This window comes from Cannabis sativa, chromosome 5 (assembly GCF_029168945.1).
Source record: "Cannabis sativa cultivar Pink pepper isolate KNU-18-1 chromosome 5, ASM2916894v1, whole genome shotgun sequence".
NCBI classification, from domain to species: domain Eukaryota; kingdom Viridiplantae; phylum Streptophyta; class Magnoliopsida; order Rosales; family Cannabaceae; genus Cannabis; species Cannabis sativa.
In genome coordinates this window covers 35,664,152-35,736,014 of record NC_083605.1, presented here as the reverse complement: position 1 = coordinate 35,736,014, position 71,863 = coordinate 35,664,152, and the positions used below count along the sequence as shown (strand labels likewise).

General features: G+C 33.8%; 7 protein-coding genes across 10 annotated transcripts in view; 4 read left to right on the top strand and 3 right to left on the bottom strand.

Moving 5' to 3' along the window:
- The window catches only part of LOC115716402 (nudix hydrolase 14, chloroplastic), a 2,569-nt gene extending 1,614 nt beyond the window's left edge, over nt 1-955 (top strand). The window contains exons 5-7 of the mRNA XM_030645187.2: nt 114-206; nt 283-381; nt 624-955. Of these exons, the coding sequence (XP_030501047.2) occupies nt 114-206; nt 283-381; nt 624-857 (426 nt within the window). The 3' untranslated portion in view covers nt 858-955. The remainder of the gene's footprint in view (nt 1-113; nt 207-282; nt 382-623) is intronic.
- Nucleotides 901-3,538, bottom strand: LOC115716401 (copper chaperone for superoxide dismutase, chloroplastic/cytosolic). Its single transcript, XM_030645186.2, has 6 exons — nt 3,205-3,538; nt 3,073-3,099; nt 2,710-2,782; nt 2,488-2,622; nt 1,628-1,851; nt 901-1,434 (listed from the first exon to the last, which is right to left on the bottom strand). Exons 1-6 carry the CDS (start codon nt 3,445-3,447, stop codon nt 1,171-1,173), a joined length of 966 nt encoding a protein of 321 aa, XP_030501046.2. The 5' UTR covers nt 3,448-3,538; the 3' UTR covers nt 901-1,170.
- Nucleotides 3,539-27,183: 23,645 nt separating this feature from the next.
- On the top strand, nt 27,184-30,487 carry LOC115715977 (subtilisin-like protease). Its single transcript, XM_030644655.2, has 2 exons — nt 27,184-29,247; nt 29,597-30,487. Exons 1-2 carry the CDS (start codon nt 27,367-27,369, stop codon nt 30,116-30,118), a joined length of 2,403 nt encoding a protein of 800 aa, XP_030500515.2. The 5' UTR covers nt 27,184-27,366; the 3' UTR covers nt 30,119-30,487.
- A 1,931-nt stretch (nt 30,488-32,418) lies between these two features.
- Nucleotides 32,419-35,153, top strand: LOC115717950 (subtilisin-like protease 3). Its single transcript, XM_030646918.2, has 2 exons — nt 32,419-34,273; nt 34,487-35,153. The coding sequence occupies exons 1-2, from the start codon at nt 32,492-32,494 to the stop codon at nt 34,994-34,996; spliced, it is 2,292 nt and encodes a 763-aa protein (XP_030502778.2). The 5' UTR covers nt 32,419-32,491; the 3' UTR covers nt 34,997-35,153.
- Nucleotides 35,154-36,070: 917 nt separating this feature from the next.
- On the top strand, nt 36,071-39,765 carry LOC115717951 (subtilisin-like protease 4). Its single transcript, XM_030646919.2, has one exon. It carries the CDS (start codon nt 36,461-36,463, stop codon nt 38,708-38,710), a length of 2,250 nt encoding a protein of 749 aa, XP_030502779.2. The 5' UTR covers nt 36,071-36,460; the 3' UTR covers nt 38,711-39,765.
- On the bottom strand, nt 38,859-40,582 carry LOC115717144 (uncharacterized). Its single transcript, XM_030646094.2, has 3 exons — nt 40,276-40,582; nt 40,013-40,128; nt 38,859-39,838 (listed from the first exon to the last, which is right to left on the bottom strand). The coding sequence occupies exons 1-3, from the start codon at nt 40,390-40,392 to the stop codon at nt 39,352-39,354; spliced, it is 720 nt and encodes a 239-aa protein (XP_030501954.2). The 5' UTR covers nt 40,393-40,582; the 3' UTR covers nt 38,859-39,351.
- Nucleotides 40,583-46,561: 5,979 nt separating this feature from the next.
- LOC115716721 (zinc finger CCCH domain-containing protein 45) lies at nt 46,562-53,430 on the bottom strand. Of its 4 annotated transcripts, none has more exons than XM_061115637.1 (9): nt 53,140-53,430; nt 52,441-52,556; nt 48,913-49,142; nt 48,519-48,770; nt 48,346-48,422; nt 47,878-48,250; nt 47,438-47,482; nt 47,051-47,115; nt 46,562-46,962 (listed from the first exon to the last, which is right to left on the bottom strand). In XM_061115637.1, the coding sequence occupies exons 2-9, from the start codon at nt 52,520-52,522 to the stop codon at nt 46,908-46,910; spliced, it is 1,179 nt and encodes a 392-aa protein (XP_060971620.1). In that variant the 5' UTR covers nt 52,523-52,556; nt 53,140-53,430; the 3' UTR covers nt 46,562-46,907. The 4 variants fall into 4 exon arrangements, with proteins under 4 accessions (XP_060971620.1, XP_030501459.1, XP_030501458.1 ...); XM_030645599.2 differs by having other exon boundaries at nt 52,457-52,556; nt 53,140-53,418; XM_030645598.2 differs by having other exon boundaries at nt 47,426-47,482; nt 53,140-53,412.
- Between the last annotated feature and the right edge of the window lie 18,433 nt (nt 53,431-71,863).

Below are 71,863 nucleotides of genomic sequence, written 5' to 3'. Positions count from 1 at the left end.
ATGACTTATGCTGTTCTCTCTCAGCTAAAGAGAGTGAAATTAAAGGAAAGCATGACTTATAAACTTTTGCCATTGCTAAAATATTGTTGCGAATTCTGGTATGTTTTCTCAAGGTGAGGGTCCCTGTTGGTAGGCTCATTTTGGAATTGCCTGCTGGAATGTTGGATGATGACAAGGGAGATTTTGCCGGGACTGCAGTTCGCGAGGTCTTTTGTCTATTTGATTAGTGGTATTTGTTAGTGTCATTTTTTAAACGTATTTTTATAGTCTTGACTGTGGCAGGTTGAAGAAGAAACTGGTATAAAATTAAATGTAGAAGACATGATAGACCTCACAGCCTTCCTTGATCCATCTACTGGGTGCAGTGTTATTCCTTCTCCGGTAAGTTGGCATTTGCATTTTTTTTTCTTTCATGAGGATAGGATGTGAGCACAGCTGCACAAATGCCTGTTAGGCTATTAAGATTGCTTATATCCCTTGGCTATGAAAGAAAATGAATTCGAAAAGAAAGTTACAAAAATATAAATTTCTTAAGAATGACCAAGAATGTCAATGCAACTTATAATCAGTTGACATGGTTTGTGAATAAACTCTCTTTCTTATTAAGCTTTTCCCATGATCAGGGAGGGTGCGATGAAGAATTAAGCATGTTTCTATACAGAGGGAAAGTTGATAAAGGAGTTATTGCACAGCTGGAAGGTAAAGAAACAGGTCTTCGTGATCACGGGGAGCTGATCAAGGTTCGTGTTGTTCCTTATGCTAAACTATGGCGCATAACAGCTGATGCAAAGGTTTTAACAGCCATTGCTCTGTATGAAATGGCAAAACGAGAAGGTCTCTTGTCTCCTCCAAAGTAGAACTTGTCTTTCCCTTCCAGTGAAATTTATAAAGAATAATCTGTTTTTCTGTCTGAAAACTGATATGATTTAAGCAGAACTTTAGATACTTTTGGTCTTAATTATTGTTGGCGCATAACATATGCTGTGATTCAAATCTTACAAAGCAGGAGCTCTCGGCTCATCTATTAGCACCTCAAATATAGTATAGTATAGAAAATACATTGCTATTTTTCAATGAATAAAACTCGATGACTACAGGCTACATGAACTATTTTTCCACTGCTGGGTATCAAAATTCAACTCGTGCATTAGAACTGTTTCACTTAAATCTTTAGACCTTGCTGGTGACAAAGTCGCTGTTGGTGGCTTCCCATATGGTGGTGCCATCACAGGTGCAAAGCTTTTTGTAGTTTTCACCAACACCAGCACTTCTGGCAATTACTGCAGCTGCGATGCCAGAATCTGATCTGTTTTCTGTTTTGTAGATTGCTATTGACCGTCCAATCAGTTCTGCAACTCTCAAATTTGGTTTGACACCTGAGAAAAAGGCCTCACCTTTCTCATCAGCATCTAATGTTCTCAGGTCACCCACTGGCTGAAAATTACCGAGCAAACCCAAGTTGGAATAAGGACATTATTAAATTTTCATACAAGTTACATAAGTGTGAGTGTTAATATGTTGATCACTTTGTAATCAATTGCAGGCAATTACTGTGCTATTCAAAGAGCTTAAACAGTATATAAATCATAATTGAATAATCAAAGAACTATAAAGGCCAGAAACCAACCTCGTCGGTAGGTCCTTCTCTTGGTGTGTTGAACACTTTTCCAGTGCTTGCAGCACCGTTTGTCAAATCACCAAATTCATTGATAGACCAGCCATGTTTACCAGGTGACAAGCCACTAAAATTGGCTTCAATCCTAGCCAACTCCATATTCACTTGAGCCAAGCGAACCACGCCAAATATTTCTGGGCCTTTGAATTCGGCCACAGCAGCAGAAATCAAGAAATCTGCCAAGCAAAGGAGGTTGTTAAGTACTTGAGATATTGTACTTGCTTCTATTATCGAACTATCAAAATATATCAAAATAAAGCCTTTTCTCATCTAGTGACCAATTCATGAAGAGAAGAAACACTGCAAGCTGTCTATAAATTCAACATGGTATAGTTCACTTTTTAGAACTGATTGTATGCTAGTGCCCTATTCAAGGGGCGTGTGTGTACATATTATAATAATTTAGCCAACTCTTATCATTTTGTAGAAGCTCCAAACAGGTAAATGTAAGCTCATTCACTTTAGGATATTCATTCCAAAAAGCTAATGATGCAGTAGTTCTTAATGCTTAGATCCCAAAATACCATTAGTGGTTTCAGTGAATTTAGCCTCTATCAAATTACAATCTTGATTTTGTAGTATGCTTAATGTATGACTACCTCACAACTAGAACTGAGTGTGATAAACTACAAGCCCTGATAACTCAAGTATTAATATGTGAAAATATGTGAACACTGAATTTTGATTGAAGCCAAGAAGTTATTGAAATAACTCTTATTTGAATTTTTATTGAAATCAAGAAGTTTGTGAAAAAACTCAATAAGTTGCTTAAGAATCACAAAACAGAAAATAGAGAAGTTTGAACAACCAACCTTCAGGGACACCCTGCCCAATCAGTCTGGCTTTTCGACCGGTTTGCTCTAAAGCTTCTGTCATGGTTTTCACAGGTGTTGAACCAAGAATTCTTACTACCTGATTACTCAGGTCCACTTCAACACTTTTAACCCCTGAAATACAAACAAATTTGAACTTTACAGTCTACAACAAGAAAGGGCAAAAAAAATTGGTTAACAAAGCCACTACTATAAACCTACCATTGACAGTCTGTAACTTATTCTTGACAGCATTAACACAACCCTCACACTTCATATCCACCATGTACTCTGTCTGTCTCCATATCAAACTAACAATTGTAAGTTTTCATCAAACTAAAGCACAACCCCTTAAATGAATTTTCAAATCACCACTAAAGTTGTTGATATATATTAGCTTTAATACAATCCCACAAAAATTTCCTCTTTACACAAACAGAACTAGTTCAGTTAAACAAATACCTTAATTTTTAGATACCACAAAGGATAAAAATGAAACAGCGTCAAAGAAATAGATTAATCACAATTTTGGGGATAACCCAACAAACAAAACAAGATAAAAAGTGGCGTGAAACTCAAACTCACTAATAACTCCGGCAAGACAGCATCACTCTGCGTTTTAAAATTAAGAAATATCAACAATCAGATTCCAATCCATCAAAGAAAGAAGAAAAATTAACAGAAAACAAAAATTGGGTTCCGTGAATTTGAGCGAACCTGAGTAGAGGATTCGGAGGCGGGACCAGCCATTTGGAGAGCTGCGGAAGGCGGAGCGGAGCTTCTAGCGAGGCACAATTGATTTGGGAAGAAGGGTAAGGTGGAAGAGAGAAAAGGAAGGTTTTGGGGTCTGGAAAATGGAATAAATCGAGAGGAAGAAGAAGATGAAGAAGAAAGAGAATAAGCAAGAGGTATGGTTGCAGCAATGGCAGTTGTGGTAGCTAGAGACCTCAGAAATGCCATTCTGTTATTCTCAAAGCTTCTCCTTTTAAGAGCTTTGTGGTGTGGACTATTTTTGTAACTTGGTACTTGGTCAACTTTTATTCTAGTACCTTCCTTGCGAGAGAATTACACTTCCATTTTTGTTTTTTATTGTTTGATTTTTATTTTTAAAATATTAAAATATTAAGGTTTCTTTTAGTAATACTTTATTTTTTTTATTTTTTAATCATAAAACAAAAGTGAAAAATAAAAATTTTGTTTTGAAAAATAAAATTACATTGTATAACTATTTTCGTTTCTCAATTTTAAAAATAGAAAATTCTATTATGTAAAGTTTATTTTTAATTTTTTTATTTTACTTAAGTCGGGTCTAGGTTAGGGAGTCAGATTTGGATTCGGGTGAGAGGTCAGGTTCAACGCCAAGGTCGTGGGGAATTTAGGTCTGGATCTGGTCGGAGTCCAAAATATTGATTAAAAAAAACGGTTTAAAAAAATATTGAAAATGACCTCTTTTTATTTTCAAAATTTTGATTCTCAATTAAAAATTAAAAAAGTGAAAACAGTTTTACAGAATATATTTTTAAAAAATATTTTTATTCTTTTAATTTTTTAAATAAAAAATTAATTAAAAAAATATTACTAAATGCGACCTAATTTTTTAAATAATTTAATAAAATTTTTCTCTTTAAACTAAGTAATTATTATCCCCCCCTCCCAACTCTAAAAATAAATACCTATAATTCAAAGTATGTGTCACAGATTAAATTGCCAAAATAACATAAAACCTATGAAATATTTTATGTCATAACTAAATTTCATGATCTAATTAGACATGAAGTCAGAATTTTCTTTTCTATTTATTAACTTTTTAAAGGGAGAAGAATGCAAGAGGAAAAAAAAAATATGTATATATATAATATTGGCTTTCTAAAATTCAATAAAATTAACATTACTTTTTACTGCAAACAAAGATATAAAGTATATTTGATCCTTTTTAATACAGTATTTAGATCCTTATTTTACTATTACTATGAATAATACTAAAAGGTATTATAAAGTGTTATATACTAAAAAATTTAAAGATGATAAATTGTTATTGTTGTATTTCAGTATTAGGTTTTGTTTATCGAGATTTTCGGAAACTAATAAATCAGAGCATAAGAAATAAATAAAATAGCAAATAATAGGCAAACAATTTTTATGTAGTTCAGACGTTAATAATTCGTAGTCCACGAGTGAGTTGTATTAGCCCTTTGGGCAAGTATTTGAATAATACAAGTGTTTATAGTATAAATCCTAGCTCTCCACTCCTTTTGTTTCTCTTGATGAAGAAGAAAGCTTGTAAGAATTTTCGCAAAGGTTCGGCTAATATAAAATTGTTCATCCTTTGTACATAAAAAATAAGAGTATTTATAGGCTTAATGTAAGCAAGGGCTGGCACTACAACATGACTGTAACGCCCTAAATAATTAGGCACGCTGCCCAAGTTATTTACGAAATCCTAATCCTCCAAACGGGATTACTAATCAAAATAGCGCATAAATTAAACTTTTGCAATAAACAGAATGAAAATAAAACTTGTAATAATTTAAACTTTTAAACAGTTGGGATCCCAAAAATATTTAGAACTTTATTACAAGTCTTTTTCTTTCAGCCGGCCTAAGCGGTAAAATGGAATTTCAAAAGTTCATCACTAGTAAACCCTTAACCCGCTTGGTCTGATATGGCTCGGACATGTACATTCTTCGCCCAGCTCCTGAACTCATAGCTGATCAGCTAATGCCTTTCCCTTTCCTGCATCCTGCACAGTAGAGCATGTTGAAAATTATTTTACCAGGATCTTAGATCTACTCACAAGTATGTTAATTAACACCCTAAATATGAACTTCTAAAACGATTATGAAATAAACACATATAAAGTATTAAAAACCTTACATTGGGTGCAACAGAATTAAATGTCTCCTTCCGTTCAGATCTCTAACCCTTGTATCCTTTCTGTCGCAGAGTACTATCAAGATCTGAACCTTGATCTCTTTCTCTCCTTCTTTAGTGCTGAAACTCCTTCTTGTTGAATGTCTTTCTTCACGATCTTCCTCACTGTGATTGAGGTATCACTTGTTATGTGTGGGCACTACTCTAATCACTAAGTGGTTCGAAATTTCAAGGAAGAAGAAAGAGAAGAAGTGGCGGCTAGGGTTTAGAAAGAGAAGGCTCAAGTTTTTCTCTGAAGGAAAAAGTAGATTGTTAAGTGTAAATTTCTTGAAGCCTTCACTATCTATATATAGCATTCCACTAGGGTTAGGTTTGAATTATTTGGCATTAAAATAATAAAAATATCAGATGAAAAAACCTATAAAAGTGGCCGGCCTAGGCAATATGGATTTGGGCCTCACTTTTTGCAATTTTGCAGTTTTATCATTTCTGCATCTCATTTTCTCAAAAACGCCAATTTTCTAATTCAACCATTTAAATGCCAATTCTAACTATTTAATAGCTATAAATAATTATTAAATAATATTGTCATTTATCATATTTATTTATTGAACCATACAAAGTATCATAATTAACAAATATGCCCCTAAAACTCTTTCTTTACAATTTCGCCCTTACTTAGTGAAAATATTCACAAATAGACATAGTCTAATTTGAGAATTATAATTGATTAATCAAAATTAATTATATGAGTCTTACAAACAATATTATCTCAACTAGTGGGGGGACCATGGGTCTATATAACCGAGCTTCCAATAAGTAGATCAAGAATTTAGCACTAAAATTCACTAACTTATTAATTCTTCGTTGAATCCACGCATAGAACTTAGAATTGCACTCTCAGTATATAGAATGCTCTATATGTTCCACCATATAGACGCATCATTAGTTATCCATTGTTATAATCCTAATTTGATCACTGATCCTCTATATGAATGATCTACACTGTAAAGGGATTAAATTACCGTTACACCCTACAATGTATTTTATCCTTAAAACACTTAACCCCGTATAAATGATATTTCAGCTCATGTGAAATGAGTACTCCACCATTTATTTTCGTTTGGTCAAGCTCGAAGGAGATCATCCTTTACTTATTATTCGCCAGATAGAAGCTATAGATTCCATGTTTATGTTAGCGCTCCCACTCAATTGCACTACCGTGTTCCCAAAATGTACGTATCACCCTGACCCAAAAGTAGGCTTAACTAACAAATCAAAGAACACGAATAACCTCTTGAGATTGAGCCTAATCATAACAGGATTAAGATCATTTGATCTAGGATCAACTAGGCGATATTGACTTGAATAGATATTACGGTAAGTTTAATAAATCTAAGTCAAAGTTCAATATCGGTCCTTTCCGATGCATACTCCATGCATCCAACCTGAGCTTTACTTTAACCAATGCTCTGGAAAGAACATAGCATTTCTCCAAATGCAAGTAAACTCTGTTGTAGATTATCATATCAGTAAAACCCTCTGTCTGATAAATCTAGGAAACTTTATTCACATAGTCATGTTTACTTTCCAATATGTTGACAACACAATAAACAGGATCAAGTATGTGAAAAGGGTTTCACATGAATTTATAAATCAAATAGACAAGCAATTGATAAGGTGAACCAAAACATACACAAATGAATGAAAAATACTTCTGTTTCCTTATTGATGTTAAATAAAAAGGATTACATTGAAATAGAGTTTTATTTAGGGCATAAAACCCAACAGAGCACCCGTGAGCAAAGCCCAGCAAGACAGTATAAAACATTACAATAATAATATGCCCATCATACTATTTAAGTAAATATGCCATTCACATATGTCTGTATGATACAGACCTGCATATCGCACTGACATGCCCATTTATGTCTACGTGGTGTAGACCTATGTGTTGTGTTCACATATCTAATTAAATCTACGTGGCGTAGACCCACGTGTTGCTCTCACACGTCTATATACATTAAGGCCTTAGAATTAGTTCATCTCGGTTATGGTTACCGAGTCCAACCTGATTATGCTTTAAGCGCATAACTCTTGAATCTCATCACATATAATATGACATGGCATTTTCATACACATATCACTAGGGTAATAACCCTAGGCAATCAACTGCTCATATTAGGGTAATAACCCTAATTCCGGTTACTAAATAATCATACATATCATTCTCAATATAAGTGCCACTGCGCATACTCTACGTGCTAATCACTGCCTTACCTGTTGTCCCGCTATTGATTGAGATTCCCAAATCTTCGGGTGCTCCTGATCAGGTACCGGTAATCCTAGTCACACAAATCTGGGATTTTTCACACTTAGGGTTAACCCCCTGATTCCATACTCTTAAAATTAAATCATTGCATTTAAAATTCAAATAATCACACAGAGCTCGGAACGAGCTTTCCAACGATATAAAGAACTCCCAAATCGGAGTTAGGAATCAAAAGTTATGAATTTTCGAAATTCAACTCAAAACTGCCCAAAAACACCAGGGTGGGCCGCGACATGCCCAAGCCATGCCGCGGCACCTGGGACGAAACCTAGGTTCCACCAGCAAGGGGCGGGCTGGGGCATGCTCATAGCATGCCGCGGCATCTGGGTTGCAAACCCAGAAACCAGCAGCCTGAAACACGAAAATCCAGCAACAACTCCAATCTTTTCATCCCAAATCACAAGCAAACACTCAAACATGTTCACAACTTATCAAGCTCAAATCTAGGGTTTTAAAACACACGATTCAAGCATCAATATCCAACAATAATCTCATAATTTCAGATTGCATAAACACACAAAAATTCATGCATCTATTCAACAAAGTTCAAGTTCAAGCACATGAACTTCATGTTGGAAATTTATTTTACCAGGATCTTAGATCTACTCACAAGTATGTTTATTAACACCCTAAATATGAACTTTCTAAAACGATGAAATAAACACATATAAAGTTTAGGAAACCTTACATTGGGTGCAGCGGAAAATAATGACTCCTTCCGTTCAGATATCTAGCCCTTGATTCCTTTCTGTAGCAGAGCATTATCAATATCTGAACCTGGATCTCTTTCTCTGAATCTTTGATGCTGAAACTCCTTCTTGCTGAAAGTCTTTCTTCACGATCTTCCTCACTATGATTGAGGTATCACTTGCTGTGTGTGGGCACTACTCATACACTAAGGTAATTTCGAAATTTAAGGAAGAAGAAAGAGAGAGTGGGTTCGGCCAAAGATAGGGAGAGAGAAGGCTCAGTTTTTTCTGAATCAGAAGTGTCAGAAGAAAAGTGTAATTTTCCTGAAGCATTCACTATCTATTTATAGCATTCCACTAGGGTTAGGTTTGAATTATTTGGCATTAAAATAATGAAAATATCAGAGGGAAAAACCCTACAAAAGTGGTCGGCCCTACATAGTGGATTTGGGCCTCACTTTTTGCAATTTTGCAGTTTTATCTTTTCTGCATCTGATTTTCTCAAAAATGCCAATTTTCTAATTCAACCATTTAAATGCCAATTCTAACTATTTAATAACTATAAATAATAATTAAATAATATTGTCATTTATCATATTTATTAATTGAACCATACAAAGTATCATAATTAACAAATATGCCCCTATAACTCTTTCCTTACAATTTCGCCCTTACTTAGTGAAAAATTCACAAATAGACATAGTCTAATTTGAGAATTATAATTGATTAATCAAAACCAATTACATGAGTCTTACAAGCAATATTATCTCAACTAGTGCGGGGACCATGGGTCTATATAACCGAGCTTCCAATAAGTAGATCAAGAATTTAGCACTAAAATTCACTAACTTATTAATTCTTCGTTGAATCCACGCATAGAACTTAGAATTGCACTCTCAGTATATAGAATGCTCTATATGTTCCACCATATAGACGCATCATTAGTTATCCATTGTTATAATCCTAATTTGATCACTGATCCTCTATATGAATGATCTACACTGTTAAGGGATTAAATTACCGTTACACCCTACAATGTATTTATTCCTTAAAACACTTGACCCCGTATAAATGATATTTCAGCTTATGTGAAATGAGTACTCCACCATTTATGTTCGTTTGGTCAAGCTCGAAGGAGATCATCCTTTGCTTACTATTCGCCAGATAGAAGCTAAAGATTCCATGTTTATGATAGCGCTCCCACTCAATTGCACTACCGTGTTCCCAAAATGTACATATCACCCTGACCTAAAAGTAGGCTTAACTAACAAATCAAAGAACACGAATAGCCTTTCAAGATTGAGCCTAATCATAACAGGATTAAGATCATTTGATCTAGGATCAACTAGGCGATATTGACTTGAATAGATATTACGGTAAGTTTAATAAATCTAAGTCAAAGTTCAATATCGGTCCCTTCCGATGCATACTCCATGCATCCAACCTGAGCTTTACTTTAACCAATGCTCTGGAAAGAACATAACACTTCTCCAAATGCAAGTAAACTCTGTTGTAGATTATCATATCAGTAAAACCCTATGTCTGATAAATCTAGGAAACTTTATTCACATAGTCATGTTTACTTTCCAATGTGTTGACGGCACAATAAACAGGATCTAGTATGTTAAAAGGATTTCAGATGAATTCATACATTATGTACATATAATCATGAAATAAATCATGTGAACCATGCAACATTAAATGTTATTTCTGATCTATATTAATACGTAAATCTGATTATATTGAAATGAGTTTTAGTTAGGGCATAAAACCCAACACTTCAACCTAAACATACCCAAACTTCTACCCGCAAACACTCCAATTAAAATATATTTTCCACTAGAAAAAAATACCTTATACTCTTACTCCAAGATCAACAACACAAATTCCCATCAAATCATGCAATTCCGTAAGCAATTCACCAAAACTAAAACCCGACACCAAGAACATGCAACTCCACAAACTCAACAAATCAAAACATGCTTTTCAACAAATAAAATCAGCAAGAATTTCAACAATAAATTCCAAATAAGCTCAGCTAGAAACTATCTCAATCCAAGCTTAAAATCCTTCCAATTTCAAGCTCCAAAATCAAGCAATTCACACCAATTTAGCTTTGAAAATTTTGAGAGGGTTAGGGAGAGAAAGAGGGTTCGAGTGAGAGGGAGAAGCAACCAGAAAAATCATCTATTTCCCTCAAAAATCAATTTTTTATTAAGTGTAAATCATTATGGTCAAAAGATCATTTTGCCCCTAGGGCTTAAATACACAGATACACCCTCACAAGGGTAATTTTGTCATTCCAAACATATATAAATCCCAATTAAATTTCAGATTTCATATTATCAAATAAAAATACCAAATAATTCACTTCATATCGCATTTCGGGCCCGAACCCCGTTCGTCCTGAAATACCCAGTTGTGACTATACCGCGCCAATCTGTCAGAACACACCTGTAAAGACAACACATGCATACTATATAATAATATAGTTCCATTAAGCACGTAATTAAATTAATTTCATCATTTTACCCTTCTTGGATCATAATTACTAAAATGCCCCTCGCTCACCAACGGGGTCTTAACATGATAAAATTCATATTAATTCATATATACTGAACTATACAATAATATAGTTCCTCAATTAATTCATAATTATCTAATTAGGGTTTTGCTAATCTATTTCTTAATTCCAGGGTATTACAATGACGACCTGACCATTAGTAGGTAGGAAACTTCCCCATCGTGTGGTGTACGACTGCAGTGAAGGATTCATGTGAACAAGGACACATGCCACTCAAAGGTTTTACCTTAAAAAGTTACTACCTAGACAAGCTGTTGGACAAAAAAGAGGACTTTAGAGGCACGTACGCACTACTATGGTCTGATGCAGGGAACAAGATCTGATTCGGTGTCAGAGGATGGGTAACTGTCACTTCGGATTCTGGATAGGGTACTGTTGAATAAGCTCCAGTGTAAAAAATCCAAAGCCTTCTCGGATCACACTGACCTACTAACTTTCTGGAATACTTGAAGCTTTGAGTAACTTTGATTCTCCCTAATTGCGGATGGATAGTAAGAGTCCTATCTGTACTCGCTAACATTGAGGACCTTTGATTGGCTTCCATAATATAATAGTCTCCTTAGTGTCATTAAGTGGAAAGCATATACTGATCATGGATGGTCTAGAGTGGCACCCTTCTGTGATGGCCACATATCAGGCATTTGGGAATACGAATAATATTTACCCCAAGTTCCCGGACTCCTTAGTGGTGAGAGCTTGCAGCTTCTTTCCAGATGCTTGATTTATTATTATAATACGCCAAAAATATCTTGAAATGTGGAAGCGATCTTTTGTGTAACTTTGGACAGCGAAAGAGTTGATATACCCCTTGTTGTGATAAAATTGTCATTTTGTTGAAACGTGGTGTCCATTTTGTGAAGCCGTAAGGCTTACGCGCCAGGCCTAGGCGTGTTTCTTCTGGACAACGAGTAGCGGCAGGACATGAAAAGACGATTGGTTCGTGTTGCATTCGTCTTGCTACCATGAAATGATAAGTAATGAATGCCCCATTCTCTCTCCCAAGGTGCATTAAATGTAAATTCTTCGAGTCCTCAGCCTTTTGATGGAGCAACTCTTGATAGGTACGATCTGGACCGCCCATTTCAAAACATACCAATCTGTTGCCAACCATATAAATGAAAAACTTGGCGAAGAAGTTCATTTTCCCCTTTCTTACTTTAATCTGCAAGTTTTAACCCACAACATTTTCACAGAAGTACACTCGCTCTTAAACACTTCTCTGAACCAGAAACCTCATCTCCTTTCCCAACCTTGTTTCCAGATTTCAGCAATGATCAAAGCTCATACAGGCGACGAGTTCTTTGTTATGGTGAGTCACAACCAGACCCTCAAGTGGCTCATAGGACTTTGGACAACCACACGCCACTAGTGATTCTTCCTCAACCCTTCTACAAGTAAGTATTTCCTCCTTTTGGACCGTTATTTCCTACTTTGATTCTAAAATGTGGTCTCGAGTTTGTAGAAATACACTATTTGCATGCGTAGGGTTTATGTCTGAATATTATGGTTACTGTGTGTAAAATGGGTGCGCACAAATCTTGGAATAATACCTTTGGAACTAGGGTTCTACCGTGGTTTTTTCCTATTGATTAGGTCGATGCGAGCGTCTATGTGAATAAAGTTTTCTAGTTCTGACGTTTAGGTTAAGCTTTTCTTGGTTTAGGTTAGTTTCCAGGACAATCCTCTTTCCTCTCTTTGTTTTTGAAAGAAAAACCTAAACTTTTTATATTTGTTGTATTCTTAGATTCCTGATTCGTCACCATAACAGATTGCTCTACGAGGGTGGCCTTTCATGTGACGAGTCTGGCGGGGACCTCTCCAAGCAGTTTGGGGAGGCCTTCCTCAATGCTTTATTTTTCATTTGGATATGGGGTATTAACTACTTGGGTTTTCTTTTTCTTCCCATTTTTCAGTGTCTAGTAAAAATGATGACTTTCATTTGGAAATCATGAGCCTTGAAGAGGTCCCTAGAGTGTCTTCAGCGAATGCACCCCTGCGTGTTTGGGTCCTGAAGACCCAGCTCTAGGAAAGGGGCCTTCTGAAGACATCTAGGAAAAAAGTAAAGAAAAGGACAAGGGCAAAGTTAAATCCAAAGCTACCTCTCTGTCTCCTTTGGCACTTAACACCTCTATTTGGGAGATGGATCAATGACCCAATCAGCTGAGGAATTACGGCTTACTGAAGGCATATTCCAATGATGGTAGCATCCAAAACATTCTCGAACTACGTGGCATAGGATGTCTGTCATCGGGGACTCTCCATCCCAGAGTGTGGAAGGTTTTGGGGCATGGAGTTGGTCGCATATTTCATGCGGAGCCCACCTTCCACTTAGAACATTTTTTGCTCAATTTTGCATTAAGGAAGGAACTACGCCTTCCAACTTCTTTTTGTTTCATATAAGCTGCTCTTCGGATGGTATTCTGCAAATCCCAAGGCCAGGCTGCCCCAACCCCGAAAGAGATACTGTATTTTTATGAGCTGAAATTGCTCCCCATGCGGGTGCACCCTACAAAGGTTGGGTTTTATCGCCTCTTGAAGTACAAGCGCACTCATTATCCAACAAGCACCTCCTCACACTGCCTAGATCTACGTGAGTACTGGTTCTTCACGACATGTTTCCCTTTGAAACGAGTCCGATGTCTTTCACTGGACTTCAAAATTCCAGGTACGAGACTCATCTTTTTGTAACTTTTTTCTAAAAGTTAAAAATGCAGTCACATCTCTATACATGACTTTGATTTGTTTCTTATAGAATTCGTCCCCATGTCTACGCTAACAGGCGATTGAAACAACAAATAACCTTCTATGAGGCTTTTTTAGAGGAGGAACTGAAAGTGGAGGATTTGGTGACCATTGGGCTATTGCGCCAACATGGATTGATTGCAAATTTCCAAAGCATCCATGGCGTTAGCAGTAGGGGTCAACTTTAGATCCTCAACGATCATTACAAAAAACTGCTACTTTTGGTGACAATTTTTTAGTCACAACATAATTTTTTTATGACTAAATGTGACTTATAGTCATAATAAAATTTTACTTGTGACTAAAACATAGTATTTAGATACAAATTGTCACTAATTTAGTTTTAGTCACAACAAGTATTGTCACTAATTTAGTTTTAGTCACAACAAGTATTGTCACTAAAACTACATTTAGTCACAACAAATTGTAATTTTTGTGACTAATACTTTTAGCCACGGACCTTTTAGTCACAACATAGAAATGATGATTTATAATTAGTCACAACTTTTCACTTTTAGTCACAAGTTTTGTTGTGACAAAAAGTAAGACTTTTTATAGTGGATTTTAAAGAACAAATTACTTTGGACATGTCTATTTTGATTAATAAGGCAGCAAAAGATAAGAAACTTTTCGTGACTGCGTGGGCAAGTCATCATCTAGACCCTTACTAAGGAGGAAGAGGTACAAGCAAGGTTTTTGCTAGCATAGCTGGACAAAAATGCTTTCGGAGCATGTACTTCTAAAAGAGGTGAAATGCCCTTCCGCGTAATTCACACCCTCAGCCTGTCTCGAATGTCACTGAGAGACCAAGGGGATTCGACAATTATTTCCTAAACTTGGATCTGCGTAGGTATCCAATGAAGGATTATCTTGATAGGGTAGACAAAATAGTTAGGAACCCAGATAACCTTGAGTCTTTCTCAAATATCATTATAGTAGATACCTTTCTAACCATGCTCTTCCTGAGCTTCAGGGAACACAATAGCTTCATTAGTCGGGAAGAAGTAACTTTATTTATGAGAGGAGGACCATATAGTTACTTGTTTCACGGTTGCATCCACATTGCATCTCTGTTGTTTTAGTTTGTGTTACTTATTGTTTGCTTATGTTATTATTTTCTATTTTTCGATTGATTTGATTATTGTTGTACTTTGATCACTCAGATACACTTGAGTCCAAGATGTTGAGCAACTTGATGAGTGCTATCGAAAAGGTCAATGACATGGATGATGGTAAAGGGAGGCAGAAGAAATCTAGGGCCAAGAAGGCCAAAGCCTTTGGCTCCTCCAAAACCTCTGACGCTCAAGGAATTAGCCACACGCTTGACCCTTCAGCCGTTCAACCCAAAGTTAGGAACAATCCAAAGATCAGACTGGCCACTAGAGGTGGAAGCAACATGATAATTAAATTTCTCGTTACGATAGATATTGTGAACTAGGAGATGGAACCCATGATTCTTTCAAACGATGAGGGTTCTAGGGAAGGCTTGGTATTTCCAAAGGCAGTAGCATCGTTAAAACTCTCCAGCACCGACCCACATCTTGGAAGGAAAGACAAAAGGGATAGACACTTATCTCCCGGAGGCATCAGAGACCTTCGGGCATCTGTGTCTGTTAGGGTAGAAAGCCTTCCAGCTCGAAACCAACAGTCGCAGTCTTCCAATTGCTCTTCCATGACTTAAGTCATCAATACAATTCACAACCCACAGGATAAAAATGCTACCGAAAAGCATACCATTCTCGCATCCACCAATCCTTTAACACAAATCCAACCAAGAAAGCACCTTACCCAAAAAAAAACCCACCAAAACAATTCTCGAGTAATCAGTCAATTCTAGCTTCATCTTCTTCGACCAACACTCTAAGGAAAAATAAACCCAAGAGCTCTAAACTTGGTTGCCCAAGATTCCATCATTTCCATTTAAGTTTCCCTTGAAACTTACCAATATAAGGGCTAATGTCTTAGAATAAGTACGCAAAGCTGACAGTTATTTGAAACGTCAACTTGCTGAGGAGCATAACATCGTCCAATCTAGGACTCACCGGTTGTCCGTAGTTAAGAGGGCCAAAATAATTGAAGGAATTTGTAACCCAGGGCACAATGCACCCATCATGGATCTTCGTATCCTTATCCAACAACTTATGCCGTGCCTAGGCAAGGAATTGGCACCATTTAGTGCTAACCTGCTGGAGGACATAGCAGTCAGTATGATTGAATTAACCACTAAAACGTGAGCAATAGGCAGCAACACTGATCCCATATTATTAGCTAACTCCGCGAGGCAACAAACAGCTAGGGTATTTTGATCTCTCACTTAACTTCTCTTTGTCACTTGCCATAAGTTATCACTCCTTTTCTGACTCTTCTCTTCTTATTTCAGATGACGGTTCTTGCAGAGCGTACATGTAAAGAAGTGAGCTATATGACAGTTCAGCTTGATCTTTCCTTGGCCTTTCAATGGGCACTGGAGGCCCGAATCGAGTATATCAAGAAGGAGGCCATGGAAAAGATTGACAAGAACATCCAAGAGGTTAAACAGTATTGCACTGATGTGGATGCCAAGGCCGACAAGAAGTATTTGCAAAATTTTAATGATTACAAGGACGATTTCGAGAACCAAATAGAGGATAAATTTAAGGGCCAACATGCTAAGTTAGAATCTGCCAACTCTACTATGGCCCAAGAGCTCAAAGAGGGCAAAGGAGCCAAGGAGACCCTTGAGAACTAGATGTTTGTCAAACTTCAAGAACTTTAGGACAAAAATAATATCATAAAGGGTCTGTAGGCTAAAGTTGACTCAGCTAAGGCACTTTTTTGGCTTGTTAAGGACCAGGTTACCGCCTTGACTGCAGGCATCAGGGAGAAGGACATGCTCATTGAGACAAGGACCAAGACCATATAGGATTTGCAAGACATAAAGTCTCAATTTCAACAAGGCTAGGTCCAGGCGTTGAAGGAAATTGTCGCCTTGTGCAAGGAACTCATGGACGAGAAGGAGGAGCGCAAGAAAGATCAAGAGTCTCATCATCGAGCCTTAGTCCCCTTGGTAGACCTAGCCCATGTCCTCGTGTTGACGTGCTTATCGGAGAGTGTTCCCAACATCTTCAGCTACCTTGGTGAAGATGTAGAGGAATTTTCTAATATGGTCTCGATATACAAGATAGACATCAACAAGTACCTCAATACTTATGACGGGGCCAAGGATGAGGCTTCAGAAGATGGTGAGGCTAAAAATGAAACTAAGGATGTCGAGGACGATAAAGCTGGAGGGGATCAATCTGCAGAGGTCATGGAAGTTTCCTCCAAGGAAGGTGACCATTTGCAGAAAGACAACCCTGAAGGGAAAATCCAAAATTAAAACCTTATGTCCAATGTCCCTCCCCAGCAGTGATCAGGCCTTACTCTTATTCCTTTATTTTTAACTTACTATCCTTTGCAAGACATAATTTTTAATATTTGCAAAAGTATTTTTTCCATGCTTGGTCTGAATGGCTATTTGTAATATTGTAGAAGACTATCTTTCCTGGTTTTAAGGCACGGGCCTTTATCTTTCGTGGAGACATTTTATTATGCATGGTATGCGGGGCGTTATAATAGATATAGGATTTTTAGTTTTATTTGTTTCCCTCTAAGCTTTTATTCTCTTTCATTTGCATGCTAGACCATTTTAAGGGCTATTATCTTAGGTTCTTTAGAGATTTTTGGTTCCAATGGCCAAAACTTCAAACCTTAGACCTTTCTTAACTTTTAATCCCTCTGCTGATTTAGGAAGTATTTGGGGGCCAAACACTTGTTTCCTATTTTCAGGTTGCATTATTCTTGCTATGTCCCTTTAGGCGGTTGCAATTTTAAGTTAGCTAAACACCCTGATAGTGCAAATAAGCTATTAACTCACTCCCAGACCGTTGAGTGGTCGCAGAGCTTAGCGTCTTTTAAGTGACTTGAGTATTTAATTGCTTAAATAGAATGTTGCACGAAGGATGTTGGTCAGGGATGGTTTTCTTGTGGAAGGGCAAGTTTCCGCATTCCAAGCGATTCCTAACTATTGCTCTTTGTAAAGTTGGGCTTTAGGAGAGGTGGTTGAGAAAGTTATAGATTTCAGGCATTGCCCCTTGTTTAAGGACTAGGCTAAAGTCATGGTAACACTCAGGGGAATTTTCCTAGCCTAGACTTTGTCAAAGAGAGGCATTTGCCACTATGGCCATGCATAAACTAGGGGGCAGGCTACACACACTATGGAATTTAGGCACTATCCTTTGACCAAGATAGGCCTAAAAACGCATAGGAGTTCAGGCGAGGCTTCTCCGTCCACTCTTTGCAAAAAATCCAACAAATTAAAATTTAGGCAACACACTAAAATTTTTGAGATGGAATTCGGGCGAGTTTTTCCTCTTGGGATATTTGGCTGAAAACACATCTCATTTCAGGACTTACACTAATTGTAATCTTAAGAAGGAATACAGGTGAGTCTTTCCCTTAGGAAATTTGGCTGAAAACACATCTCCTTTTTGGGTTAAATGCAAGTTACACTAAAAAATTTGACATGTATAAATAAAGTAAATAAATATAGTACACTGTACATTTTTTGGGGGCATACACAGCTAGGCATAGTACCCCCAATTGAGCTGGGAAGTTTGGACGTCTCCAACTTCTTGGTCACTTATTTAAAACATAGCTTGTGATCTAAAAACAAAAAGCATAAATTTTAAGTGTAAACTTCTTCTATTTTCATTTCATTGTACCCGTAGCTTTACATAAAGAAGAGAATTGTTCAAAAATTTACACAAAATTTAATAGATACATCAAGGCTTGGTCACCTAAGCCTACTAGTAGTTACAATGCAAGTGGTCTGCATTCCAGTCATGAGGGACCCTCGATCCATCCATCCTCTTAAGTTGAAAAGTTCCTTGACCCACTTTCTGAAGTATCTCATATGGGCCTTCCCAGTTTGGAGTGAGTATTCCCACTCCCAGTTCTTACGAAGTTAGGAATACTCTTTTCAAGACGAGGTCTCCAACATCAAATGTAAGATTCTTGACTTTGGAGTTAAAATGTCGGGCGATCTTGCATTTGTACATTTTGAGTTGAACTTGTGACTGTTCCTGGAGTTCCTCGATTAGGTCCAACGATTCCTAGTGCAAGGAGTGGTTCTAGGAAGGGTCATAGATATTTCGTCGATGAGAGGGGATCGTGGCCTCTACTGGGATTACTGCTTCACACCCGTAAGCCATCACATATGGTGTGTGTCCCATTGAAGTTCTCTTTATAGTCCTATAGGCCTAAAGAACTCGCAGAAGCTCTTCTGGCCAATGAGCTTTTGCAATCATGGAGTTTCTTTTTCAATGTTGTTTTCACAATTTTGTTTACGGTTTCCACTTGTCCATTGGCATGCAGCCGTGCTACAGCTGAGAAACTTTTCACTATTCCATGCTAGGCACAGAAGTCGGTGAAGTGTTCATTGTCAAACTATTTTTTCGTTATCAGAGACAATCTTGTATAGAAGTACGTAACAACACACGATGTTCTTGTATTTATGCACCCATACACCTATCCAGAAGACTTAACAGATGATTAAAAATGTTCTTAACTAAGGCACGACCTCTGTACCACATGCACTACGTACAACTACTGTACTAGTATTGGTAGGATTTGAATCGTACCCCAAGTACCACTAAATGTTGTACCACATGAACTACATATTTAACCGTATTAGTGTTGGTAATACCGAATTGTACTCCTAAACATCATGTACTGTAGTACATGCACTCAGTATCGTTACCGTACTAGTGTTTGTAGCTTTAGAGTTAGATTTTTAAAACTTTATTTTATCTAATGAAACTTAAGTGTCTTTTCTAATTTCACCACTTATCTCATCTAATAATTTAAATAACAATTTTATTTTAATAATTATATATAATTATCAAATAAATTACAATTTAAATATATTTATTAATTAGACTCACAAAGGGGACTAATTAATAAATATACTACTATACCTCTTTTCGTCTCAAAATTGCCCAAACTTGGTGAAAATTCTCAAATAAGACATAGTCTATTTTTAAATTCTAATTGACTTATTAAATCAACTAATTGAGTCTACAACATGATATTATCTCAAACAATGTGGGGACTACGAGCCTATGTAACCAAGCTCCTAATAAACAGAACTTTAAATTTACCGAGTAAATTTTTTAACTTATTAATTCATCCCAACTCCACTATAAATTTATAATTGTACTCCTAATTACATAGAACACTCTGTACACCAAGTATAGATACGCTATAATGTATCTATTGTTTCAATCACGATAATTATTGATCCTCAATAGATGGTCTACATTGAGTAGGGATAAAATTACTGTTTTACCCTTCAATTTATTTTATCCTTGAAACACTTAGCTACTTGTAAATGATATTTTGAGAAACTAATATAATTACCAAAATAAATGTTCAATCATTTAAAGCCTTTGGCAAAGCTCATAGGAAACCATCGTTTCACTTCTAAGAGACATGGAAGCTATAGATGTCCATATATATGATTAACACTCCCACTCAATTGCACTACTGAGTTCCCAATATGTAAGTATGAGCTAGTCCTACGGGTAAGCTGGTAACGAACAAGTCAAAGAACCCGCGAAATACAATTAAGCTAGAGCTCAATTATCTCAGGATTGAAATTAAATGATCTATGATCAACTAAGTGATATTGACTTAGAAAAAATATAATAGTAAGTTATAATGTCTTTTCCACTGTTAATATCGGTCTAGTCCTACGGGTAAGCTGGAAACGAACAAGTCAAAGAATCTGTGCAATACAATTAAGCTAGAGCTCAATTATCTCAGGATTGAGATCAAATGATCTATGATCAACTAAGTGATATTGACTAAGAAAAGATATAACAGTAAGTTATAATATCTTTTCCACTGTCAATATTGGTCTAGTCCGATGCATAGCCAATACATCCGATCTTGGTTTACTTTACTAAAATCCTGAAAAGATATTCCACTTATCCAAGTATAAGTAAACCTCATTTATGATTATCATGTCAGTGTAAATCTAGTGTACTGACAAACCATGGGACTAAATAAATTTGAAGAATGTAATCATAATTACTTTTTATAGTGACGATATCACTGTAATTGTGAATAACTATATGTTCAGGATTTAATAGAACCTATATATTAAAATTATAAGCACATAATAAACATGTGAACCAAGCATATGACAAGGTCAATATATCATTTATGATATTTAATGAAAGTAAATAAGATTACAATAAAATCGAGCTTTATTTAGGGTATAAAATCCTAATAAAATGCAACTTACACTAATATAAAACTAAAAGTTCATTTCAACTTAACCTCATATACTTGATGTCTTGATCAAATGTAGTATTGAGCATTATAAGTTGTATTCAGTATCAACCTTCTCCACCATTACATTCCTTCTTTTTTATCACGAAGAAAATACTATAATAATTAATAAAGCAATTACACCCTTAGGCCTCACCTATACAAAACCCACAAACAAGAAACAAGGAAAACAATTAATTACATTGTAATCTATTCAGGTGATTCCTCTCTTGTCTAGTAATTTTCCTGTTATTTACAAAGTCTAATTTGTATAAAACTACACTCTTCAATTCAGCAAAAATTGAGCTAACTGTTTTGGAGCAACCTTCAAAAACACACCTGTTTCTATTCAGCCAAATACAATAGCAAATGGCAGCAAGAATGACAATATTTATTCTTTTTATCATACTTGAAATCTTCATAGACAACCACTTTTTCCAGCCCTCAAAAGTTACCAGCCAAGTACTGTATCCCAACCAATTAAAGATTTGATCTAACACTCTTTGAGAAAAACTACAACTAAAAAAGAGGTAAGCATGGTTTTCCAACTAATCTTCACAAACCGAGCAGCACCTAGTAACAAGCTCAACATGGAGTTTGTCGAGATTATCACGAGTAAGCAGATGAGAATTCACAATTTTCCACAACACAAATTGGTGTTTGGGCAAATTCATATAGCTCCAGGTAGCTTTGTAAAAGCTATCACAGTTCTGCTTCAGGGTAGTCATGAATTTACCTGTTTTACATGCCTTTTTTATGTCTTCACCATTACATTCTTCTTAGTCATAAAATCCATGATTTTGTTTAATTTCTTATTTATATGTTTTACTCTTCTTAGGGTTTAGGATTCTTTATTGTTTTGTAATTTCATCTATGTTATCATGTAGTAATACTAGCAATTATTCTATGTTTGGAAATAATGCCAAAAGTCTATATCGAACTTTCCTGAGTCTGAATATTTCTTGAATTGCCTTTAGAGAAATCTTATTATTTATCCTTACTGTAGAGCTATTGATTTCAAATTGTTTTTTACAATTCTCCCAAATTAACTACTCCACTCGCAGAGTAATCACCATCTCCGATGTATAGACTTTTTAGTATTAACATAAGTCGAGAAATCCGATTTGGTGTATCTTAACGGTTTTAATACATACCCTTTATAAACTAACATATAGGTCCTCTTCTTGTATTTCAGGATATGTTTGATTATCTTCTAATGTTCTTTTCCTTGATTGAATTAATGCTTACTCAAAACTCCCACTCAACAATAGATATATGGTCTAGTACATACATGAGCATACATAAGGTAAAAGGTAGTTTAGAAACCCTGAAACGAGACACAATATTTCATTAACCTTTTGCAAACTCAAGTATGTGTTGGAAAAAGTCTTTCCCCCCAAACCCAATTTCCACGTGGGATATTTCCCACCTAATTTTTAGCCTTTTTTTCGGTACAAAGGTGTATTAGTAAAATGTCCACTTCTCTGCTAAACATTTTCCACACACGAGAATTCACCTGTCATTTTTTTCAAACCTTTTGATGGTGCAAATGTGCACCGACAAAAGTAATGAACCCCTGAAATATGTTCACGCGAAAAGGCTGTTCCACCCATGACTTTTGTTGGTGAAATTCGTGAATTGCGCCGGTAAAGGGTAGTTGTGCCGACAACACTTTAACTTTAGGGTCTTTGTTGCCCCTACTTTTTCCAAAGCATTTGGCCAAATGTGCAGGCAAAAGTTACAATTCCTGTAGTGACCATGAAGAATAGTGAAGATGGTCAACTTCTGGGGAACAATCCTGTTCGTGGTGGAGAAAGATGTGGAGCCTTAAACCACCGTCAAAACTTAAGATCTTTTTTTGTCGTGTAGCTCATTATATCCTTCTTGTCAGCTCTATTATTCATAAAAGAGGTATCTCGGTTCTGAATAGTTTTTTTAATTATGGTAAGCAATCTGAGACTATCTTCCATGCACTTTTTTTATTGTCCTTAATATATATTTTTTTGGAGGGGAGACTACTTCTTGGTGTGGTAAACTTAAAGGTTGGTGTAAGGGGTGCATGTATGATGTGCTAGATTATTTATTCTCATCGGTCCTTATTCAAGAGTTAGAGGCTATTGTAATAGTGTTATGGCTTGTTTGGTTTGAACATAATAAGGTATGACATGGTGAGGAGTGTTGGAGGCCCAACCACGTGAGTGTGGCAGCTGGTTTGCTACTTTATGAATTTTAAGAATCTAGCAAATGCTAATCTAAAAATTGACAACTTCATGGGAACGATTATCACCTTGGCGGCTTTCATTTCTACAACCTTAGACTAATGATGAACAATCTATTTGTACCTCTCTTTAGTCTGATTTGAATGTGTGGCGCCCCTCCATGTCTGGTCTCTAGAAGATGAACATCGATGCGGCTATCTGTTCCAGTCGTGGCTTCCTGGGATTCAATGAAATAATTCAAAATGAGAAAGGAGGTTTAGTTCTATTCTACATAGCAAGAATTCAAGCTTATCATTCACCCTTTACAACTGAACTCTTGGCAAATTTAGAAGCTCTCAAATGGTGTTACAAGGAACATATTAATATAGACTTTTAAAAGTGATTGTCTTAATGTCATTGTTGCAATTCGAGGTCATTTTGATAGTAATGAAAGAAGTTTAGACGATATTATTGTTGGGAATATCTAACTTTTTATGCGACTTTATCATGTTGGTTCATGTTATGTTGTTCCCCATAAAAAGAATAAGATAACTCATTACTTGGCAAAACTTTGTCTATAGGAAGATTATTCCAAGTTATCTTTTCAACTATTGAAAGGTGTATTGCCCACTTTTTTTTTATAGAGTTGTATGATCATTTTTCTATCAATGAAGTTACTCTTTTTACTTTTTTTTTTTAAAAAAAAATACCTTATTTATTATATAATATTAAAAATTATTTAAGACATTAATAAGGAACACTTTTTTATATATGATAATGCTATTTTGTGAAAATTGTATGTTATTACCGTTAAAAGTAGATTTAAGTATTAATGTGTGCATATGTAAAAGTATTATTGTAAGTTTTAAAATATATTATCTCAAACAAAATATATTATAAATTAATAAATAATACATATGTTTTTAAAAAATTAAGTTACCTAATATTTTGGCTAAGTAACGTGACACGTAATTAAAGAGAAGACATATTATCATGAAGAAGGACTGTGAGGTACACCCCACAAGAAAATGAGAAATAAAGTACGACATGCCCTAGGTATACACTTGGGCAACATACAGGTGCCTCCCAAGTGGTCTTTGGGGTGCAATTTGTCAATTCCAAGTCGCCTTCACAGAAAGTGATATGATACGCTCTACAGGTAGAAAAAGTGAAGCCCGGTGTGCCCAGATATATTGCTCTATAACCTGGGCTACATGACTTTGTTCCTGGTAGATTTTGGGGTGTATAATTTTGATATCAAGTTATCTTGTACCCTCCACAGTTTGGGACCTTCTAAAATTAAATCAAGCATGACAATTAAACTAAGTGTATCAACAACTTAAAGATTATTTCCCTATGTATACACTTGTGAAGCGTACAATTAGGGTACGAAGGAAGAATTATCTCAACTATGTTTGTTACCCCGCAATACAATCCTTGCACATAGGGTTTACTTAAGAGATAAGACATGATTCGCAAGAAGGAAATAAGACAACACAATACCGTTCTAGGAGCACATGTGTAACTTAGGCAACATACACATGTGCTCTCTTCGGGTGGTTCCGGGAGCACAACTATACCCTAGGTGGCATACACCTGTGCTCCCCCTAGGTTGTTCCGGGAGCACATATATGCCCTGTGCGACATACACTTGTGCTCCCCCCTTCCCTCGCTCCGGGTGGCTTTTGGAGCATAGGTATACCCTGGGTGACATACACCTAAGCTCCCCCAGCGGGATGTGAAGACCAAGCCAAGATCTTCATTTAATGATGAAGATCGTTGAAGAATCAAGATCAATCAAATCCCACCGATCGGGGAAGCTGATTGGGGTGTGAATGTGGGCAATTTATGCAAATTGATTCCTTTTTTAGTATAAATATGAGCCTTCCATCTCTTTGGAAGAGGTTAACAATTTCATTTGTAAGTAGAAACTCTACAAAAATATTTGTAAATCTCTTTGCTCTCAAAAATTTCACCTGAGCTTTTTTTGGGATCTTAAGCGTAAAACTAAAGATAATACAACTAAAAGAGAGTAAATTATTACTGTAGAAATTGGGACTGAACCTCTATAAAAATTTGGTGTCATCATTGTTATTGTAGTCTTTGTTGTTATTTATTTATCGTATAATTATTTTTGTGACTTCGTGTTAGTTGACCATTTTTCAGGTCAACATAATACTTTTTATATTTTGTTATTTAAATACAAAATTAATAAAATTAAATATACATCATTCAAATACTAATCCATGATAATAGCATTACTCTAAATATAAATATTTCACCTTAAAAGTTAAAAATGTTAAGGAGCGCCTTAAAGAGCTAATCACCATAAAAAATGATATACTATATTGGTGCAATTCAATATCAGATCGAACCCATTTAATTTAATAAATAATATAGAAAACCGCTAACAAATACAATATTTTTAACACATTGGTATGATGTTGAGCACCTTAAAGTACCCAATAACAATACTCTAAATAAATTCACGTAAAACACAATATTTTTATTGTATTTTTTAAATATAAAATACAACATGTAAAATAAATAAATAATGAATTAATTCTTGATATGTGTTATATAGAAACCGGTAAAATAAAAGCTTATATATTGCAGGTCCCTAAACTATATAAGTTTTGGTAAGTTGGTCCCCAAACTTTATTTTTTTAGCGAATTGGTCCCCAAACTATATAAGTTTTGGCAAGTTGGTCTCCAAACTTTAATTTTTGGTAAATTGGTTCTCAAACTTTTATTTCTTTAGCAACATTAAGTTCCCACTATTAAATATTGATATTTTTATTGATTTTTATTTATTTTAAATACTTTAATTTATTTTTTTGTATTAAATTCAAATAATTTAATTTTGTTTTAATTTTAATACTTTAATAAAAATAATTATATTAATATTTTTATTTTTTAAATACTCACATAATATATACTATATAATTATAATATTTAAATTTTTTGTAAAAATATTTAAAATTTACTTTATCTATATATATTATTAATAAGGAAAAATATATAAATACTAGCGGACTCATATAATGGCTAGAGAGAATTTTAGCTCTCTCACATTTTATATTCTAACATCTATAGTATATTTTATTGTTCATTTTTGAATATGTAGTACTATAATTTGAATAATTTTTTAATTGTATATACATATTAATTATTTATATTTTGCATCAACAATAGTAAAATTTCATGGGTTCGTTGCGGAAAATAAATTAAAAATAAATTTTAAAATATAATTTACTTCGGTAATTTATAAAAGAAATAATAATATTACTATTTAAGCTTTTTGAATTGTTCTTTTCTTCTTCTTATTTGACATATTTAAGAAAATACATATAAATAAAAATATATATATTTATTTAATTTAATAATATATTAATATAAAACTATTTAAAACTAATACAAAAATAAATAAATAAAATACTATAGAGTGAAAATTATATTTCCAAAAAAATAAAATTTAAGAATTAATTTGCCAAAAAAAAAATTAAAGTTTAAAGACTAATATTGTTTAAGAAACTATTGTAATAGCCTAAAATAAATAAATAAAAAGTAGAAACACCACTTTAGGCTTCGCCGAAGGAAAAGGCCAGAGGAAGAGCATATAATCTTATTTTAGGACAAAATGTAGTCAAGGGTAACAGGATCTTGCTTTGCTATTATTGCTGATCAATTACATCAAAAAAAAAAAAAAACTATTGATAATTTCTCCATTCCATTCCAACGGTGCACGTACATAAAAAAGTTTTCACCTTTTGAAAATGTCAAAACCAAAAATATGAACGACACTATTAGTCCACCACCTATCCCTTATTCATAGTTTCTAAATTTATCTCCCAATTTTCTAAATAAAGCACAACCTTAATTTGTTGCTTAATTAGCATATATATCAGATGCAGTTGGCCACAAATAATAAAACAATATTAAACAGACAAAAAAAAAAACATGTTGAACGCAATGGTTTGTGTGTTCTAGTAATTAATGTTGCTCTAACAAATATTATAATTATAGATATAATAAACTCCATTTTTTTTAATTAGCTAGGTTTCTAATAAGATCTTTCTATTTATCTTTATTTGTAAGAAGCTGATTTTGATGGAGATTACTAAACGACAATGGAGAATGGTAGAATTTTTCTACCCAATTTTGCTATCATCAGTTTTGATTTTGAATTATGGTACTATTATGGCTACAGCAGCAGGTGAAGGAAAAACAAGTGGTGGTGGTGGCGGGAAAAAGACTTACATTGTGTATGTGAAAAGACCAGATAATATGCAACCTCTTTCATCAGGACGCAACCCTTTAGATCCATATTATCAAACATTTTTACCTTCTACTATTTCTACAATGAGCACAGACGGCGGCGAAAGTAGTGGTGGCGCCGTTTTCCATGGCTTTGGCAGCGGTGGTGGAGTGGGGTCCGGGGGCACGGACCAGCGCATGGTTCACACGTACCACACTGTGGCCACCGGCTTCGCAGCCACTTTGACGGAGGAGGAAGCTAAGCAAGTGGCTTCTAAAGACGGTGTCATCTCAGCCGCACCGGAAAAAGTCTACTCTTTGCACACCACTAGGAGTCCTGACTTTTTGGGATTGCGCCAAGGGCTGGGATTGTGGGACACGGCTAAGTTGGGAGCGGGTATCACGATCGGTGTTCTTGACACCGGAATAAAGCCGGACCATCCTTCTTTCGGTGACGAAGGGATGCTTCCTCCGCCGCTAAAATGGAAAGGCAGGTGCCATTTTCCCGGTCGTCACGTCTGCAACAAGAAGTTGATCGGAGCTATGAATTTGGTGAGCGATGACTCAACAGGAAAGCGTTTAGCAGTGGCTCCTTCAGACGATGAAGGACACGGCACGCACACGGCGAGTACGGCTGCCGGAAACTTTGTTAAGGGAGCAAACGTGTTTGGAAACGCTAACGGAACGGCGGCAGGAATGGCTCCGCGTGCGCACGTGGCGGCTTATAAAGTGTGCGGAGTGGAGGGTTGTAAAGAGAGTGACATTTTGGCCGGGATAGAAGCCGCCATAAACGACGGCGTTGATGTTCTCTCAATGTCAATCGGTGGAGGAGATGTTGAACCTTTCCACGCTAACGCCGTAGCCATCGGTTCTTTCTCAGCTATCCGAAAGGGTGTTTTCGTCAGTGTCTCTGCTGGTAATTCCGGCCCCGATCATTACACATTGTCAAACGAAGCTCCTTGGCTTCTCACTGTCGGAGCCTCAACAATCGACCGGAAATTCAAAGCCTCGGTTAAAATCGGTAACGGAGAGTCGTTAGAAGGACAGTCATTAAATCAACCGAAGTCATTAAACTCGGCAGCTATGGTACCGTTAGTTTACGGGGGATCAAGTAAAGTTAACGGATCAAATTTCTGCGACAACAATACGCTAACGAGCGACGTCGTTTCAGGAAAAATCGTGGCTTGTGACAGAGGTGGGATCCTGGGGAGAGTAATGAAAGGAGTGGAAGTAAAAAGAGCAGGAGGTGTAGGAATGATTTTAATGAATAGAAAACAGGATGGGGCAGTTACTTCAGCTGATGCTCACGTGCTACCAGCAACTCACGTGAGTTATGCTGAAGGTCAAAAACTGATGGCTTATATAAAGTCAACAACTTCACCAACAGCTTCCATTTTGTTTGAGGGAACAGTGATTGGAGATAAAAATGCACCAGCCGTTGCTGCTTTCTCATCGAGAGGTCCCAGCAAAACTAGTGCTGGTATTCTGAAACCGGATATAATAGGCCCTGGTGTTGATATTTTGGCTGCTTGGCCAACCTCTATTGACAATTCAAGTGCAGTTGTTACGTTTAACACTGCTTCTGGTACTTCTATGTCTTGCCCTCATCTTAGTGGAGTTGCTGCTTTGCTTAAAAGTGCTCACCCCGAGTGGTCTCCGGCCGCCGTTAAGTCCGCCATGATGACAACTGCATACGGCATCAACACTGGGGGAAAACCCATCCCTGACTCAACCGTAAGTACTACAAAAAAACAAAAATATATACTACAAGTTTCTTTTACATATTACATCTCCTATAATATATAGGAATAATGCACAACACACAAACTACTAGTAAAAATAGATTTGTTTCTTTTTAATCTATAATATTTTTCACACAAATATATATATTTTTCTAAGGTGTTTGGCAAAAGTTATATATTTTGAAAAATAAATCTCTATCTAGCTAGACACATTTACTCTTACGTCATTTTACAAAAATTACATTATTGGAAAGCAAGTCTTAACATTGAACATATATAAAGTGCTTAATTTTTATTTTGTAATATCTCATTTAACAATGTTTGTCTTTTTATATATTTAGAATGCTCCGGCCGACGTGTTTGCGACGGGATCAGGCCACATAAATCCGGCATTAGCACAAAATCCAGGTCTAATTTACGACCTGACACCAGAAGATTACATACCATATCTTTGTGGACTAAACTACTCAGATGTACAAGTCTCAATCATTACTGACGAATTCGTTAAGTGCAAACAAATCAAACCCATTTTAGAAGCAGAACTCAATTACCCTTCTTTTGCTCTAACTATCGACCCTAAATCGTCTGCTCCTCAGACCTACACAAGAACAGTCACCAATGTTGGTGAGGCTAACTCTGTCTACACCTCCGTCGTTTTCGACCCAGAAGGAACTAAAATAACTGTCACCCCTAATAAGCTTACATTCACACAATTGAATCAGAAGCTTAAGTATACAATCACGGTTACTGCAACTGCTAATGCTGCTACTTCTAACAAGGATTTCTCTCAGGGATATTTGAGATGGGTTTCTGATCATAAACACGTTGTTAGAAGCCCAATTTCTGTTACTTTTTCGTCGTGAAATATTTGGAGATCAAGGGAAGGAGAAAAAAAATTCTCAAGATGATAAGTATTGATATATAATAATAATAATAATTGCAAAAATATATAGATTCTCCCATTTAAAGTTATTAATAAATTATTTGACGAGGTAGTTATATTCTAGAGAGGATACTTGTATTGGGTCGATGAAGAAATTTGCACCCAACTTATGTTTTTGAAAATCTTTCAATAATCTTTATATTGATATTTACATTTTATTATTATTATTATTATTTTATTAGCTTGTTAACACATCATCCATTCCTCTGGTAGAATGTGATGTAATAAGTAACTATGGTTTTATTTGTCATTTTTGATGAAATAAAGATTGCAAATTTGGTTGAGATTTCAATATTAAGTGTTTGTCCGTGTATTTGTATATGGATGGATTTTAATGGCCTGATAAACAATAAACTGGCATTACACATATCTTTTAAGTATTTTTTATAAATTACAATTACAATTTAAATTCATTATTATTACACAGATTCAAAAAAAAAATATTTTTTTTATTATCATTTATTTTACTCAATTCACATATTTGGAAAAAAAAATTATTTTTTTAAATAATAAAATAGAAATTATGTTTATGTTTCTTAAAAATTACTATTGTGATGCTATTATTTATTGTAGTTACTAAAAAAAACATATTTTTATTATTATTTTTGTAAAAAAAAAGTATAAGATATTTTTAAAAAAATTGAAAATTATTATAAAATTAAAAGTATTAGGATTAAATTAAAATTATGATTAAAAACCATTATAAATAATATTATATATTTTTTTTAATAAATAGTATTTAAATTAAATATTTTTAAATAAAACTATAAAAGATGATATTGTTGATTAAATAACATTAGAAAAAAAATTATATAACTAAAAATATACATAACCACTTTAAATTTACTAATTAAAATTGAGTTTGGTGATCATGGTTAAGTAAAAATATACATAACCACATTAAATATACATAACTAAAAATATAATGGCCTGACAAACAATAAACTCGCATTACACATATCCTTTAAGTATTTTTTTATAAATTACAATTTAAACTCATTACATATATTTAAAAAATATATTTTTTATTGTCGTTTATTTTACTCAATTTACATATCTTAAAAAAAATCTTTTTTTTCTAAATAATAAAATAGATATAATATTTATGTTTCTTAAAAATAACTATTGCGATGCTATTATTTATTGTAATTACTAACAAATATATTTTTATTATTATTTTTGTCAAAAAAAAAGTGTAAATATTTTTTAAAAAAATTAAAAATTATTATAAAATTAAAATTATATTACAATTAAATTATAATTATAATTAAAAACCAATCATAAATAATATTATGTTTTTTTATAAATAGTACTTAAATTAAATTAAATATTTTTTAATAAAAGATGATATTGTTCATTAAATAATATTAGAAAAAAATTAATTATATAACTAAAAATATACAATCAAAATAAAAATAAAAATTATAATTAAATATATGTGTATTACATATAATATTAACAGATGAATAAATATTTATGCAGATATAATATGCAGCATATTATATGCTGTAGATGTGATGTGATAAAATTCAAAACTCAAGGAACTTGATGTGGTGACTTATTGACCATCCAGTTAAAGTTAAGATTATTTGTATTAAATTTTTAATAAAATTAAAGTTGAGTTACGTTTTATAGGGAGAGATGATAGATATGTGTTGATCAAGAGAAAACTAAATAGAGAGATATAGAAAAGACAAAGAGCTAAGGAACCTACACGGTATATTTCTATTATTCACACTTATATAATTATTGTGGATATATGATATGTGAGGGAAAAGAATCAATAATATATCAACTATGTTTTCATAATGAAATAGTTCATGATTCCCTTCTTGGTGTCTCTGTCTTATATGGTTGTGATTATTACATAAAATAATTGCAAGCAGAACGGCACCTCGCAGTCGCAGGAAAATATAGAAATACATTATATAACACAAATGGACCATTAAAAAATTACAAAATATTACTCATTGTATCAAGGACAAACATCCCAAAAATTCATTTTATTCAGAAATTTATCGTAAGAAATCAAAGACAGTTCGCAATCAATGTGAAAATCAATACAAATACAACCCAAGTCCAAACCTTAAACTCCAAACTAATTGCTGTCTTAACATAAATTATATCGCTGCCTTGTTCCAACTGTAACAAAGTCTCATTCGATTTTTGTTTTGATAGTACTGATCTCCATAGGTTTCACCATGCATGCAGCCCCTTTATTATATATATAAATAACAATGAATATTGTTTGAAGATATACACTTCAAATTAACACTATAATTTGTAAAAAAATATGGAGATTAAACGACAATGGACGATGTTGGATCACTTTGTCTACCTTCTTCCTTTAATGTCAATTGTCGTTTTCAGTGGTTCAGCTGCTCTAGCTGAAGAAGAGACCTTAAACACATACATTGTTCACGTCAAAAAGCCACAACACTACGATCTATTTGATCATTCAACTAAGGATTTGAACACTTGGTACGACTCATTTTTACCATCTACAACTACTACTACTACAACCTCAAGCTCAAACCAGCACACACGTTTGGTTCACACATACCATAATGTTGCCACCGGGTTCGCAGCTAGATTGACGGCTGAGGAGGCCAAAGCCTTGGCAGCCAAAGACGACGTCCTTTCAGCTAAACCGCAACAAGTCTTTTCTTTACACACCACTCGTACTCCTACCTTTTTGGGACTTCGTCAAGGGTTAGGATTGTGGAAAGAGTCCAAATTAGGCCAAGGTGTCATTGTAGGGGTTCTTGACACTGGAATCTTCCCCAACCATCCTTCCTTCAGCGACGAAGGAGTCCCACCTCCACCACCAAAATGGAAAGGCACGTGCGAGTTTTCTAGCGGTGTGTGTAACAACAAACTGATTGGTGCTAAGAATTTTGTTACCGATCCAAAAACAGGGGTCGTTGAAAGCCAGCCTCCTTTTGATGAGGAAGGACATGGAACTCACACATCTAGTACAGCTACAGGGAACTTCGTCCCTGGAGCTAGTGTGTACGGAAATGCCAATGGCACAGCTGTTGGTATAGCGCCATACGCTCATTTGGCGATGTACAGAGTATGCAGTGAAGCAGGTTGTGCAGAATCTGACATTTTGGCTGCGCTTGATGCTGCTGTGGCTGATGGCGTCGATGTTCTTTCTCTCTCCCTTGGCGGTGGCTCAGCTCCTTTCTTTGCTGACTCTGTAGCTGTTGGTGCCTTCGCAGCCATCCGAAAAGGTATTTTTGTAAGCTGCTCGGCAGGGAACGAAGGTCCTGATTACTTCACTCTCTCGAACGAAGCTCCTTGGATTCTAACAGTCGGAGCTAGCACCATAGACCGAAAAATTAAAGCCAATGTGAAGCTCGGAAATGGAGAAGAACTCGAGGGAGAGTCTCTGTTCCAGCCAAAGGATTTCGACCAAACAAAATTGTTACCACTTGTCTACTCGGGAGCTAGTGGTAACGAGTCCGCTGCTTTTTGTGATGTGGGCTCACTTCAAAGTGAAGTTGTAGCAGGAAAAATTGTGGTTTGTGAAAGAGGTGGTGGCGTAGCGAGAATCGACAAAGGTGTAGAAGTGAAGAGAGCTGGCGGCGCTGCCATGATTCTGTTGAACCAAAAGCCAGATGGATTCACTACTTTAGCTGACGCTCATGTTCTTCCAGCTAGTAATGTTGCCTTCGTCTCTTCATTGAAGATTAAAGCTTATATAAACTCAACATTATCACCAATGGCTACAATCTTGTTTAAAGGAACTGTGATCGGAGATTTGCATGCTCCATCAGTGTCTTCATTCTCGTCGAGAGGCCCAAGTGGGGCCAGTCCTTCAATCTTGAAACCAGACATTGTAGGACCCGGTGTTAGTATCCTAGCTGCATGGCCGGTTTCGGTAGACAATAGTTCAACCGTACCGTTTAACATAATTTCAGGTACTTCTATGTCTTGCCCACATCTCAGTGGTATTGGAGCTTTGCTGAAGAGTTCTCACCCTGATTGGTCTCCGGCCGCCATTAAATCTGCCATTCTCACAACTGCCGACGTCAACAACATCGGTGGAAATCCCATTTTGGACGAAACGGTATTAATACTAGTATTTGATAGCATTTAAGTACTACAAATACTATAACTTATATAAACAACACTAGACATCTCAATTTTTATAAGAATTGTTTAGTGATAATGGATGAAACAATGGACAATGTACTTAATTAACACAATCAGTACTAAATCTACTTTTTATTGTAGTGATTAGTTAATTCAAGTTTACTAATTACAAAGTTCTTTCAATTAGGCTTCCTCAGCAGACATTTTCGCCACCGGGGCAGGCCATGTAAACCCCTCCAAGGCAAACAATCCAGGTCTTATATATGACATTGCACCAGAAGATTACATACCCTATCTTTGTGGATTGAACTATACAGACGATCAAGTCTCTCTCATCACCCAACAAGCAGTAAAATGCTCTCAAGTGACAAGTATACCAGAATATGAGCTGAACTATCCCACCATTTCCGTAATTCTTAGCCAATACCCTCTGAACTTTACAAGGATCGTGACTAATGTGGGTGAGCCTAACTCAACTTATACTGTAGAGTATGTTACACCGGCTGGAACTAAAATTAGCATCGACCCTCCAACACTTAGTTTCACAGAAGTGAACCAGAAGCTTGAATATTCTATTAGTATTTTCCCTGAAGACAAGCCTGGGATCATTGACAAGGGCTTTTCTCAAGGATATTTGAGATGGGTTTCTGCTAAGTACTCTGTTAGAAGCCAAATATCTATCATATTTGGGATTTGAATCTTTTTCTCTTTGTAGAAAACTAAGAATAGAATAACTGAGAAGCCCATTATAGGAGCTAGTCTAATAGAGTCATTACCTACCATTTATGTACTTAAGATTTGGTTTTGACCAAATAAGAAGTACCAGAAATGTTTTAGCGTTTATTTCTATAATTATTGGAAGTAATAAATAAATGAAAATGTTTGACGGCATTTTACATTTTAGTAATTGAAAATAATTACAATACTGCATATCTCCCACGATTAGCAAATCACAAAGGGCCTGAAAAAAAAAATCAAGTTATTTTAGATATTTTAACTTGTTTTACTTGAACATGAACTATTGAATTAGCCTATTAACATTTTTTTCGTAATGTTAACACAAGACTGATTAACTTCTCATGATTATATATAGTCTTATATTAATCAAAAAATATATATATATAGTCTTTTTTTTTTTTTTTGAATGAATATATATATAGTCTTAATCCTCCAAATATATCTAGTTTTAGTGTCTTCAAAGAGTTAATAACATTTTCCAGTTCCCTGTGTAGCACATCTAGAAATCAATCTTCAGTCCTCCTTTTCATGATAATATGATGCTATCAAGATAATAGCCTTAGGTTGTTTAGAGTGTAGTACCTTAAGATGTGACTATGGACTTCCAAAGCTCCAATGTTACAAAACAAAACAAGTTTATTTGTAGGAATAAACTAGCTAGAGAAGACAGCAAAGAAAGATTTACAATATGGTTGAAGAAAGTTAATAATATTCTTTTGACGAAGAGGGGAATTCAGCAATGCATCATATCACCCTTTTATATAACATATATATGATATGTCTACTGAGAGGGAAAGGGTAACAGAATCAATAAATTGAACCAAACTAATATATTTTGAAGGTTGAAATAGTCATCATTCAAACATCTTTTCAAAATGAAATAGTTCAAGATTCCCTTCTTGGTGTCTCTGTCTTATATGATTGTAATTAGTACATAAAATAATGGCAAGCAGAACCGCATCTCACAGGAAAATATAGAAATACATTAATATAACACAAATGGACCATTAAAATTCCCTTTTCATCTCTCGAATTGTATATAGCTTTACAAGAGGCTGATCCGGCCAAAAGAACAAGTCTACCTTAAATATTCTCAGGAGTCAACAAGTTTTAATATCTATCCACAACTAAGTCATAGATATACTTTAAACAAAGCAACTGTGCAAGATAATAAACTAAAACTTACTCAGCATGCCTTTTGCCGTTAGCATAAAAATTCCTTTAAACTATACCATCAGAAAGGTTCCAAAGCTGAAAAATTCCCCATGAGCCGACTAACAAGGCTTCAACAATTAAGTATTTGCACTTGCTTAAAGATGAAGGCCAGTTTTCTTGTTTTGGCTCCTCTATATATACACACACTTCTTTTGGAAAAAATCAAACACAGCTTTACCACATTCTAAATGTGGTGTAGTTTATTCAAATGGCTCCAACTTCTTTCTTCTACCTTATTTTTGTGCTCAGCTTCTTTCTTGTCATCGCATCTGCCTCTCAAACTACCAAGTCTAGCAATTTACAGAACTACATCATCCAAGTACGCCAACCAAAGGGCAGAGTCCTTTCCCAATCAGATGACTTGGAGAGTTGGTACAAATCTTTTCTGCCAGTTAGAACTGCTGCAAGCTCAGACAACAAGCCTCATATTATATATTCATACCGAAATGTAATGAGTGGGTTCGCAGCAAGGCTGACACATGATCAAGTGAGAGCAATCGAAAACAAAGATGGTTTTGTATCAGCACGCCCTCAAAAGATATTCAAGAAACTAACAACACACACACCCGACTTCTTGGGACTGCACCAGCAGACAGGATTTTGGAGAGAGTCAAATTTTGGGAAGGGAGTGATCATTGGAGTACTAGATGGTGGAATTTTTCCAGGCCATCCTTCGTTTAGTGATGCGGGAATACCTCCCCCACCCGCTAAATGGAAGGGGAGGTGTGATTTCAACGTGTCTGAGTGCAGCAACAAAATAATAGGTGCGAGGTCATTCAACTTGGCAGCCAAGGCAACAAAGGGAGGGGCAACTGAGCCACCACTTGATGAGGACGGACATGGGACACACACTGCAAGTACAGCAGCAGGAAGGTTTGTGAACTATGCAAATGTTCTAGGAAATGCCAAAGGCACATCAGTTGGCATGGCTCCTTATGCTCATTTGGCAATATACAAAGTGTGCTTTGGAGAAGATTGTCCCGACATCGATATACTGGCTGGTCTTGACGCAGCAGTTGAGGATGGTGTAGATGTGCTCTCGATCTCCCTTGGTATAGAACCAACTACACTTTTCAACGACAGCATTGCTATAGGCTCATTTGCGGCAATCCAAAAAGGAATATTTGTAAGTTGCTCGGCTGGGAATTCTGGCCCTTTTAACAGCACTTTATCTAATGAAGCCCCTTGGATTCTCACAGTAGGAGCAAGCACCATAGATCGAAAAATAGTAGCCACAACAAAACTAGGAAATGGAGAAGCGTTTGATGGTGAAACCATCCACAGAGGAGACTTTCCTCCAACATATTCACCTCTTGTTTATTCTGGCATGAATGGCAAATCAGAGTCTGCATTTTGTGCTGAAGGGTCATTGAAAGATATCAATGTCAAAGGTAAGGTGGTAGCCTGTGAGAGAGGAGGGGGAATTGGAAGAATTGCCAAGGGGGAAGAAGTCAAAAGCGCTGGAGGAGCTGCGATGATTCTCTTAAATCAAGAAACCGATGGTGTTAGTACAGAAGCAGATGTTCATGCTCTTCCAGCAGCACATGTCAGCTTTAGCAATGGACTAAAGATTAAAGCCTACATAAACTCAACGGCAACACCAACAGCAACACTATTATTTAAAGGAACTGTCATTGGGGACTCATACGCTCCTGTTGTTGCTTCTTTCTCATCAAGAGGCCCTAGCCTGGCTAGTCCTGGAATTTTGAAACCAGACATCATTGGACCAGGTGTCAGCATTCTTGCAGCTTGGCCATTCCGTCTTGACAATGACACAAATCCAAATTCTGCTTTCAACATAATGTCCGGCACATCAATGTCATGCCCACATCTCAGTGGAATAGCAGCTCTGCTCAAGAGCTCTCACCCTTACTGGTCACCAGCTGCCATTAAATCTGCTATAATGACTACTGCTGATGTTGTAAATCTAGAAGGCAAAGCCATTCTTGATGAAACACTTGCCCCTGCAGACATCTTCGCCATTGGTTCAGGCCATGTCAATCCAACAAGGGCAAATGACCCAGGACTAGTCTACGATCTTCAACCTGATGATTACATTCCTTATCTCTGTGGCCTAGGTTACAAAGATGAAGAAGTAGGAATTATTGCACACAGACAAATAAATTGCTCAGAAGAATCTCCTATACCTGAAGGAGAGCTAAACTACCCTTCATTTTCTGTCACACTAGGACCATCTCAAGTGTTCACAAGGACGGTGACCAATGTTGGTGATGCATATTCAACTTACACAGTCAAGGTTGTTGCACCAGATGGAGTCTATGTGAGTGTTAAACCCAAAAAGCTTTACTTCACAAAAGTGAACCAAAAAGCACAATATGAAGTGTCTTTCAGCAACATTGCTTCAAGTGGGAAAAGCAATGCCTATGGTCAAGGATTTCTGGCATGGGTTTCTGTCAAACACTATGTTAGGAGTCCAATCTCTGTTAAATTTCAGTAAAAACGGATGCACTGCATGGTAGGCAAACATAGATTTGCACTGCCTCTATTAAAATCTCTAAGAATTATATTCATCAAGACGTGTACCATCTAGGTTCATAATATTCATTTCTATAAAGAGTGTGAGCAGTACGAGTAATTTAACAGAATGAAGAAGAAAAAAGGTTTATTTTATTTCCACTAGCATCACCGAGATGGAAGTTCGAATAGACAGAAAGTAAATAAATAAATAATCTACAGAAACGAAACATCTTACTAGTTACTACTTCTTTCCTACTCAAATGAAAGATATAGACGTCTCAATATCACAAGAAATTTCTAGAGTACTACAGAACGTAGCTACTTAGTCAGGCACAAAACTAGCAATTACAAACAAGCATCTCTAAACCCAATTTATGCACCAAAAATTGGTAAAACCTAAGAAAAACAGGTTTCTCGCTTTTCTCCCTCATAAGAGAAAAAAAATCTTAAGTCTTCCAAGGATCTAGTACTTCTGGCAAATGACAGTAGGGGCAGCATGAATTTTGTCCCCAACTCATATTGAACTATTGATTCAGTTTTTCCTGCCTTCAATCATAATTCCATATAGCAGTGAGAAACTAACTTCATAGAGGATGACAAACTGAGCAACATGCTAGTCCATCATCCAAAACCAGGAGGCACATCGGGGTCCTCATCAGTACAGCAATCTGGTTTCTGGTATTCCTTACCAACAGATAAAGTGGGTGACTCACCATGATCAACATGACCACGCTCAAGCTTCTCCTGTAATATAACAGGCCCTCCCAGCTGATCAGCCACCTGTCTTTTTTCATGGCGTAAAGACGGTTTCAGATCCTTAATTTTTCTCTTCAAATGTTTATGGGAGACTGAGAATCCAGGTGGTTCGTGTGACTCATTTTCAGACAACATTGCTTTACTGGATGGAACAAGTATCAAATCCTTATCATTATCTTTCTTTTGAACTGGCAGTATCTGAGATGTTGAGGATTCAACCTCCACTTTCACTTCTGGGTTCGTTAGTCTGTTGTAGACAGATTGAACAGTCTCTTTAATTTCACTTTTAACCACATCATTTGATCTAATAATTCCCCACAGCCCCTCAGAAATCTGGTTCATTAGTTCGTCCCTAATAATAAAAGAACATGAAATCGTTCACATTCATTTCCATTTACTTCCAAGAGAAACTCTCTCAGAACTTAAAACTCTAAAGGGCATTATGTAAATGCTTCAAAAATGTTAAATTGAACAATAAAAAAAAAACACAAACCCCAAAGGTAATCTCAAGAATTAGACAGCATACCCAACATCTTGATAAATAGCATCCGAAAGTTGCCTTGGTTTCATGATCTCAGCACCTAAACGATTAAGAGCGGGCGATTGCCTCACAATAGAACTCATTTTTTCCCGCAATTCGACCTGTAATAGTAACAGATCCTACTAAGCCTTTCCGCATTTCATTCATTCATAAAATCATTTTTAAATATAAAAAGTAAAGTTTCGGGATTCAATATAATTGAGAATGGTGGACAGTAATTTAGAACCCTAAAAGAGAGAATTGTTTACATGGTCCTTAAGCTTGCGAATGATATTGAGACGGAGCTTATCAAAATCGCCGTCGTCTTTGAGCTTGGTTATCACATCGTCCTTGGTAACACTTCGATTTCTGTGATCGCAATCCATTATTCTCTTCTCCAAAATCTCCCTTTTACCAAACTCACTCTGTTTCGACAATTTATAGTGTTAATCACTCCAATGGCGGCAACTTATTTATTGGGTGAATTCAGCATAATACAAATTAACATTTGCTACCAAAAAACCAAAATATATATTTATATAAATCATTGCAAAATATATTATTTGTTTATTGCTTTCTTATGCTAGGTAAGAGAAGGTGGTTAAGTTTTTTTTCTTAAATATTAAAGTTAAAATTGTGTTTAATAATATTTTAATTAGTTTTTTATTTTTAAATTAAAAAAAAAATAAAAATATTTTTTAAAATCATGTTCTATAAAATTATTTTTATTTTTAATTTTTTTAATTGGGAGTCAAAATTTTAAAAAAGATAACTATATGTGTTTTGTAAAAGTTACCAATAAAACTTAATAATAATTTAATCTAGACATGTTGTGACAAACCTGGTTACATTTTCTGAATCTGTTTGTGTTAAAAATTGTCTTAAAGTTGGTTATATTAAAAAAATAAAATAATTAAAAATTGAGCTCAAGGTTCTGTGTTTACTATTTTGGAAAATATAAGGTCTATTTTGTTATTTAACAAAACAAAATGTCCAATTAGTAACTTTTGCAAAACACAGGGTCTAAAATGGTATTTACCCTTTTCAAATTTTTGAAAATAATAAAAAAAAACACTTTTAAAATCTTTTTAAACAGTTTTTTTTATTAATACTTTGAATGCCCACTCCAACCTAGACCTTATAACTTGGACCCGGACCCGGATCCTGATCCCGGCCTCGCCCGACTTAAATAAAATCAACAAATGAAAATAAAAATAAAATTTACAGAACATACTTTTGTTTTGTTTTTAAAATTGAAAAAAAAAATGTTATAAAACACATTTTTGTTTTTTAAAAAGAAAAATTTTACTTATATTTTTGTCATTAAAAAATTTAAAAACAAAAGTGTTACCAAATGTCACCTAAATTATAGAACTTTTATAATTTTTTACAGTAATAGTACTATCTTTTGACAGTATTGTGTTCAGGAATATCAAATTTGGAGGGGTTCTCAGGATAAAGAATAGGTACTGTAAATAATACGTGAAATAATAGGCGAGAAAAATCGTCTGCATCAAACAACATCATTTTTAACGTTATACAATAAAGTTGCTCACTCAACGATCCAAGTAATACGTAAAGTGTTTTTGAGCAAGAATAAACTCTTAAAAAGCCTGGCAAAAACTCTTATCAAACCTATACATAAAATTACTTCTAATCTTATATCCTTTCAATTAAAGTAACGAATTTTATAATTAAGTATAGTTAACCCATGAAATGCCCATGTTATTAGTAATTTTTTTTTTTCAGAACTATATAATTACTAACTTGAATCAATAACATAATAACCTAATTTGTACAATAATATAATTGTTTTATTTTATACAGTAAGAGAAGCAATTGCACAATTTAATTGGTTGCTCTAACAATCACAATAAATTACTAATGAACTCCTAATCATAATATATCCCATAATAAGTTTATCGTAAATCATTAAATAATTTAATTTAAATAGTACGTTCCATATACAATGCAACATATATATTAGGATAAATAGCAGTATAAGTACCCAAAGTTTTGGGTTTGTAAGCGGCATAAATCCAATGATTTTTTTTAGTGGCATAAGTACCCAATATTTGTAAAACTGTAATTTTTCTCTATTTTCGTCAGTACAGGCTCCGTTTTAAATTTATTAAAACAGATTTCGAAGTAACTGATACTACATGTTTTTCGTCCAGACCAAATAATCTAAAATTTGAGTCTTATATGTGTCCTGGTTAAGACAATAACAGAGTCTGTACTGATGAAACTGGAAGAAAATTACAGTTTTATAAACATTGGGTACTTATGCCACTAAAAAAAATCATTAAGTTTATGCCGCTTACAAACATAAAACTTTGGGTACTTATGCCACTATTTACCCTATATATTAAATGTATTGTGCCACTAAATTAAGTCCATTGTCTTTTCAAAAGCCCATTTAATTTAACCCTAGCCCAATAGAGAGCCTATATAAGAAAATGGATGGAGCTTTGTCAAAAAATAATTCTTAATTATTCAACCCTAGAAAAAGCTATATTCTTCTTCTCTCTCTATTTTCGAAAGGGAATTTTGATTTTATATACTTAAAAAATAATAAAAAAAAATTATTATTAAACCAAAAACTTAAACCCTAAAAAAACTATACCTTTTTTTTCAAAACTCCAAAAATACCCCCTCACAATTCTCTCTCTCTGCATCATCTCTCTCTCTCTCTCTATCTCACATCCCAGCCGCCACCCTCACCACCAACTCCGACCTCCATTCTCCGACCTCCGACCCTCACCGCCACCTCCGACCACCCGCACCAACACCCCGACCCAGCCCCACTCCCTCGGACCGCCCAAAAGTCGCACCCCGAAAGCCCACTCTCTCTTCTTCTCTCTGAAATCGCAGAAAAAAAAAATGCTCCCGTCCGATGGTCGGACCATGGGTCCGATGGGGTCCGATTTTTTTTTTTCTGCGATTTCAGTCGGACCATGGGTCCGATTGGTCGGACCATGGGTCCGATTGGTCGGACCCCATCGGACCCATGGTCCGACCATCGGACGGGAGCAATTTTTTTTTCTGCAATTTCAGAGAGAAAAAATTGCTCCCAGGTCCGATGGGTCCGATTGGTCGGACCCCATCGGACCCATGGTCCGACCATCGGACAGGAGCAATTTTTTTTTCTGCGATTTCAGAGAGAGGAAGAGAGAGTGGGCTTTCGGGGTGCGACTTTTGGGCGGTCCGAGAGAGTGGGGTTGGGTCGGGGTGTTGGTGCGGGTGGTCGGAGGTGGCGGTGAGGGTCGGAGGTCGGAGAATGGAGGTCGGAGGTGGTGGTGAGGGTAGCGGCTGGGATGTGAGATATAGAGAGAGAGAGAGAGAGAGAGATGATGCAGAGAGAGAGTATTGTGAGGGGGTATTTTTGGGGTTTTGAAAAAAAAGGTATAGTTTTTTTAGATTTAAGTTTTTGGTTTAATAATAATTTTTTTTTATTATTTAAGTATATAAAATCAAATTTTCCTTTTCGAAATTGCTAGTCTTTCTCACTTTCAAAATGTGTTCCAAACGTGAATTAAGTATCAGACCACACTAATCTCATGTTGAGAAGATTATGAAAAACTATCACTTTTCAGGTTAAGGAAGTAGATCCAAGTTCAATACTTGGTAATACTCTTTTACAAAAAGAATTCGAGAGTTAGAGTACTGAACATAAGAAGTCATTGTATTTTGCTGCCATTAATGTAAGTAATCCTAAACTTTAAGGTGTTATTTGATCTTTTTATGATTTTCATATTTTAATGTTAGATTATTTAAGTGATAAGTAATATACATATATTAGTAAATTTAGATCCTAGTAAAATAAGTTCTAACAAAAATCAAGTTCACAAGAAGTAAGTTTGATATTTGTGTGTACTTTAAAATCCTGCCTAATAGTGACTTTGTCATATTGCTATTGTGTTGTGATGATATCCTAATAACTTGCAATTGCAAGTTAGAAGTGGCAAAATTCAAGAAAGAACTTAGTAAGGAGTTTGAGATGAAGGATTTAGATGCTGCTAAGAAAATTCTTGGGATAGAAATTAAAAGAGATAGACATAAGAGGAAATTGCTTTTATCTTAGGAGGAGTATCTCAAGAAGGTCTTGAACAGGTTTAAAATGTCAAATGTTAAACTCGTTGTCACTCCCCTATTTCAATAGTTCAAATTGAGTAAAAACTAAGCACCTAAAACTCGTGATGAATAGAAATACATGGAGAGTGTACCATATGCAAATGCAGTTGGCTCTTTGATGTATGCAATGGTATGTACTTGGCCTAATATAGCATATGCAGTCAGTTTGGTAAGTAGATTTATGACAAATCGTGGAAAGGCTCATTGGCAGGCACTAAAGTGGATTCTAAGATATAGTAGAGGGTCACTTGGAAGGTGTTTAGTCTATGGTGGAGCTAAAGGAAGAAATAGGCATGCTGAAATTAAAGGCTTTGTGGATTCAAACTATGCATGCTGCCTAGACATTTGAAAATCACTCATAGGCTATGTGCTCACTGCTTTTCGAACTGCTATCACTTGGAAAGCTAACTTGCAGAAAGTTGTAATGTTGTCAATAACTGAAGCAGAGTACATTGCACTCACAAAATATGTAAGAGAAGCTTTATGGTTAGAAGAAAATAACTCGAGAGTTGAAGATGCAAAAGAATGCCATCACGGTCAACTATGATAACCAAAGTGCAATCTACCTTCCCAAAAATCATATCTATCATGAAAGGACAAAGCATGTAGACATCAAGGTGCACTTTGTCCGAGAAGTAATTTCAAATGGATCAGTGATCATCAAGAAGGTTTCAATTGATCATAATCATTCTGATATGATCACCAAAGTAGTGTCAAGTAGTATGTTTTTTCATTGGTTGAATTTGATCCATCTACACGGAGATTGAGATTGATCTCACTACTCAAAAGTATCACCATACCAAACTCGATTCTAAACCAAGGTGGAGATTTGTCAATTAGTTGGTCCAGTCATCAAGTCTTATACCTATTGGTGCATGTTGGTCCAAGTTAGCTAGGGTGTTAGTTAGGTTCCCAATTATGTTTCGGTAGTTAATAGTTAAACTTCTGTAGAAACCTTTAACTCTAAGCTGGTTAAGCATTGATTTCATGTAAATTCTTTTTTTTTTGTAAAAATCGTGTGATTAAATTCTCTTTAGAACTGTAAAAAGAGTAAGAGTGAGAGAATTGTAATAATCTGAGATGAATTTTATTAAATTAATGAAGGAGTTGTTCGGGAACTATTAATCAATTTTTTGATTAATTAATCAAAAATCATGAAGAAAGTACAAGATTTTGTTAAGTAAAATTTAAAAAAACAAAAAATAAAATCACTCCCGAACAGGCTTGAAATAAAGCGACAATTTTAGTTAAATCTATGTATTTGAGTTTTACTTGTGTATTTGTTTGTAGTATTCAATTGATTTAATTTTCTAATGTCATTACTAGAACAAGATAGTAATCTTTTTTGTGTTTTGTGGTGAATATATTGATCGATTTCAGAACATACTTTCTTTCTGATAAAGAGAAGAAGAAACTTAGTTGTGTCTCAATCATGCCCTTACTGCCTCGTACAATGCACTAGAGGGTTGCAAGACATATCACAAAAGGAATCCAAAAGGGTCACTTGCAAGAAAAGATTTCAAGTCCTCAGTATAGAATCATCAAATGCAACTCCAAAGGATAATGTTACATATGATCCAAAATCTTTTATTTAAAAAGTATCACTCTTTTAATCAAATAGATAGAATAAAGTCAAAGGTAGTAAACACAATATAAAAGGAAAAATCTTTAGAGATGAACAAATTTCTCAATACATGGTGGTGGAGTCAAAAGCAGAATTGAAAATCAAAGAAACAATTTACAATGCATGCAACAACTGAAACTAATTATCATGAATGTTTCAAAAAAAAAAACACAGTACATAACAAACCATTTCAAAACCTCAGACGGAAAGATCGACTACACCATGACCAAACCGTTCAATAATGAAATCAATTAGTTTTAGCTCTCAAAAAAAAAAAAAACGATGGAAGAATGACTAGGGTTGTTAAAGCACTGCTAACAAGATTCTAAGTACCAAAAAAAGAAATCTTATGCTAAAAATGGAGAACTTACTAAAATTATGTTTGTTAATTCGTGCTTCTGGGCTTTCTCTAAAATTTTATCCTCATGGAACAATCACGAAAGAAATGTTAAGGCTGAGTAATTGGGAGGTTTTTTCTTTTTTTCTTTTTTTGTTTCTTTTTTTCTTTTTAAATGTTCACTGCAAATTCAACCGAAGCGTAAGGAATTTAAGAAGTTAAGAACTTGTTTGGAACGTCGTATTAAGTCGTATTGTATTGTATTGAATTAGATTATATATCATATTTTTATATAATACTATAACTTTAATTTATACAAAATATTATATTATATTTAAGTGTCCATAAAAACTAATATCACATATAGTTTTACATAAAAATATTGCACAAAATACAATTTAATATAATACTATACAATACAATATAATATAATACCGCGTATTAAACAAACACTAAATTTATAGCCTACCCCGTTAGATGAATAATTATATGAATCAATGGCCACGATCATCAGACCGTAGGGGGCGGGATGACATCGGGGCCCTATATATACACGTAGCCTATATAGAATACTATTATGTGCTATATAATAACACAATTATAGAGGGGCAAAGTAGCCAATTCAATTTCTGTACAGCATGGTAACTGCACCCCAGTAAAAAATTCTTATGAGAAGGATGATTAAGGTACATATTTGTACAACAAGATTTGGCAACAATACAAGCCCCAACTGTAGGGAGTAGTAGAATAAATAACACTATCATCCACAAAATAAAAATAATCAAACTACATTACAGAGTTTTCACTCATTGATGATTCCTCTTCCTAGAGCTGCCCCGCTCCGATCCCGTGCTCGAGATTCTGTTTCAAGTACTAACGATAAACAAATGGAGACAACCAAAACTTGCTTCTCTTCAATAGAAAAAAGAAAAAAGTTTGAACAACTTACAAATCCTCCTCGTCTTGTTTTTTACTTCTTGATGAATCTAATGTCACTCGTGACGGTCCAGAGGCCTGCGAGATTCAGCAAAAACTCAGCTCGAATGTACATTTGCTAAATTGGCAAGGCCTAATTCAGTGCATAACTTAAGATGTGACTAATTCAGAGATGGGAATATACTTGGTATCAGAGAAATTATTGATGTCGTTAAGAGAGAAATTTTAAGCCTATTTTGAAACAGTAACGGCACAAGTGATTTAGCTACTGGTATCCTACACTAGATTTATGTACTACCAGATGAATCATAATATCAAGTCCGAGCAATGTATAAAATCAAGGCAACAACATGAAAATTAGTTAAACGGTTTCAAAGATGGTACTGACAGGACTGCATACTTGTTTGCTGCTTCCGCTATGAGCCTCCAGGTACTCCTCATAAGACTGCAAAAAAGGATGAGAAAAGAGTTAATTATCATTGAAAATAAAACCTGAACTACTTTAAATTTGTCTGAGAAACAAAAGCTGTAGAGGAATTTCAATAAAGCCAGAAGAACTGAATATTGACCAGCAGGCACAGGTTTCCCAGATCAAGTTCTATAGAATGCCAAAAATATAAGGAAAAGTTCCTCCTACCAAATCGGAATGCAGTCCACAAGTACCAAACAAGAAACACAAGAAGATTGTCTAATGACACCAAATGATAATGCCATGTTTAGATCTTTAAGTTCATAATTGGATGAAACATTCTTCAAAATGTCACAGTGAAAGGGTTCTAATAGTAATCAAAGAAACAATGGAAGACACAAATGAAAGAAGCTATGATTCAGAGTTAATACCATTTCAAGAAAGTCGTCCTCTGTCAAACCACTAGCTATAGGACTTTCTGCGGTCAAAGCCCACATATCAAATCGAGAAGACACATCCCTGTCCACTTGCACATTAGGAAGATATTTATTGTTGCCAGAGTGTTTCATCCTTGTTACTTTTGAAGCTGCAGAATTTACAGCAACATTTTCAGGAAAATTAGTACCAGTAGTTCCACAATGGGCTAACTGATATTTAATAGCTTCATTCTGATGTTGGTACAGTAATGAAGAATACAGCATTGGTGACTGAGACCAGGAAGAATGCATCAGAGGCACATTGTAGTCTTCTTCTCCATATGAAGATGGAGGTTCTATACAGGGTCTTTTTGAAGCAAAATCATTCCTGGAAATAGATCGAAATTCAAGACATAAAACATAATTGAGAGGTATTAAAAAAAACAAAAAGTATATCCACTTTCAGCTGTGCAAACATGTTACCTAATTGGTAGACCATCAACACTACTCTTCACATCAAGAAGCTCACACAGTGCTTCTCCAATTTCAGTAGATAACTCCTGGGAAAGAATACAGGAGAGGGAGGGCTATTGTTAACAGTATTCCAAAATATTACAAAACAAGAAGATGCAAAAAGCATTTGATAGAAATCATACCTGGCAGTCTCTGCTAATTTTGACAGGTTTATAGTCATTCAAGGGATTCTTGAGATGAAGCGTTTTTTGAAACGGAAGATCATTTAATTGCAGCCATTTTACCTTAAAACTGCGCCCCCAAGGGTTACATTTTCCATTTCCCTGGCTCCAAACATTATCTCGCCTCCATCCAACAGATGACATCATTTGAGCATACCCTTGGAAAAAACCACTCATGTTGACACTGAATATTAATATTACTCTACCAGAATTCTGCAAGGTATGCACATACTTCTTCATAAATATAGGTTGCAAAAGTTAAGCAAGATTATCTCTTTTTTATTCTGAAAAAAGAGAGGTCACTTGTCTTAACTGTAAAAATTTAAGCAAGATATTATAACATGAGGAATCTTACATGAAAGGCTTCTTCCAATATCGGTTCATTCATCACTTGAGTCGCCCAAATTCCTTTCTCAATTGATAATTGGATATTCTGATGATTCAAACTCTTTATGATAAAATATCTAGTATCACATAATTTACTCCTTTTGTTTACAGTTGAATGATCAATGCAATTGTGAGCATCACCCAAATCTTTTTCCCTAGAATGATCACCATTCTCATTACCTTTATAACTCGAACTCTCTACAAAAATAAAACATATAGTTCACATCTCATACATAAAAGTACACCACAAAAATAAAAGGAATATTGGCGGCAAAACCACTTAACTATATCGATTGTAACACTTAACCCCCACAAACTTATTTTTTGACGGCTAAATTACATAAACCTCACTTCTGTTATGCTAGTTACCCTTGACTGTCCATGTGTACCAAAATGTACACAATTTATGTTTTGATTGGTCCACCTAATTTTCAATATTTAAATAAAAATAAAATAATTTAATTCTTTTTAAAAATAATTAAAAATGAGAAAAAAAAATTCCTTTTTTTTTCTTTCTTTTTTTTTTTCTCTCTTTCTTTTCCTTCTTCTAGATGAACCATCAGATCAGACCTTCCCCCCTGTTTCCTTCTTCTTCTTCCTCCTCCTGACTATATTCATCACCATATTCTTCATAAAAAGCTGCCTTTATAGCTTCTGCTGAAGCTCTATGACCACCACCAATATCACTCATCAAAATAAGAACTTTCTTTAGTTTTAAAGGCTCAACAACATTCAAACCCAAACAATCATCTTCCAAAACACTACAACCCTCTTCAATTATCTCATTATTATTATTATTATTAGAGTAATTTGTGGCAAAAATACTTAAATTTAACTCCCAATTGTAAATAAATACATAAATTAAATTTTTGGCGGTAATCAAGTTATAAATCTGAAACTTCTGTAGGTACCTGACTGTTAAGTGTTAAGTACATTGTCACGTGGCAATCCCTGATTGATCCACGTCATAAAATTTTTATTTTCTAAAAAGAATTAGTTTAAATATACAAATAAGAAAATGACATGTGAATAATAATTTGACATTTAACGGCCAGGTACCTACAAAGTTCCAAAAATATAACTCATGTATTATTACAGCCAAAAATTAAACTTAAGTATTTATTTGCAATCGGGAGTTAAACTTAGATATTTATACTGCAAATTACTATTATTATTATTATTATTATTATTATTATTATTATTATTATTATTATTATTATTATTATTATTATTATTATCCTCGCCAACATTTCTAACAGAAGCAAACCCAATTGGAATTCTTTCACAATGGAACCTAATAGCTCTGTTAAACTGAATAACAACTTTACTAAAACTATTTCTACTACTCAAACCCAATGAAGCACCAAATTTGGGTCCATTCCCATTTACAGAAGAACAATCCTCAAACACATCAAAATCCATGAAATTAGACAAAAATGAAGAGTACCCAACTGAGCCAAAATTTCTAAACCTTTGACCAAAGGAAAATCGACCCAGGAAATAGAGGGAAAAAGAGAGAGAGGGTTCGCGGGATTGGGGATTTTCGCGTGGAGGGTGGGCTTCGAGTCTGGTTCCAACACCCACGAAGGAACCAGAGAGAGATATCAGGAGACTCACTCTGGCGACGGTGACGTCCCTTTTCTTGTTCCTCTCCGGTCTCTCTCTCTCTCGGGCTCACTCTCCTCTCTCTCTTTGAGAGATCTGAGGGTTTTTTTTTTTCAGATCTGGAACTATATCTTCAAAACATAACGGTTGGGTTGCCTGGGCCATGAATCCGACTGGAACTGGCATGGTCGCAGCTCAATCTCTCATCGTCATCAAACACTCCAACAAATCTATTTCCGTAATGACTTTTGGCATCAGTTCGTACTAATCGATCATTCCTTCGAAGCTTTCTTTTGATGTTTGGGGACTTAGCTTGGGGTTTTCACGGATTAATTTGGTTCGGTTTGGATTTTCAATTTTTTCAAACCAAACCACTATTACGGTTTTTTAAAATTCAAAACCAAACAAGACCAATGAAATGATCAAACCAAACTAAACCAAATCACTCAAAAATGGATTGGTATTATTTTACAATAATTGTTCATTTTTTTTTGGTATTTTTTTTACTTTTAATAAGTTTATAATACATAAATAACAATAAAAAATTATTATCGTAATAATATAAACTCAATATCAATATTCTATTTAAAGTTGTTCCCAAATATCAACATTTTGTCCAAAAAAAAATGTTAAGTGTATATAATAATTATACAGATTAGTTTGATTTGAACCGCTACCGAGATTTCTAAAACTGTGACCGAACCAGGGAATTTAAAATGGTCCGGATTGATCAAATCATTCACACTGAATTCATTTGGTTCGGTCTCAAATGGTTTCGTCCGGATTGGTCGGGGTTTAAAACCACAGATTACGGATTATTTGAACATCTCTAGACTTAGCGCTGAAGCCTTGGACAGAAACATTACAATCTTCGTCACTCTAAAGGTACTAGAGAAAGCTAAGACGAACAACAAGGAAGGAGGAAGAAGAAGAAGATGTTATGTGGTGGGGGGGTCTGATGGTTCCAGAAGAAAGAGAACAAAAACAAAATGTATTTTAATTTTTTTTTTTTCTAAATAGATTTTTTGTAATTTTAAAATAATTTTTATTATATTTAAATAATTAATATTATGTGAACCACTAAATATTCTCCACGAGTACATCAAGGTACACTGTGGTATGTCCACTAACGGAGCATTTTGGACGAAAGAGTAAAGACCAAAACAGATGTACAATTTAGGCAGTTTTGCCGTCAAAAAATCTGTTTATGTGGTTAAGTTTCACAAATCGTATAATTTAGGTGGTTTTGGGGCCAATATCCTAAAATAAAATTATCAAGCACAAAGGTAAGACAAAACTATCATCAGTTTCAAGATTGAGTAAACAAAAGTAAAGATGTTGTAAGGAAATATGTGTATAACACTATTTTCCAGCAGATGCATCTACCATCAAATTCTAAGCCAAGAAATCGGCTAAAGTTGGCCTCAAAGAATTAGTCACACCAGGAGGCAGGAACATGAGTCCTAAAATAAAATCTTATTGAATCCAAACACAACATGGCCATATTCTTCATTCCAAGTTAATTGACATAATTGTATTTTCTGGTGAAAATACTCTTAAAAGTTATTTGGCATGGTTGCTACAAAGTGATGCACCAGCCACCATCTACGAATATCACTATCATCGGCCACAGGTGTTCTAGCATATTAATCCTAGAATCTTGAAAATAAAAACAAATAAATAAATAAAGGAGAAAATAGAAAAAGAAGCTGTAAAATCTCTATTGAGAGATCCATTCCCTATTTCTTAGTAACAAAAAAAAAAAATCATTACTTTGATCAAAAAAGAAAAAAAAAAAACCGTTACTCTATCAAATGAATCCACACCATAGTCCATCCCATTACCAACTTTAGAACAAGAAAGTGGAAAGTACAAATAAAATAAAAGGCACCTTCATCGTTTATTACCAGGGTCATCTGAATTCCCCATGTCTTGTTTCCATTCAGTGACTGATGAGTCAACCACAGATGCATTTTCCTTCCCCGTATCAGAAGACATATCTCCTACCTAATCAACGAACCACATTGCAATTGCAGTAATTAACATACACTACTGGACGATAAAAAAAGTTCAATAAAATGAAAGAAAAACTCAAAAGAATTTGCTCAAAACAACAATGGTTTATTGGCTACAACCAATTTCACCTAACAGGCTAACAGTCCACACAAGTTTCTTGTTAAAGGAAAAGAGATAAACAGAAAGAAACATGATTTTGGTAAAACAAGTTTTCCTACAAGTTAAAAACCCCATTTAAATTTCAATTTACAGAAATTTATAACTGCAAGCTAGTGTAAAATAAAGAAAGCCCAACACAATCCGAATGGTATACAAAATCTATCAATTTCACGAAAAAAAATATCATATAATTGTTGAATATGGCATTGCAGTAGCTTCAAGAAAAACACCAGACAAAGAAGGATTATCTAAGTTTCACAAACAAATAATCCCGAAAAGAAAAATGGGTAGTGCTAATATCCTCCAAACAGCAGAAAATGATAATTGAAGTCTTTCAAAAGCATAACAGAGAAAAATATCAAAATTAACCACAATAGAAAGAAAGCTAAAGAGCAAGAGAGCCATAAAGCTTTACCTTTTTTGCAGTAAAAGTGTTGAGTTGAGTTGAGTTGTTTTGCTTACTCTGGAGACTTGAGTGACTGGGTTTGAAACTCGATAAAGCTGAAATTATTTTCAAGCCCTAGCTTCTTTCTTTTCTTTTCTTTTTTCCGAAATATTTCCGAGCCCTATTTTCCGACTGTACTACTTTTTTGTTTTTTTATTTTTTACTTTTAGGTCATCTCTAATAATAAAATTTAAATTTAATATTAAATTAGTACTAAAAAAATTATTATTTTAATACTATTTTTTTTTTTTAATTCTAATCACAACACTAAAAATTATAATAAATTTTATATTATTTATAATTCTATTATTTTGTTAATATAATAAGAATATTTTAATACTAAATATATATAATTATTTAATTTTTCCACTTAAAAGTATTATTTAGTTATTAAAAAATTAATAAAAAAATAGTGTGGTCTACAGTGCTCCACTAAAATTTGGTGGGACACAGTAGACAAAGTCATTTATGAGTATAGTTTTAGTGTCTTATTGGAGTAAATATAGTGTAAAACTACACTATATTTAATGTTTTAGAGTCCAGTTGGAGATGCTCTTACAGCAAAAATAGGAAAAGTGTGCTTCGATTTCGAAATCTATCCTTAACTACCCGTGAAGAAACTAACAATATACGGTCAAATATTAATTTGCTCAACGACCCAATTCAACATCTGTGATTGAGTTTGGGATAGCAAAACTACATGAATTTTATATTTTTTTAACTATTAACCATAAAAATTTAAATTTTGAAAGTGAAATTTATTGAACTCAGATTCTATTTTGTTTATTACTATTCCATCCTCCAAACTCCGTTTAAGTGTTAACATACGTGGCACGATCTACTTCAGAAAATAATGCTACAGTGGACTTAAAATAAAAAACAAATAAAATTTTAATTTACTCAAATAAAACTAAATAAAACCTAAAAGACAAAAAGAAAATCAAAATTAAAATTAAAATCACGGTGAATTTAAAACTTTCAATATACATCTAACTAAAAAAATTACTCAAATTAAATGAAAATAGAAATAAAATTAAAACAAAATTTAATTACAAAATGTATTAAAAGAAAATTGAAAAATAAAATCAAAAAAAAAAAAAAAGTAGAAAACCAAAAGTCTAAAACATTTTAATCTCTAAGGCAAAAAACCTCATCGTTTCCCCATTCACTTCTGGAAACTTGAAAACCCAAACCTAGAGGAACCAACCCCTTTAGGCGACGATTTGAACTTTTGTTGAGTACTCGACGGTGTAAGGAGGCGAGGCAACAACAATAAAATATCGAAAGCGAGGTAAACACGATCCCCCACCTGGTAAGATTTCTGAGCTTCTAAATTTCTAGGATTTTGGATAGTGTTGGTTTTGATTGTTTGTGGTTCACATGTGGGGTAAAGCAGGAAGAATGACTTTTTATAATGGGTTGGGATAAATGGGTTGTTGGGTTTTATGCCCTAAATAAAACTCATTTCAATATAATCAGATTTACTTATTAATATAGATCAGAAATAACATTTAATGTTGCATGGTTCACACGATTTATTTCATGATTATATGTACATAATGTATAAATTCATCTGAAACCCTTTTCACATACTTGATCCTGTTTATTGTGCCGTCAACACATTGGAAAGTAAACATGACTATGTGAATAAAGTTTCCTAGATTTATCAGACATAGGGTTTTACTGATATGATAATCTACAACAGAGTTTACTTGCATTTGGAGAAGTGCTATGTTCTTTCCAGAGCATTGGTTAAAGTAAAGCTCAGGTTGGATGCATGGAGTATGCATCGGAAGGGACCGATATTGAACTTTGACTTAGATTTAATTAAACTTACCGTAATATCTATTCAAGTCAATATCGCCTAGTTGATCCTAGATCAAATGTTCTTAATCCTGTTATGATTAGGGTCAATCTTGAAAGGCTATTCGTGTTCTTTGATTTGTTAGTTAAGCCTACTTTTAGGTCAGGGTGATACGTACATTTTGGGAACACGGTAGTGCAATTGAGTGGGAGCGCTATCATAAACATGGAATCTATAGCTTCTATCTGGCGAATAGTAAGCAAAGGATGATCTCCTTCGAGCTTGACCAAACGAACATAAATGGAGTACTCATTTCACATAAGCTGAAATATCATTTATACGGGGTCAAGTGTTTTAAGGAATAAATACATTGTAGGGTGTAACGGTAATTTAATCCCTTTACAGTGTAGATCATTCATATAGAGGATCATTGATCACATTAGAATTATAACAATGGATAACTAATGATGTGTCTATATGGTGGAACATATAGAGCATTCTATATACTGAGAGTGCAATTCTAAGTTCTATGCGTGGATTCAACGAAGAATTAATAAGTCAGTGAATTTTAGTCCTAAATTCTTGATCTACTTATTGGAAGCTCGGTTATATAGACCCATGGTCCCCCCACTAGTTGAGATAATATTGCTTGTAAGACTCATGTAATTGATTTTGATTAATCAATTATAATTCTCAAATTAGACTATGTCTATTTGTGAATTTTTCACTAAGTAAGGGCGAAATTGTAAAGAAAGAGTTTATAGGGGCATATTTGTTAATTATGGTACTTTGTATGGTTTAATTAATAAATATGATAAATGACAATATTATTTAATAATTATTTATAGTTATTAAATAGTTAGAATTGGCATTTAAATGGTTGAATTAGGAAATTGGCATTTTTGAGAAAATCAGATACAAAAGGTGTTAAAATTGCAAAATTGCAAAACCCAAGGCCCAATCCACTAATGCTTGGCCGGCCACCTTTGTAGCTATTTTAAATTGTTTTTTTCATTATTTTAATGCCATATAATTCAAACCTAACCCTAGTGGAATGCTATAAATAGATAGTGAAGGCTTCAGAAAAATAACACTTTTCTTCAGACTTTCTGAATCAGAAAAAACTGAGCCTTCTCTCTCCCTATCTTTAGCTGACCACTCTCTCTCTTCTTCCTTTGAATTTCGAAATCCTTAGTGATTAGAGTAGTGCCCACACACATCAAGCAATACCTCAATCATAGTGAGGAAGATCGTGAAGAAAGATCATCAGCAAAGGAGATTCAACATCAAAGATTCAGAGAAAGAGATCCAGGTTCAGATATTGATAATGCTCTGCTACAGAAAGGAATCAAGGGCTAGATATCTGAACGGAAGGAGTCATTATATTCCGCTGCACCCAATGTAAGGTTTCCTAAACTTTATATGTGTTTATTTTATCGTTTTAGAAAGTTCATATTTAGGATGTTAATAAACATACTTGTGAGTAGATCTAAGATCCTGGTAAAATAATTTCCAATAACTGGCCTCAGAGCCATGGTAATTGATTTACTTGCAAGAAATTTGGACTTTAAAACGATTGTTTGTATGTTCTTTGGATGGTATCATGTTGTATTGAGTGTTATTTGATGATTGATTGATGTTTGTAAAATTTTCGTGAAAAATAATTGCGATTTTATCTCTGGAATTATTTTTATTGGATAGTATGGAAAAAATTAAGCAAGTTAGCCTTTTACAGAGCTTAATTTGGATTTTATTTGAATTAGTTATGATTTTTTGAAGATTTAAAAAAATCGGGGCTGTGCTGATATTTTCATGCGATCGCAAATCTGTCCGTACAGTTTCGAATTTTTTTGTTTTTCTTCAATTTTTCATGCTTTTTCATGGAATTAACTTCCAATTTTTTGTATAGTTTTGTATTTATACTATTACTATTCCTAATTCAATTCTAATTATCATTTTGAATTAATTTAATATTTTTTAAATTTAATTCAAGATATTAGTGTAATTTGAATTTGAATAGAATTAGTATCTATCTTCTTGCTTAAAAATCTATCTTATTTTTAAATTTGATTATATCTTATTTTTTTTTTAAATTTAAGGTCAGATTTTATAAGATATTTATAAAATCTTTTAAGATATTTTTAAGATATCTTATCTTTTAAGATATTTTTAATTATATCTTATCTTTTAAGATATTTTTTTAAAAATTAAATCTTTTTAGATATTTTGACCTTATTTAAATTTAAAATAAGATATTTATAATCATGTAATTTTAAATAGATGTAAGATATTTTGCTAACTTTTAAATTTTGTTATTTTATTTATTTAAATTAAATTTAAAATCTGAAAAGATATTTCATTTATCTTTTCTAATTTTTATTTAATTTTTATTTTTAAAATAACATTTAATTTTTAAAAGTAGTTAGCAAATTTTGAAATGATATTTAGGTTGGTTGGAACCTAATTTTTCAAAAAGTAGGTTTAATTTTAAATATTTTTTTTAAATTTTGAAATTTAAATTTTATTTCCGAAATTATTTTTTTTTTTAAATTTTATTTTATTTTTTGAATATTAAAATATTTTTTTAATTATTTATTTTTCGAAATTATTTATTTAAAATTAAATAAATCCTACTTCCAACTATCCAGCTAACCTTGTTGCAGGAGTATGTGGTCTTGGCTTGTATGTAAGTTTTTAAAACCTATTATTACTTGATTGCAAATAGCCATGGTTACCTTTTGCCAGATCTAATGATCTGATGGCTCCCTTGGTCAAGATAATAATTTGTAACAGGTATATTTACAATCTTCTTTCATCTGTGTATGACCTAGCAACATGATAGGACCCATCCAAAGTGTGCCTGTGTGAGCCTATGTGTTTAATTTTATTATAGATGCATATAGGTTAATGTTGCTAAAATAAATTATCATAGTTATTGATAGAATTTATTTAGGCCCGTTTAGTTTTTGGGCCTATTCAATTAATAACAGTTGTTCTTATTAAGGTTAAATTCCTCTCTTTTGGGCCTTGTGTGAGAGTTGGGAGCCATAGAAGTGGGTACGACATACTGAACCCAGCACCCCCTCACATGAACCACCCCAATTGTGAAGGCCCATTTGCCTGATTTGAACAACTGTACTAGGTTAATTACACTAGTTTAACCTAATAAAATTGATTAGCAACATAATTAATTTCATTTATTTTGAAATTAATTTAAGAAAAATATAGTTTAAAGAATTTTTTTATTCTAAGCTAAACTATATGTATTTTCTTGTATTTAATTAAATATAGAATTATAACCATCTAGATTCTTTCTGGAGCTTAATTTAAATTTTTCATTAAATATTCCTATTTAAGTTGATATTTAGTTATCTTCAACTAACCAACTTAAATCTGAATATCTTTTGGATTTAAAATTTCAAAATTAAGTTGAGGAATTTTAGGCATTGGTTATTAAGATTCTTTAGATATTTTTTAAGTTAATATCTTTTCAAATATTAACTTAAAATGGAATATTTTCAAATTAAGTGGTTACAACTTAATTTTTGATATTTAATTAAATTTAAATTTGAAAAATATTTAAGTTCTAGATTTTTTCTAATACAACTTAAATTAGATATTTTTTTCAAATTTTGTGGAAAGATACTTAGTTAAATAAGATATTTTCTAGATAGTTATTTCTAGACTACTTATTATTTCTAATATTAAATAGGAAATATTATACATTGTGAAATTAATTATTTATTAATTAATTTTGGTACAATTTATTTTAAGTATATTTTTCCTAGTATTAAACTAGAGATTAATAATTAAGCCTTCTCTACACTTAATTATTTATTTCTTGAATTTAATACATTTAATTAATTTGAAAATTAAATATCTAAGTTGATTTTTATCATCATACTTAAATATTTCTTTTTCATGACATTTAATTAAATAGAAAATTATTTTTAGTTGAAATTTATTTTTTCAACTAAATTTAAATAATTTTTAAAATATATTTTTTCTTTATTTTATTAATCAAATTTCGAAATTGCATTTTTTTAAATGCTAGAATTTCGAATTTTATCTTGAAAAATAGATTAAGTTGTAAATTAATTATTTATTTTAATTAATTCTTGGATCAACTTAAATCAATGATTTTTTTCATTTATTGATTAATTTAAAATAAATTGAATTAAAGTATATTATTAGAAATTGAATTAATTAGTTAAAGGAAAATCTAGATAGATGATATTTTTACTTGAAGTATTTTTCTAGTGTATTTAATTAAATAGAAAATTAATATTTAAGTTGATTTTCATCATCATACTTAAATATTTGAAATTTTTCTTATATATTTAATTAAATAGGAAAATTATATTTTTTGTTGTAAATTAATTTTATTAATTAATTTTGGGCCAACATTAAATTAGAATAATTTTTTCCAGGATTTATTTTTTTATTTTAACATGCATTTTTCGAAAATTGTATTCTTAAATACTTTAATTTTTCGAAATGCAATATATATATTTATAGAAAATAAAATTTGAGTTGTAAATTAATTTAAATTAATTTTGTAACAACTTAAATTGAATATTTTTCTAAATATTTATTGGAAATTATTACTAAGATGGAAATAATTCATGTTATTTTCATAACCATCTAAGTAAAATTTATAAATATTAAATTAAAATTTATATTTAGAATTTTTCATTCTAAATTGGAAATTTTAATTAAATAAATATATATTTAAAATAAATAGAATAAATAAAGAGAATAAATGAAAATACAACTCCTTTTAAATAATGAGCTTTATTATCAAGAGACATTCGATCTCCATTGTGGGTTTTACACCGCGTTTGTTTTAGTGAGTAATCCTCCCTAATGGAGGAACGTTCATTAGCAATTTCGCACCGTTTAACCTCGCATGATAAGTAGTTTGTAAGTGTTTTGTATGGTATGGATCACCCTAATGGTGCCGACCATACTTGACTTGCAAATTATGAAACAATGGTGGAAGCTCATAAGATAGAATTGCCTTGACTCTCGCCTAAACGGGACAACGCTGAATTCCAATCTTGATCGAATAAAAGGTTGCTAGAATGTTTAACATTTTAGACGAGCTGACAACTCTATTCAATGAATGGTAGCTTTGACTCTCGCCTAAACGGGACACTGATATCAGTTTGTTGAAAACCTTGGAAATTATTTAGGATTATAAGTTTTAGTATTTTCACTTTTCATTCCTACTTGCTATATGCTTATAATTTCTGAATTGTGTATGAATTTATATTGAACCATGTTATTTTCTGCTATTAAGTTGTAGTTTAATTTCGAATCTTCATTGTTGGTCTAACTTGGCTTGTTTATCTAATGAGATAAATCCCTAGTGGATTTTCACCATTAGACATGCATAATAGTGTTAGATCTCGAAAGATAAATATTGTATATGCGACATCTAGCTGTTCATCAATTGATGACACCTTAGACTAGTATTTTTACGATATGAAACAAGAAGATTGTATAAATAAGATTACTTTGACTTTCGCTAATCGAAGCATCGTTGAATTCTTATTTTAAACGAAATTATCCTAATTCCTCTTAGCTTATTCATTTCGAATTAGCTTTAAAAACATATCATTGGATGAATGGTCTATAAATCATTTCATGTCATTTTATATGACGCATATGATTATAATCCCGAAATTCTATTCCCAATTGATATAAATCCTCAATCTTAGAAATCTCCTACTTGTATGGGCAAATCTGACTTAGAGTTTAAATAGTAGTGGTGGTCCAAGAAAGAATTACTCATTATATTTGGTTGAATTTAAGTCTTTGACTTTAATTTTAGAATCCAAACAGAAATTTTCTTATATTTATAATTCCAGAATACAATACAGTTACACTTTCTCAAGTGTTTAATATCCATCTTCTATTAATGGATTCAAACTGTATGGAATATGAGTTAGGTATTCTGTGACCAGGATCCACTTGCAGTATTCTAAGAACTCTTTGATGTAACTAAACCTATGTCATCATAGACACTACCATTTTTTTTAATCTATGGCATTTGTATCTTGTTCATAGTGGATTTGACAAGATCAATCTCTGCAAAGAGTTAATATGCCTATATCCACTGAAAGTAGTTCATTTCATCCGCAGATGGATGTACATTCAGGGGTGGATATGAGTTTTTCGTTGTATTCTTAAAACGATAACTCTAGATTATACCTTTTAGCAAGAAATTTGAAATGTTTGAAAAATTTCATTAATTTCTAGCAATGGTTAAAACCATTAAGGTAAGTGGTTAAAGATCTTGCGAACTGATAGGGGTGGAGAAATAGTTAGTAGATATGCAGTTCAAAGATCATTAAATTGATTTTTGAATTATATCCAAACTTACCTCCCCAGAAATTTCGAGTTGCATATTGATGATTAGTTACTAGTCGTTGCCTAAATCCTTCTATGGTAATACAATTTCAGAATGATGTAATGGTTGGGTACTTAAAGTAAATCATTACTAGATTCATGGATGACCTAATCAAAATCTTAAGAAAAGCTAGAACTGTTAGCCATGGTTTGTTAGCTGTTCTAAGTGATTAGGGGTGGACCATCCCATTGTCAATAGATAAGAAAGTGTTTGTTCAAACAAATACTACTTTTCTAAGATAATGACTAAGTCTGAAAACAAGTAGCAAATAAAGGAGATATTTTTCTTGATTCCAAAAGTGTTCTATCATCTTATATAACATATGATGATCCCACTGCCTCTGTTGTCTTGTCACAACCGAAGAGATCAATACCATTTAGTTTTCTTCGACATAATTCACGGTGCCTTGTCGTAGTGGGAGAGTTTCTAGGAACTCACCTTCTTATGACTTGGGAGACACTAGTGATTAAAATCCATTGTGAGTTTAAACAAGTAATGGATTGTTAAGATAAGAAACTAAGAAGAAAAGCCAATAGAACTATGGTTTAATCCATTCACATGGAGTAACCTAAAGTTTTCTATTATAAGGACATAAAAGGAAATTTTAGTTAATAAGTCTATTCAATGGACTTAACAAAACCTCCTGTTCCTAGTATTATAGGTTTGAGTTTATCTAAACCTATGGCTTGTGGTATACCTGGTAATTACTTACTCTAATGCAAGCAACTTACTTTAGTGAGATGCTGAAGCATTTTCTTTCTAATGGCAATCCATAGAAGCTTCACAACTTCTTAAACATAGATTTTATTTATCTAAGGAAAAGTTTCAACTATTCCAGAAAAGATAAAGCCATGAAAGATTTTCTTATATCAACAGTGAGAGGTCTTAGATATGCTTTTGTATGCCTTAGACCAGACACCTGCTGTTGAGTGGGAGTAATGAGTAGGTATCAGATTAATCCAGGAGAAGAACATTGGAAGACAATCAAGTAAATCTTAAGATTAAGAAGAGGAACTATATGTTAGTCTATAAGGGTGTGTTTAAAACTCTTAGACTACACCATATCAGATTTCGAAATTTGCCTTTGTGCTAGTAAATCTTTCTGATAAGATGGTGGTTACTCTGGGGGTGGAATAGTGATTTTGGAGAAGCGTAAAAACCTATCTGAATTCTCTAGGTCTACCAGATAGGGACTGAATGTTAAAGTTGCAGGAAAGGTACTTATTCAGTCTAAGGAAAGTTCTATACATTTTTGGCATCATTCCAAATTGCCTTATACTACTAGTGTTAATTTCCTGATTAACCAAATGTAGTTGCCAAAGATATAGAATCCAGTATCCCAAGAGAGTAGACATATAGAGAGAAATTTCACATTATCAATGATTTTGTGATTAAAGGAAGAGTAATGGTGGAGAAAAGGTTGTGGTTAATTCAACCTTTCAGATCCTATTACGAGGAGTTTACTACTACTACACTTGATTTGTATATCAAGGTGTTGAGATTATTTGAAACACACTTTTTGTTTTATATTAGTGCAAGTGGGAGTTTGTTGGGTTTTATGCCCTAAATAAAACTCATTTCAATATAATCAGATTTACTTATTAATATAGATCAGAAATAACATTTAATGTTGCATGGTTCACATGATTTATTTCATGATTATATGTACATAATGTATAAATTCATCTGAAACCCTTTTCACATACTTGATCCTTTTTATTGTGCCGTCAACACATTGGAAAGTAAACATGACTATGTGAATAAAGTTTCCTAGATTTATCAGACACAGGGTTTTGCGATATGATAATCTACAACAGAGTTTACTTGCATTTGGAGAAGTGCTATGTTCTTTCCAGAGCATTGGTTAAAGTAAAGCTCAGGTTGGATGCATGGAGTATGCATCGGAAGGGACCGATATTGAACTTTGACTTAGATTTAATTAAACTTACCGTAATATCTATTCAAGTCAATATCGCCTAGTTGATCCTAGATCAAATGTTCTTAATCCTGTTATGATTAGGCTCAATCTTGAAAGACTATTCGTGTTCTTTGATTTGTTAGTTAAGCCTACTTTTAGTTCAGGGTGATACGTACATTTTGGGAACACGGTAGTGCAATTGAGTGGGAGCGCTATCATAAACATGGAATCTATAGCTTCTATCTGGCGAATAGTAAGCAAAGGATGATCTCCTTCGAGCTTGACCAAACGAACATAAATGGTGGAGTACTCATTTCACATAAGCTGAAATATCATTTATACGGGGTCAAGTGTTTTAAGGAATAAATACATTGTAGGGTGTAACGGTAATTTAATCCCTTTACAGTGTAGATCATTCATATAGAGGATCATTGATCACATTAGGATTATAACAATGGATAACTAATGATGTTTCTATATGGTGGAACATATAGAGCATTCTATATACTGAGAGTGCAATTCTAAGTTCTATGCGTGGATTCAACGAAGAATTAATAAGTCAGTGAATTTTAGTCCTAAATTCTTGATCTACTTATTGGAAGCTCGGTTATATAGACCCATGGTCCCCCCACTAGTTGAGATAATATTGCTTGTAAGACTCATTTAATTGATTTTGATTAATCAATTATAATTCTCAAATTAGACTATGTCTATTTGTGAATTTTTCACTAAGTAAGGGCGAAATTATAAAGAAAGAGTTTATAGGGGCATATTTGTTAATTATGGTACTTTGTATGGTTCAATTAATAAATATGATAAATGACAATATTATTTAATAATTATTTATAGTTATTAAATAGTTAGAATTGACATTTAAATGGTTGAATTAGGAAATTGGCATTTTTGAGAAAATCAGATACAAAAGGTGTTAAAATTGCAAAATTGCAAAACCCAAGGCCCAATCCACTAATGCTTGGCCGGCCACCTTTGTAGCTATTTTAAATTGATTTTTTCATTATTTTAATGCCATATAATTCAATCCTAACCCTAGTGGAATGCTATAAATAGATAGTGAAGGCTTCAGAAAAATAACACTTTTCTTCAGACTTTCTGAATCAGAAAAAACTGAGCCTTCTCTCTCCCTATCTTTAGCTGACCACTCTCTCTCTTCTTCCTTTGAATTTCGAAATCCTTAGTGATTAGAGTAGTGCCCACACACATCAAGCAATACCTCAATCATAGTGAGGAAGATCGTGAAGAAAGATCATCAGCAAAGGAGATTCAACATCAAAGATTCAGAGAAAGAGATCCAGGTTCAGATATTGATAATGCTCTGCTACAGAAAGGAATCAAGGGCTAGATATCTGAACGGAAGGAGTCATTATATTCCGCTGCACCCAATGTAAGGTTTCCTAAACTTTATATGTGTTTATTTTATCGTTTTAGAAAGTTCATATTTAGGATGTTAATAAACATACTTGTGAGTAGATCTAAGATCCTGGTAAAATAATTTCCAACATGGGTTAGGTCAAATAGTTAAATGAGCATTAAAGGTGGTTTGAATATTGAGTAAAAAACAAATTTCTGAGGAAAAGAAGAATCTTTTCTCATTGTCGAGGGTATTGTCTTAATTAGTGTGGTATATGCTTTTGATATTTCACATGCTTAAAGTTGACCAAAATGTGTTAATTTGCACATGGGGGATGGGTTTTTTTTTTCTCTCTATTTGCGAAGGGGTTATTTGTTTGGGGGTTTTGCCTAGCTTGTTCCAATTAACTTTTAGGTTTGCCTTTTTATGTTCAGTGTCATTATAGCTTGTTATTATTCTTCTAGAGAATGAAAAGGGTGAATTTACAGTTAAGCTTATGCATGGGGGAACATGGTTTTCTCCATTTGAAAATAAAAGATATGAGGGAGGGTCTTGGGAGTATTTTAATAACTGTAAATTTGAAGCTTTTATTAGACTGGATTTGAAGGACATGGCAAGAAGCCTTCAATATAGGTTTCCTTTTAGTTTCCTATACAAGCCTTATGGGAAGCATTTGAACATGGGTTTAATGGTTGTAAACAATGCTACAATTCAACTTATGTTGGAGGATTTGACAGGTATAATTTTAATTTTTTTTACATATGTTAGTTGTTTGTTGTCATACTTGAGATTAAGATGATTTATGGTTGTTATTGTCCTCATTTGGTAGGTAGAAATTATGCAGAGGCTAATGTGTATTTGGTGCTACCAGATCCACAATTAGCATTGGAGTGGAAAGAGGATGCTGAAGTTGTGGAGATGTAGAAAGGAGAGCAATCTTCAAGACAGGAGAAGTGTAAAATTGAAGAGCTGCTTGAAGAGTGTACTTGTGTTGCTGATATTGTTGTGAATCCCCCAGGGCATGTCAATGTGGATGATAAATTTTATAATTTCTTTCTCAAGTAGGTTGAGTTTATGAATGCAGTTACAATAAAAGAGGTGATTTGAAAAGAATTACAAAAACCAGTTGCTATTAGTTCCTCATTTAATTCAGAGCCAAATGAGGTGGATTCAAATGAGGTTGAAGAGGACCTTGATTATTATATTCCTCCATATATGGAAGATTACATTGTTTAGGCAAATGAATTGTTTGGGTATGATGATAATAACAGTGATGATGTATCTGATCTCACAAATGAAGAGGTAAATGTTTTTGGATCGTTTAAGGTTTAGTGTAATTTTTTTTCAGTTTTCAATTTGATTTCCACTTTGTTAATTTTTATTTTAGTTTTCAATTTGATTTGCACATTGTTAATTCTAGTTGCACTTTGTCAAACATTCCAGATACCACTTGAAATAGAACCACAATTCCCTGATGTTGTGGTGCTTGGATGCCAAGAACCTAAAGAAGAAACTGAATTGAATGGACAACCACCTGAACCTTAATCCCTTGATGTTGTGGTGCTTGGATGCAAAGAACCTGTAGAGGAAACTCCAAGAGCTAAGAGGTTGAGACTTAGGAGGATGAGAAAGTCTCAAACTCAAACAAAACCACCTTGTACACCCTTGGTGGTAGATGCCATTAATGACACACATCCTCAAACACAAGCACCTAGTACCCCCTATGGCAGATGTCATTCACGACACATTGCCTGAAACACAACCTAAAATACTACTTGAAACACAACTTGAAACACTACCTAAAATACAACCTAAAATGGAAACTACACTTGACACTAATTTTGAAATAAATCACCTATCTCAACCCCAAACAGATTTTGCACTTGACACTGATTTTGACATGGATCCCCTATCTCAGCCCCAACCAGAAGCTGAAATAGAGTCCCAATCCTAAACAGAAATTGAAACAGATCCCCAACCCCAACCAGAAATAGAAATTGAAACATAACCCCAACACTAACCCCAGCCACAAACAAAAATTGAAACATAGTCCCAACCCCAACCACAAATAGAAATTAAAGTACAGGGGGAAAGGGACTTTTAATTTATGGAAGAGGAGTTTAATCCAGCATTACAAGGGGAAAGGGACCATGTTGGACCATCAGGTCCAAGCAAATGGTGGAACCAGGTAAGTGAGATACATGTTGCCAATGATGATGGCAATGATGGGTTAGAATCAAGTGATGAACTACGCAGTGTTCACAGTGATGATGAAGATGGTGATCATACCTCAAAGTTGGAATTTAATCCCCAAAAAAAGACTGATGATTTCAAGTTTGACTTGAGTATGGAGTTTGGTAGTATCAAAATATTGAAGGCTGCATTGAAGGAGCATTTCATACACACAAATAAGGAGTATATTCTAATTCACAATGATAAACAGAAGTTCAGAGATAAGTACATGGCAGAGGGGTACCCATGAATGATAAATGCACATGTCCAACCAGATAGGTTGACATTTAAGATCACTTTAATAAGTGAAATTGGCCACAAGTGTGGCATTGTCTTGGATAACAGGTACTTGAGATCTTTTATTTATATGCTAAAAAGTTGTATTAGATTTTATGTGTTTTTAGTCATACTGAAAGGAATGTTCATTAATTTTTATTTTAGAGATATAGATGTGATCAGGTTAACTAAAAGCTTCCTGGATCAGTTTAGGTTACACCTTACATGGACTATAAATCTTTTGCTGAAATGAAAAAGGACACTAAGTATTCTGAAGTCACTTCATGGCAGTTTTATAGAGCCAGAACAAATGCAACGGGAGAACTTGAAGGGTCTGTAGCAGAATAGTATGCCATATAGGAGGATTACTTTAAACAAATTTTGAAGATAGCCCCAAGAAGTATAGCCAAGATTTAAATAGAGTTAAGAGGTGGGAAAAGAATATTTCAGAGATGTTACATTTGTCTACAAGCATGCAAAGAAGGGTTCTACAGAGGTTACATGCCATTAATAGGGCTAGATGGTTAGAGCTTTGGCCGGTGCATAATTGTCCACATTAATAGGTTATACGTTTGGAGGGATTACTCCAGTTCTCTGCTCCCTCCGTTGATTCAATGTGTGCCTGAGGTCGACAGGTTAGGTCCCTATCCTCCCAAATACTAAGTACCCTGGAGGCCTTCTTGCATTTTCAGTATTTACTAGTGGAACTGGTAGAACTTCCTCCGAGCACGTCGATCTCTCTGCCTTTGGGCACGGGTTACACTATCTGCTCCATCATCGTTGTTACTTGAAAGTGTTTGAATACGAGCAATTTCGGCTTGGCCCTGATGCGGGGCTGTGTATGGAACGTACTGAAAATACTAAACCTGCCTATTTTGATCATAAATGGCTATAGGGTCTTGAAACCCTATGTTCTACTGGTTGGGTGTTCCCACTTAGGGACGGTAGTTTTGACCATTTTGCCCATTATTTTGCTTAGGCAATCCTTGCCTGTCTACTGTTGGGCCTACATTTACATGTTGCCTGAGATTGGATGGTCAAACATGCAAGGAGTTTTGGGTGTGGGTCATTAGAACTATCGACTCGTGGTTATTCCTGGGCATAACATATGTTTCTTTCCCTCAAACAGGATCCCTAATGAAAGGAATAGCTTCTTACAATTTCTGCCCAATGCCCTGATTAAATTACCTTATCAACATCGTGGTTTTGCGTGATCAGTGGTTGATCGCCTCTTGCTGGGCCCTTACACTCTCCGCTTGTTTGTCCATCCACTCTTGGAAAGGCCTTTTTTGTTGCACAAAAGCCTCGTTCAAGGATGCTCGAGTATCAGCCTGATCGTGATGTAACGTGTTCGTGTGGCTTTGAATTTAAGCCACTACCTCCCTCAAATTTTGGAGCTTTACATCATCGTCGATTGTCACTTGGGTTCCATTTGGTGGTACTCGAGAACCTGGACCATTTTCCCCCACACCATCAGTGCAAGTGTTCTGGGTGCTCGGATCAACCATAGAAGGATTCCTCTAATTGGAATAATTCTGGGCAATTTGATCAGTGGCCATTGGGTCTACTGGGTCGGTGGTTGAGTTCTTCGAGTTTTTACAACCATTTGCTTTCATTGAACAAACTAGAAAAATTGTGCTCTTGAGTCCTCAACTCTCAATGAAAGTACCAAAATATTAACCTCGCTTTTGGTTAATGACGCTGAGTCTCTAAAGCGACAAGATGTTTATAAGTTTTAGAGAAATGTAAACGACATAAAATAAAGAACACCAGATGTTATAGAGGTTCAACCCCAATGTTCTAGTAATAGCCTACTCCTCTTATTATTATATTTAACTTGTGAAAAGAGAAGTAAAAGGATTGTTCTTTCTCAAAAAAATTATGATTAATTGAGCAACGTATAGGCTTACTCAAAGAAATGATTTTAGATCCCTTTTTGAGTAGAGTTGATCTACTATTTATAGAGGATGTTCAAAATAGGATTCAAACTCCTCGAGTTATCATCCCACTAGTTTAGGGAACCAACTCTTTTTTTTTTTTAAATCAAAGAAATATATCGTGATTCCCTTTTGAATGGACATTAAATACATATTCAAACTAAGATTGTTCTCAACTGCATTTATGACATGTGTCTTCCCTTTCGCCGGCCTGTATGAGATTCATTTCCTCTAACCAGGTGTGTGCGTCTTGAAATTGTACAACACATTGCATTTAACTCGCCGACATCCCTGCTGGCTGGAAAACATCTTGAGTGACTGGCTTCTGAGCTCTTTTATCAGCACAGGCCCCATAGAGATACGTGTCACCCAAAGGAACCTGCCATGTCACACGACCAACTTTTGGAATAATAATAAGCATAGATTTATATTGTATAAATATTCATTCATACAATATAAATAAATAAAAAATGGCTAGCTCGAATGTATTTCAGTCAGATGAGTATATATATGCATATATATATATATATTTAGCGTATCATGACTTTAAAATAATTTGAGATCAGATATAACAAACACTATTGTACCTTGGTTAGAGACTCGTACTGCTAACGTATTATAAAATATTATAATTTAGAGAAAAAAAAAATAGAGAAGAGGAGAATTTTCTTAGTATCTTATTCTAATCGGTCATCTCCTATTTATATATATACGAGAGTCAAAGATTAGAAAACTAAGAAAAGTGAATATTAATTACAATTAATGATAATAAATAAAAAATTTAGATATTTATGTATTTATTAATCATTAGAACTATGAAAAATATGTTTTTTTTTTAAAAAAAAAAGAGGTAAATAATAAGAAATTGAATTATCGTCATAAACGTAAATAATTTTTTAACCAAAAAATAATTAAAATTTTAATTGTCTATATTGTTAATATTAATTAATTTAATTTAATAAAATATGAATATTAATATTAATATTAAAATTAATATAATAATAAATAGTAATTGGATGATCATAATTATAAAAAGAAAATTATAAAAAAAAAAAGTATACAATTATACATAATTGACAATATATATCTAAGAAATAAGAAAACTAGAAGTTTGAATACAAATAATTTTTAGCTAAAAAGAAGTAACTTCTCAAACTTCAAAACTTTTATCTTTATTTAATTACTTATTTATTTTTTGAAATTCACTTTCATCTTTATTTAGTATATCTTTATATATTAAAAGTGCCTATCTAACGGCATTTCTTGGTTTAACATTCTTGGTTTAACAGAATATACTTAAAAATAAAAGAATATTCTGTTAAATTTAACGATTAGGTTTGATCTCCCGTTAAAAAATAAACCCAATAATTAAACCCAAAAAATTAAACAATCTTTTAAATAAACAATCTTTTAAATATTAATAATCTCTTTTTAAATTAAAAAAATCATCTTAGCCACATATCTCTCTAACAAACCTATCTGGGGAGAATATTAATAATTTTTTTATTTATTTTTTAAAAAAGAAAAATATAGATAAAATATTTAGAAAAGATAATATAAAAGAAGATTGATTGTGTTGACTTAGAGATTTTTGGGCTTGGGCTTAAAAAAATAATAAAAAAAAAGATAAAATGGGCTGTAATTAGTATTTACCTTATATGTTTGTGCTTATTTTTAGTTTTATTTTTAATTTTACCACTAAGAGGAGAAGGTTAAAAAATATTAGAATATGAAAATATTATTGGTGCTTATTAGTAATTTGCAAAGAATGTGAAAGTCTATAAATATATAGTTGTGTAGCTATTATTAGATATGAAATGAGATAATAGAACTTTTTTCAATTAGAAGATTAATGTACATTTTACTATTAATAACATACATTATTATAACACAACTATATTTTACTTACTAAATATACTGACACATATTTTATTTTTATAAAACAAATCGTTCAAATAATTATACTATTTTAATTATTAATTCAAATAAAAAAACTAAAATATTAAATAAAACTAACACTACGTGGCTTGGCACGTAACAATCACCTAGTGTATTATATATATATATACGTATATTTGACGTTTTAAATTATTAGAAGAGAAAGACATGAATAAATAAAAATAAAAAATCATAATCTAACTTAAACTTATTCAAAAAGAACCTAGAAACAATAAATATATTATAGTCTTAAAATAGTAATTTAAGAAAGGGTAAATATCATTTTGGACACTGTATTTTATAAAAATTATTAATTAGACCCTCTGTTTTGTTAAATGACAAAATCAAACTTATATTTTCTAAAATGGTAAAAATAGGACCCTGAGCTCATTTTTTAATAATTTTATTTTTTAATATAACCAACTTTAATACAATTTTTAACACGAACAGATACAAAAATGTAACTAGTTTTGTCATAACATCTGTTTGGGGAAAAATTACGAACAGAATTAAAGGCCCAATGAAATAAAATAAAAGTACAAAGGCCCAATAAAGTCGATACCCGGAAACCCAAAACCCAAATAAATTAACAAAAAAAAGGAAAGGCCCAACGCTGTACGGCCCAGTAGGGACCATCTCCTGATTTGTGACGATAAGGAAAAAATACAGATGCTGACGGAAATTAGGATGAAGAAAGATGAGGGATTAGAGCTTACCGTCTTAGACCGACAGAGCAAGACCTAGACGACAGATATATTAAAGAAAGAGAGTCTTCCGTCTAACTCGCCGACAAAAGACTCACTTC

What these genes read in the sequence shown, in the direction of transcription:
- LOC115716401 (XM_030645186.2), bottom strand. Translation starts at nt 3,447, where the DNA reads ATGGCATTTCTGAGGTCTCTAGCTACCACAACTGCCATTGCTGCAACC. An exon ending in CCTCCGAATCCTCTACTCAG is followed by an intron (nt 3,100 to 3,204) that starts GTTCGCTCAAAT and finishes TTTAAAACGCAG; the next exon opens with AGTGATGCTGTCTTGCCGGA. An exon ending in CTGTCTTGCCGGAGTTATTA is followed by an intron (nt 2,783 to 3,072) that starts GTGAGTTTGAGT and finishes ATATGGAGACAG; the next exon opens with ACAGAGTACATGGTGGATAT.
- LOC115715977 (XM_030644655.2), top strand. Translation starts at nt 27,367, where the DNA reads ATGGAGATTACTAAACGACAATGGAGAATGGTAGAATTTTTCTACCCA. An exon ending in AACCCATCCCTGACTCAACC is followed by an intron (nt 29,248 to 29,596) that starts GTAAGTACTACA and finishes TTATATATTTAG; the next exon opens with AATGCTCCGGCCGACGTGTT.
- LOC115717950 (XM_030646918.2), top strand. Translation starts at nt 32,492, where the DNA reads ATGGAGATTAAACGACAATGGACGATGTTGGATCACTTTGTCTACCTT. An exon ending in ATCCCATTTTGGACGAAACG is followed by an intron (nt 34,274 to 34,486) that starts GTATTAATACTA and finishes TCTTTCAATTAG; the next exon opens with GCTTCCTCAGCAGACATTTT.
- LOC115717951 (XM_030646919.2), top strand. Translation starts at nt 36,461, where the DNA reads ATGGCTCCAACTTCTTTCTTCTACCTTATTTTTGTGCTCAGCTTCTTT.
- LOC115717144 (XM_030646094.2), bottom strand. Translation starts at nt 40,392, where the DNA reads ATGGATTGCGATCACAGAAATCGAAGTGTTACCAAGGACGATGTGATA. An exon ending in TTCGCAAGCTTAAGGACCAT is followed by an intron (nt 40,129 to 40,275) that starts GTAAACAATTCT and finishes TTACTATTACAG; the next exon opens with GTCGAATTGCGGGAAAAAAT. An exon ending in GCTATTTATCAAGATGTTGG is followed by an intron (nt 39,839 to 40,012) that starts GTATGCTGTCTA and finishes TTTTATTATTAG; the next exon opens with GGACGAACTAATGAACCAGA.
- LOC115716721 (XM_061115636.1), bottom strand. Translation starts at nt 52,547, where the DNA reads ATGTCTTCTGATACGGGGAAGGAAAATGCATCTGTGGTTGACTCATCA. An exon ending in TATTGGAAGAAGCCTTTCAT is followed by an intron (nt 48,771 to 48,912) that starts GTAAGATTCCTC and finishes CATACCTTGCAG; the next exon opens with AATTCTGGTAGAGTAATATT. An exon ending in GCAAACAAGTATGCAGTCCT is followed by an intron (nt 47,116 to 47,425) that starts GTCAGTACCATC and finishes TGAATCTCGCAG; the next exon opens with GCCTCTGGACCGTCACGAGT.